Source organism: Mercenaria mercenaria, chromosome 6, assembly GCF_021730395.1.
Source record: "Mercenaria mercenaria strain notata chromosome 6, MADL_Memer_1, whole genome shotgun sequence".
Taxonomy (NCBI): Eukaryota; Metazoa; Mollusca; class Bivalvia; order Venerida; family Veneridae; genus Mercenaria; species Mercenaria mercenaria.
In genome coordinates, this window is record NC_069366.1 from 82,062,202 (window position 1) to 82,134,290 (window position 72,089).

General features: G+C 34.5%; 2 protein-coding genes across 5 annotated transcripts; both read right to left on the bottom strand.

Annotated features, from left to right (window-relative positions):
* Nucleotides 1-4,991: 4,991 nt before the first annotated feature.
* On the bottom strand, nt 4,992-34,349 carry LOC123548400 (sodium- and chloride-dependent glycine transporter 1-like). Of its 2 annotated transcripts, none has more exons than XM_045335612.2 (14): nt 34,281-34,349; nt 33,491-33,622; nt 32,183-32,314; nt 27,508-27,832; nt 17,961-18,093; nt 16,826-16,960; nt 15,588-15,691; nt 14,462-14,586; nt 12,619-12,731; nt 12,085-12,216; nt 11,582-11,681; nt 11,059-11,159; nt 10,132-10,299; nt 4,992-8,556 (listed from the first exon to the last, which is right to left on the bottom strand). In XM_045335612.2, exons 2-14 carry the CDS (start codon nt 33,603-33,605, stop codon nt 8,371-8,373), a joined length of 1,869 nt encoding a protein of 622 aa, XP_045191547.2. In that variant the 5' UTR covers nt 33,606-33,622; nt 34,281-34,349; the 3' UTR covers nt 4,992-8,370. The 2 variants fall into 2 exon arrangements, with proteins under 2 accessions (XP_045191547.2, XP_053402449.1); XM_053546474.1 differs by having other exon boundaries at nt 4,993-6,975; nt 8,363-8,556; nt 33,491-34,308.
* A 4,372-nt stretch (nt 34,350-38,721) lies between these two features.
* LOC123548399 (uncharacterized) lies at nt 38,722-59,283 on the bottom strand. Of its 3 annotated transcripts, none has more exons than XM_045335609.2 (10): nt 59,190-59,283; nt 55,045-55,213; nt 53,923-53,972; nt 50,309-50,370; nt 48,879-48,983; nt 46,606-46,737; nt 45,334-45,513; nt 44,373-44,468; nt 43,171-43,315; nt 38,722-42,653 (listed from the first exon to the last, which is right to left on the bottom strand). In XM_045335609.2, the coding sequence occupies exons 2-10, from the start codon at nt 55,206-55,208 to the stop codon at nt 42,175-42,177; spliced, it is 1,413 nt and encodes a 470-aa protein (XP_045191544.1). In that variant the 5' UTR covers nt 55,209-55,213; nt 59,190-59,283; the 3' UTR covers nt 38,722-42,174. The 3 variants fall into 3 exon arrangements, with proteins under 3 accessions (XP_045191544.1, XP_045191546.1, XP_045191543.1); XM_045335611.2 differs by having other exon boundaries at nt 55,045-55,209; nt 59,190-59,273; XM_045335608.2 differs by lacking the exon at nt 59,190-59,283 and adding an exon at nt 58,882-59,080.
* Nucleotides 59,284-72,089: the final 12,806 nt, after the last annotated feature.

Below are 72,089 nucleotides of genomic sequence, written 5' to 3' on the forward strand. Positions count from 1 at the left end.
AGCTAAGTATTGTGAGTGAGTGAGTGTTTGATGTATTAAGGTGTTAAGGCCAGAGAACATGCTGGTTCATTTCAGGGAAAGAATTAGCCTGTGGCACAGGTTGTTTCTGGCCATACTATATTTTAGCTTCTTCAATGCATAAATGCTATCGTGAGCATGGCTCTGTGCATCCCTGCCCATAAAATCAGTTCTCATTGATTAAGTTTTTTTCATTAAAATTAATTGTGACTTATGAAGTTCAGTAAAAATAGTTGTTACCAATTAAATTCTTCAATCAAATAAATTCTTTAAGAATACACCACCCACCATAATATGTATTAAGGTGTAAGGCCAGAGAACATGCTGGTTCATTTCAGAGGAAGAATCAGCCTGTGGTATAGGTTGCGTCTGATCATTGTGTTTTAGCTACTCCAATGTACAAATGCTATGGTGAGCAAGACCCTGTGCATCCCTGTCAATACATAAGTTGTCATTGATTAAGTTTTTTTTATTTAAATCAACTGTGAACTAGAGCTGCTTTTGAGAAAAACTCATGTCTCTCACAACTGCCTAATCATCTAAATAGTAAGTCAGTCTTTATATACTGTTTACTCACTACAAATATACCTTTGAAGAGTAAAAATGATGATTTTGGGTAATTCAAGGGCCATAATTCTGAAGTGCCTCGGGCGATTTGGCTAGTAAATGAACTTGGCCGAGGAGTTACGGTCAAAAACATTTGGTTCAAGTTTGGTGAAGATCGGATGAGAAATGTTCGACTTAGAGCGCGGACAAGAGTAAAAAGGCCGATTTTCGGTAATTCAAGGGCCATAATTTCGAAGTGCCTGGGCCGATTTGGCTAGTTATCAAACTTGGCCGAGGACTTATGGTCAAACACATTTTTTTTTAAAGTTTGGTGAAGATCAGATGAGAAATGTTCGACTTAGAGTGCGGACAAGATTTGTCTGTGTGATGGGAGACAAAATAATGAAGCTCAGTTAAAATAGTTGTTACTAATTAAATTCTTCAATCAAATGAGTGTTTCACCACGCGCCATAATATGTACATGTATTAAGGTGTTAAGGCCAGAGAACATGCTGGTTAATTTCAGGGGAAGAATCAGCCTATGGCATAGTGTTTTGGCTACTTTAATGTACACATGCGGTGAGCAAGGGTTTGTGCCTACTTGCCCATAAAATCAGTTGTCATTAATTAAGCTTTTTCATTAAAATCAATTGTGACTTATAAAGCTCAGTAAAAATAATTGTGACAAATTAAGTTCTTCAATCAAATAAATTGTTTTAAAATAAACTAAATTGTGTGAGTGAGTGATATGAGTGTTTCACCACTCACAAGAATATGTATTAAAATGTTAAGGCCAGAGAACATGCTGGGTTATTTCAGAGGAAGAATCAGCCTGTGGCACAGGTTTGTTCTGACCATAGTGTTTTAGCTACCTCAATGTACAAATGCTGTAGTGAGCAAGAGTCTGTGCCTTATTGCCAATATATCAATTGTCATTAGTTTTTCTTTAAGATCAGTTGTGACTACACTGCTAATAAACGCTTTAAACCATCATCTCCAACAGTCGAATCCCAGGCAATACAAGAACTTGAACAATGTGCTACAACAATCAACAACTGGATGAATGAAAATAAGCTCAAAATGAACACTTCCAAAACCGAGTTCATCATGTTTGGTAGTAGGCAAAAGCTCTCTAAGTGTGCAACTGACAAAATATGCATTGTAGGTGATGAAGTGAAATCAGTGAGCTTTATTCGATATCTAGGTGCATACCTGGATGAAAACTTGAATCTAAAAGAGCACGTAAAACGAAAGTGTAGAACAGCAATGCTCAACTACTTCAGAATAAAATGTATCCTGAAATATCTTACCAAAGAGGCTGCCGAAACTCTTATGCTGTCATTGGTGATATCCCATTTAGATTATTGCAATGTCATTCTGTTTGGTATTGCTCAAAGCGAGGTAAACAAAATGCAACGAATTCAGAACATGTGTGCAAAACTTGTCCTAAATCGAAGAAAATATGACAGTTCCAAGCAAGCGCTCTATGATCTTCACTGGCTACCCATCAACGCCAGAATCCCATTCAAAATGCTCACCTACATGTATAATTGTTCAGTTGCAAATTCTCCGGAATATCTTTCAGAACTTCTCACAAAACAAACACAGATAAGGAACTTGCGTTCTTCAAATTCCGTTACTGGGTGTTTCGTTGTTCCTTTCAACAAGCGCAAAACGTTCAGCGACAGAAGTTTTGGTACTGTTGGACCTAAACTCTGGAATGAATTGCCTCTCGAAATAAGGAACTCAGACACATTAGATGTGTTCAAAAAGAAGTTGAAAACTCATTATTTTGGAAATTACTTTGCACTCTTTTAGAGACTGTGACTATGATTTTTAAAGATATTGTGGTAACATGAACTGGATGATTTTTATTCTGTAAATTCATCCGAATATGAACAATTCTATCACAAATACAAAAATACATTTGTTTGTAATAATTTATGGACATGTCGAAATAACTCACTTCTACTTACTTACTTACAAAACAGCTATCTTACTGAATCTTAATGTTCTAATATTTTATTAATTTTATCTGATGCCTGATCTTTTGTTTAATACTTACTTAATAGTTTATTCACAATGATATTTATGCTCATTTATTTCATACGTCTTTAAAATGTCTTAATTTTTAGACGTTTTTTTATGTGTTTGTAAAACGCCATTGAATATGTTTTACGTAAAAAAGGCGTTTAATCAAATAAAACAGTTTCAGTTTCAGTGACTTATAAACTTCAGTAAACATTATTGTTACCAATTTAGTGGTCTAGTGGTAATACGCTTGACTGTCAATCCAGAGGTACGGGGTTCGAATCCCGGTCCAGGAACTGGAAATTTCTGAGATGCTCTTGAGTGTCTCCCACCTAAGTTAGAGGCCTGTACTTGTTTTTTCCAGGAAAGACGGCTTCGCGTGTATCGGTGCTATACACCGGGCACGTTAAAGAACCAGACTGTCTATTCGCAAAGAGCTAGGCTAAGTTAGCCGGACAAGTCCCTATCTAAAAATAATTTCTCTCTATCTGTTAGGAATTTTTCAAAAAATCGGACATTTCATATTTTTATTCACATCTTTTGCAATATTATTATGTTTGCAGCTGGTATTTTATCACATATGTATATACATTTTCACATAAATGGTTTTAGATTACATAAATGATTTTAGATATGCTTTACATTTTTACATAATGTGCTTTACATTTTTACATAAATGATTTTAGTTATGCTTTACATTTTTACATAAATGATTTAAGGTAAGTTTCACAATTGGCGTTTTCAATATAACTTCTTCTCGGCGATATATGACCATTTTGTGTCGAATTGCCGTAAAACCCAACTCACTCACTCACTCACTCACTCACTCACTCACTCTCTCTGTTCGGGTGCTTAATTTATCTCACTCTGTCCCTCTGGTCAGATCGCTCTGTGTCTGTACTAGTAGAGGATGAATTTCGCGTTCTGTGTGGCTGCGTTTGCTATATGTAAAGCGCCTTTGAACGTGTTTATCATGAAAAGGGCGCTATATAAATCTGGTATAATAATAATAATAATAATAATAATAATAATAATAATAATAAATAAATAAATAAATTGTTTCAAAATAAGCTAATTTGTGCGAGTGAGTGAGTGATTCACCACCCGCCAGAATAGGTAGAATAAGATGTTAAGGCCAGAGAACTTGCTGGTTCATTTCAGGGAAAGAATCATCCTGTAGCATAGGTTGGGTCTGACCATAGTGATTTAGCACAAATGCTATGGTGAGCGAGGGTCTGTGCCTCCATGTCAATAAAACCAGTTGTCATTGCTCTCTGCTACGGATGACACACAGGAAGGCGATACTATGACAGCGGCGATAATGGTACGATATCAATACATTGAAAAAGCGATGGTGTGATAATTAAAGAAGACGCGATACCACGCGCGCCACCATCATAATACTGCATTAATTATGCTTTTTCATTAAAATCAATTGTGACTAATGAAGCTCAGTAAAAATAACTGTTACCAATTAAGTTCTTAACCCTAAGATAGATGCATTTCAACATACACTGTACAAATGAGGAAGATGGAAACTCTCTTTAATAGGTAAAATCACAGTAATTAAATCATTCGCATTTCCAAAACTGGTATACCCACTTACAGTATTAAACAATCCTACAGAAAATAGAATTAAAAGAATTAAAAATCTCATTTTTGACTTCTTGTGGGATTCCAAACCTGATAAAATATCTCGAAATACAATTATACAAACATATGAAAATGGAGGATTGAAAATGTTAGATACAGACTGCTTCATAAATTCAATTAAAGGGAAATCCTATAGTTTTTTATGCGCATCTTTCTGCGCAGCCTACACTTTCTATGGAAAACTGAACTGAAGTCAACATTTGTTGAAACATGTTACAGACAATCTTAAATATGAGGAATTTTGAATGAAATAACATTTTTGATAAGTTATATCAGTAATCAAATGTTGATACTGGTTTATGTTGTTTTGACAAGTATCATGCCTGACAGGTATCTTGCTATTTTTGTGGTTGTGTTTTCACATCGCATTTTAGTACAAAGACAGTGTTGTTCATATAATGTAAGATAATTGAGTTAGTACTGATAAGATAATATCATCTTTCAGATTATTTAGTATTCAATTATAGAAAGAATTAAGAATTTTTAAAACCTTTTTTTAAATTTTTAGCAGGCATACATGTAATCAATTTGGCCAGGTTCGCGCCATTTCCGTCCGAACAGGTGTTGTATTCTAGTGGTCTTAACATAAAATTTAGCCTGGTGACCCATACATTTTTAGCCATTTTTATGCTCACAATACAATTATCTATACACAAGAAGAAAAAGAAAAAAATCTATGAAAGAGTTTTTTCAAAATTTAAAAAAAATATTCTTCACTATGGGTATTTTTCATTGAAAAAAGTTCACAAAAGTAAATATAAAACAATATTTTTTTTTCATTTGTACCCATTACTGTAAGGATAGAGTATTACAAATATGACTATGATATCAAATAAGTATATAATAAAATCTGTAAAAAGAAAAGACCGTATTGTGCTGCCTGGATGTATATTTTGGTTGGTATTTATAAAAAAGCAGAAAATTATGAAAATGTTGAAAAATCGCTGTCAGTTTCAGCAACAGTGGGTGTGTTCAAAACAATTTTTCACAAAAACAAGCCTGGTGATCTATTGTTTTTATTTGTTCATTGTTTTCAGCACAAATTTTCCTATCATATATGTGAATTAAAAAAAATTCTATGAAAGGAAAAAAAACTATAGGAATTCTCTTTAAGGCTAGCTGGGTAAAAAGAATCATTTATAAAAGTGATGCAAAATGGAATAAAATTTATAACAAAGACCTAGAAAAATATGGAGAACATATATTTAAATATAACACTTGCAAAGCAGATGCAGCTAAATTAAATTTCAAGTTCACCTTTCTAAAGGAGATAGTAATATCCCAGTGCACAATTAATTATAAACCATGTATACAAAACTACTCGAAAGAAATAATATGGAATAACTCAAATATAAAACAGACAAATAGAAACTTGTTTCTTTACAAACCTTGGTTGGAAAGAGGCATTTTATACATGAAACATATTTTTGACTTCCGAACTAAACATCTCTTAACATTTGAACAAATGCAATATATATATGGTATTGAAAATGGTGAATTTCTTAACTATTTGACATTGAGAAGAGCAATTGACAAAAAATGGGAAAAACACTTAGCTGAAGAGTAAATCAACTTAACACTTGGAACTGGATATTTAATAGATAAAATTAATCAAACTATAAAAATGAATAAAATGTTGTATGAATTACAAATTAAACAAATACACAGTAGCAACAAAAATCTAAAGAAATGGGATTCAGAATTATTAGAAGAACAAATTAGATGGAAACATGTTTTTACAATACCAACAAAGTGTACTATCGATTCAAAGTTAAGAGAATATCAATATAAATATCTAATGAGAATAATCCCAAATAACAATTATCTGTACAAATGCAAACTCACAAATTCTAGGTTGTGTGATTTCTGTTCAATGGTCCCAGAAACCCAGAGGCACCTTTTTTAGAAATGTCAAATAATACAACAATTCTGGGTTAATCTACAAAGACTTCTCAGAACTAAAAATATTCAGTTAGATATCCTTAGTTATAGAACAGTGTCATTAGGGTTAGAAGAAGAAACGGATACTTTAAAAAGAAATATTGTTAACTTCATTTTGATATTAGCCAAATATTTTATAAGTAAATGCAAGTATAACAAAAATATACCCGAAATTGAATCTTTCAAACTTTATCTAACACGGCGTATTGGCATTGAACGAATAATAGCAACTTTGAAAGACAAAACAGATATATCTAACACAAAATGGAATGATTTTATAACTTGAACTCTTATATTTATATACAAATGTACTTGTATATGCAGAAGCGCAGAATATAATATCGAAAAACATGTTCTCTCTAAACATTCTTGCTCACAAAAGTTTGGGTAATTTTTCCAAATTTTCTATCCCCACTTTATCAAACAAAAACCTTTAAGTATATCAGATGACGCACTATATTAATATTGTTATATTAAGGTATTGTTATACAGAATGTTTATATTTTCATTTTTCTAACATACATTGTTAATATACAATATCTGTATGTGTTTAAAATGTATAACATGTGCAATCTGTGTATACTTAAATGAATAAAAATGTAAAAACAAAAAAACCAATTAAGTTCTTCTATTAAGATAAATAAATTGTTTTAAAATAAGCTAAGTTGTGTATGGCCAGAGAACATGCTCAAGTTTGGTCACTTTTCTATTTTTTATAACGACTCCCGTTTCCAAAACGTTTTTCTCATGCTCATAAAGCAGTATTTCTCAAAATCTCAAAGAAATCTGAAAATAGAATGAAACATGTAAATAGATTGTTAAAGTTTGTTGATGTTTTTATATTTTGCTAAAGTGTAAAGCCACTAACATTTTACCAATTTACTATATAAGTGTATTTCAAATATCTCTTTACGAAACGATCGGAGTTAAGACGTTTTATAAATCATACAACAGTGCTCTGCCTGAACTTCGCAGAATTTCGCTGTTTTTAATTTTCAGTAGAGTATCCCAAATATGGAGGTTTGCTGTATAAATTAGAGAAAAAATTGAACTCTCGTCTGTTTCATTTGCTTCTACGTTTTCAGTTTGGAAATGCTTAAATTTACGTCAGCATTTTGACAACTGAAAATGCATCTTGCATTCTTATATGTGCACATGTCCCTATATGATATTCATATAACATAGGGCCTTCTACATTTGTCTATGGTAGAGCAAATATGTTGCTTTTGATCATGCTGCAATTTATTTCTTTGACTAAAGTAAACAATATTTTTGAAGGATTCGGTGCACGCGTTAATCGGTTTTCAAATTTTGGCGGCGTTTTCTTAGAAAATATGAGTCGCTGCAACTGCACAGGACTACTGATATTTCAAAAATGTTTTTATTATGTGACAATGCTTCGCATGTTACCAAAATTATTGTACTAAAACTGGTGTATTGTTAGCCACGTCTGGTGTTATCTTTATATGGTTACTTTCTCAATGTATATCATTAATATGTACACCTCATCTCGGTTCATTCAAAACATTTACTTGTCCTTTTTATGAAGCTGTGTGCGGGTCCGAAGACATACAATGGGATACCACTGTTAATTTTCTGTATTTTACTTTTTAAAGAATTTCGAGCAACAATAATACTGTTTATTCTGTTTGAACACCAATAAAAATAATAAATTTATAAAGAAATTTCTAACGTGGATTATTAATTACTGATCTAATGGAACACCACAAAAATTCAAATAAAAGCATTGAAACATAAATGTAACATTTACAATGAATATTTACAAGATATAACATCACTGGTTAACTAAAATATGTAAACTGATTGGTCAGTTAGTGACAGTATATTGGCTGTTTGAGCATACTACTCTTAAGGCCATAGATAAATCAAAGTTGCATATGACATAAGAAAATTTGTAAGTTTAACAATAAAAGATTCCTGGTTAATAAATATAAACAGTGTGAAGAGATTTGAATGGCATTTTGCTGCATAATATTTTTTCATATAATATTTTCTAAATAGTTCAAAAATTATTGTTCTTAAAGCAACAGATCTATAGTAAATTCATGAATACTAAATCGAGTTCGTTTCATTTAGGACTCCGTAGTATCTTTTTAATTTTAGTCAGCTAGCATGCTGCAACACTCCGTGTGATTTCTGTTAATCAACATACTGGCTTGATTAAAGCTTTGTGTTGAATGCCAGATTATCCAGTCCTTCTTTTCTCTCCTCTGCAGAGTCCGGGCTGATGACGCCATTTTGAATGTCTGCAGAACTCCACAACTTGTCTGGACTTATGATTTCAGGTTCCAATAACTCCCTTGGTGGACCCCATTTTTCATTAGGACGAAGGTTGACCCTGAACCTCTGAAAAGAAAACATATTTAACTTTTAAATCTGAACTTTAACGAAATCATCAGTACAATATTGATACTGAGAAAATAAAGTGAATAAAACGATATCTGATATAACATATTTTATATAAAATAAACAGCCACACATATAAGCAGACCCATTTTAAAACAGAATCATTGACCTTGAATAAACTATGATAATAATTAATAAATGAATAATACATCCACGGTAGGTATTAAGGCATTCGGATGCATCCAGTGGATGAAACTGAGATTTGAAGAAACAAGCAACCATACCCAAATCAAACTAAAACAGAAAACATACGTGAGTAAATTACATTGTAAGTGGCCTTATGCTCTAATAACCTGAATAGAACATTAAACAATAATTATCTAAAATTACCTAACACAGATTTAGTTTTGATGAAACACATTCATCTTAAAGCAGCATGCCTCCAGATCGTTCAACAACAAAAATAAATTTTTTAGATATCTTGAAATAAATGCTATATTTCTTAAGAAGGCTTTAAACCTTAATTACTGACACACTTTATGTTACGGAAACACTTGAGAATTTGCTGTTTTTACTGGTTTTTACGATGAAAATCGAAAAGCGTTTGTCATGCTTTTACTCCATGTAAACTGTCTCGATTATAAATATCTATATTTTGATGTCGTTATTCACTACTTCAGCTATAGCGCCATTGGTTACGACGACAGGAAAATCTACGCAAAATATGCCAAAATAGTTTAGGCATGAAACTTTTTGTGATCAGACAAAAAAAAATGTTGTCAAAAGGTAACTTTGGCCTTGGAGCTAGCGGTCTTGGTCTTGCGCATGACACACTAACTCATGATAGAGAACATTTGTGCCAAGTAATTTTAAAATCCCTTGATGAATGGCAGATTTTTTGACTGGACAAGAAAAAAAACCTGTTAACCTTTGACTTATAAGTGTGACCTTGACCTTGGAGCTAGGGGCCTTGGTCTTGCGCATGACACGTCATCTAAATATAGGGAACAATTATGCTAAGTAATTTTAACATCCCTTCATCGATGACAGAGTTATGGGCCGGACAAGAAACAGGTCATGTTAGCCTTAAACCTCTAAGTGTGACCTTGATTTGGAGCTAGGGTCTGGGTCGTGCGCATGACACGTCGTCTCATTATGGTGAACATTTATGCCAAGGTATTTCATAATTCCTTTATGGATGGCAGAGTTATAGCCCGGATAAGAATTTACACGGACGCACACACGCATGGACGGACGGACGAACGCACGGACGGACAGTGCGATTTTAACATGCCCACCTTCGAGGGCATAATAAAACTTTATATATATATATATATATATATATATATATATATATATATATATATATGAGGGAGGTAGTTTTTAAAGTTGGCATTTCATTATACTACAGTAAAGTGTCGATAGACACATTATTCTCAGATAGAAATTAACAGAGAATCAAGTTCTTATCACCTCCAATCATACGTACATTGTACATTTATATAGATGTACTCATGACGATGTAGCGTGTGATTGACGAAATGTAGAAATGTAATAATAACAATTTTGTTTAACCTCAAGAAGTGACCCGGGTGTTTTGATCAGTTTGTATATCATGTATAACGGTATTGGTGCAAGGGATGCTGACGCTATACACCATCCAATAGCAACCGACCAATCAGGGTACTCGTAGTTGTCGACGGTAGGGGGCGCATAGGAGTAAATTGTAAAACCGACTGTTACCTGAAAGTGATAAAAATCTATCTCATTTGACACTGAATGTTTTGTGGAGCAAAACAGATATACTCTATACAGAAAAGAAGAATAAAACATACGTATAGAAGAAAAATTAGTTTTCCCTCACCATAGACATATAGTGATAGCGCATAAGGAACTAATCTAGTTTGCTCTATACTAACTGGTCGCGGCCTTATTTGATTGCGAAACTTATGGTCGAAGAAGCTCTAAAATTCTAGTACTGGAGAACTTAATTAGAATATTTAGTGCACAGTACCAACTCGATTAGATTTTTTTGTTAACTTGCTATTTTCTAGTTTTTGAAATTGACGTAGTTATTGAAATAATGACAAATTAAAAATGATAAGTAGTATATTGTACAATCATAACTCGTAGGTATTCAAAATTTACTTCTGGCCGGTAAAGGCAGAAGCTGTGTACAGGGACTTTGTTGCTACGTATGTATCTTTTTTTTTCTGGTCATGATATGATAATGGTAGTATCATGTATATATGCATAAACGGTACAAATGGAAAATCCTAGACGGTTGCTCTTAACAAATTTAACACATAACATTTCCTGTAAGGTAATATCTTGTTATGGATGAATTTACGATGCTATTGGTTGCCCTGAAGTTTTAACGGATGTTTTGATTTTTCGCGCATGCGTGTTACAACGTGCGGCAAAAAAACCACGACAATGTAAAGTTCTAAACAGAGACGAATTATATGCTCATGTAAACAGAAATAATACACATGTACCTACCGCTAATAAAAGTGGTGTTAGGAAATACCAACATATCTTGAAATACACTGGTACACATTTCCCAGTCATTGCGTGCATGTTTTCATCAAGTCTTTTCATACCTAAATGAAATTCAGAATCATAGTTTACATGTAAATTTACGATTTTATGAAGTATTCTTATATGAAAATCATATGTTTTTTCTAATAAAACACGTTTGTGGTGACGTCACGTGGAATATATTGGACTTGAGAAATAGTACTTTCATATTTTATCTACATTTACTTACTAGTATATAAAATGGGACATTCTCGAATCAAAACAGTATAAGGAAAACATATATTTTTGCATAAGGAACAACACTTTCATTGTCTACCGCCTGTGACCTCAGACATCAGAGCAAAGCAACGAGCTTTTGTAGAACATTACAAAATTTTGCACATGTTTAAATCAACTGCAAGTCTAGGGTATAGCTATACATTTTTTTCATTTCAATCTTGGCCTACACCAAATCAATATAGTAATGTTATTGAAGGCACTTTACCATACACATAGCTCATAACTAGGAGCTCGAACAGTGAAATGATGGTAAGTGAGAATGTTGCCGTATACCAGTCGACCAACGTCAGCAAGTAGAAACCACCCTGAAGTCAGTAAGTAATAATTATATATAAGTTGAAAGTAAGTTTTGAAAAACAATATACAATGTACAAAAACTGTAGAAAACCCCACACGGGAGTGAATTCAGTATTTACATTGGAATTACATCAGTGGAAATATTTGCTATATGTAAAGTGCCTTTGAATGTGTTTATCATGAAAAGGGCGTTATATAAAATCTGGTATAATAATAATCATAATAATAATAATAATAATAATAATAATAATAATAATAATCAATTGATCGTTTTCTGTAAAATATCTGATAACACACCGATTCGCGTTTAAACACAGTATATGCATTCTTTAATTTGCATGGAAAAACATATATATATATCTACTCCGGATGCGCAAACTTGAACAACACGTGGTTACCGGAAGTACTTACCTCCATGACTTGTGGGATTGCGAGCAGAAAAGCTATAAGAATGACAAGAAATGTCAGCAGTGTTGTCTTGCCCTTCAGATGTTTTGGGAACTCGTCTTTTAGTGCTGTGACAACGATCTCGTAGCTAGGAAACTGTCATTAGAAAATATAAACATTTGAATTACTCACAGTTTCTCGATAACCGACATTTACTAGTGACTTATTGTTTGAAAATGAAAAAATAGCCATGTCCAATAGCAGCTATATATGGCGTTAAGTAATATCAACATGCAAACAAATTAATAAACTATATCTCTTATTTTAAATTATATGATAAAATTATGCAATTATAAAACCAAACATCCCTTTGTTGAGTTATGACTGTTAATATCTTTCTTTGATGTTTTTGGCCTTCCCACGACTGTCATATTAAAGCAAATAGGCAATGCACATAATGGATTTTACCTTCTATAAAAGTAATAAAAATTAACTTTTGCTCCATATTTATAAACATTTTTCACGTTTATGTACGCTCCATTAATGTTAACTAGGTACCTGTGAATCAATCCCTAAAAACACAGACATGAAGAAGAACAGGATGCACCACAACTGAGGCGGGGGTAGATAGTTTGCCGCTTCCGGGTAGGCAATAAAGCCAAGTCCATATCCTGGTATATTCCATAAACACAAGAATATTACTTCTCGGAGGATCCCGTCAAGTTTTTTTCTTCAATTTATAGTAACGTTGTTGTTTGTTAGCATATTGCAGCTTGAGATGACCCGAGAAGAGACAGTGTTTTCAGTATTTAATAAAGGGAGATAATTCAAAAGGAAAGCATGTTAGAGTAATCATTCTTGTACACTGTACTTCTCTAGGTCACAATAGCATAAATAGTATTCCCTACATATTCTATATAAAACTGACATTTTTTAATGAGCTACCAAACATAGCTAAACCCATTTTAGAGAACAAATCCTTACTTCTTTTTAAAGAGTTATGATAAAACTGACATAAAATGAAGAGAAAAGTAGGGGTCATGCATCTTCTAAGAGAGATTTCTCTTGTCACATCACATTTGATTACTGTAAAATCACATCAAAATCACACTGCTGTGACCTGGGAATACTACTCATAATAAAATTGAGTTTCACTCCACCAAATGCAATCTCCTCTCCCAACTCTCCCAATTTTTCTACCAAAATGTCAAAAATACACCCACAATGAAATTTAAACAGAAACCAGCTTTAATTTAGACCTCTCTCGCCATGCCAAGTGAAAAATTAGTGTTCAAATACCTGGAAACCATTACGGTTCCTTTACTAGTTAGGCCTCTAAATATTCTGTTATTGTGTAAGGGTTAAACATCATTCCTTTGATAGTGTTGACGTTATTCTCCGGACAAAAGTGATTTTAGTAAATGTGATTCTTCCAAAATTGAGCTAGTAGAGTTATGGTTCTTGTACACTGCATTTCTCTGTTAGCATGCGTTTATTAAATTTTCGATTTGAAATAAATTCCCTTAAACATTTTTGGAGTAATCTCCCAGACAACTAAATCCAATGAAATGGATAATTAATAAGTAAGCATAGAAGAGTACTCTTTTCTCAATGCCTTCTGTCAATGGAAGTTAAACAAAATCCCTTTGATAGTTTTGGAGTTATTCTCAAGACATACGTGCTATAAAATAAAGAAAGCTAATTTAACATAAGCAAAGTAAAGTTATGTTTCTTGTTCACTGCATTTTTATAATGATCTCTACCTTTGTATGCAGTTTGAATAAATTCTGTTTATCCCTTTTAGAGTTATGGCCCGGACAACTTAATTTATTAAAGGCAAATAATTCAAAAAGTATCGTTATGGTTTTTGTAAAAAACACTTTTCTTTAATAGACTCTGTCTTTGTATGATGTACGTTTAAGTAACTTCACAATGCGCTTTTAAAGTTATGACTCAGACATCTGATCATAAGAAAGGGAAGTAACTCAGAACGTAAGCATGTAAAGTTATTATTCTTACACAATTCATATTCTCTGGCTGTATGAAAGATAACAAACACCAATGAATACTTTCAAAATTATCGCACAGACAAGAAGTCAAACATACAAGCAGATAAACTGACACACGAGCGAACGGACACGATGGAAAGTGACACCATGCTTGGAGCAGATCTTTAAAAATAATTCTATGACATATGTTGGACTTGTTTTACGTGCAAATCTGGATATTGATAAACATAATCTTTTTAAAAACAAAAGAAGTAGCAAAAACATAATGCTCACATTCTTAAATTATCGTAAACATAATACGGAATTCAAGCCAGCCATGCAAGATAGACACTTAGCCATAACTTCCATTAAAAACTTAATATGTGGCATTACATAGCACATAAAACTCGTACCTGACTGGTTGAAATTCTTTATATCTATTCCTGTGCGATAGGAAACATGTCCAAGCACCGAGAAAACCACAAAACCACCAATAAAACCAGTCATCAAGTCCAACAAGCATACTAATATAGCATCCCTGGAAACACAAAATAGATGCAATTTATATAAGTTTATTTCTATTTGTCATAGCTTGTATTTGCTAAATTTCTAAAATGGACTAGTCCATCATTCAATTTCGACAGTACCATTAACTGTAAAAGATACCGACTGAATGGCGATCAGTGCAGACCATGATCCATGCTGGCTACTCTTGGTCTGCACTGGTCGCAAAGGCAGAATCACTTGCCGCCATCAAGCTAAGCGTTAAAACTGTATCGCCTGCTTGATATTTTTTCGACAAGCTTAGAAGAAAAAATCTAAATAACATATATACAAATTCCAACAAAGTCCGGTAAGGCTGTGATATCATTTTATGTACTTTAAGACCTCATCTAAATTTATAAAAGTCATAAAAATACACATAAATGTCTGGAATTTACAAACGAGCGACTTCAAACCATGCTAAGCAAATGTTGCGATATTATTTTATTTTTAACCTCTGTCTTATTATCAAGGGTTAATCTTAGCTGGCTGTAAGAGCTTAATATGTAAGTTGTTTAGTCTTGCAGACAGAAAATAAATCTTGTCTTACTGGTAAGATGATCTGATTGCTATATAATATTGGACGATTGTTGAAAAAGTACGTTAATTGTTTTCAATATATTTTAAATTTTCTTTGTAATGCAGCAATAAACTGGCAGATCAATCTTCTTAACACTGGAAATTTCATAGTGGCGGCTCCTTTTATTGTGATGTCCCGCATCAAATACAAAATTTGAGCCGCACCATGAGAAAACCAATATTATAGTGCGTTTGCGACCAGCATGGATCCAGACCAGACTGCGCATCTGGTCAGGATCCATGCTGTTCGCTAACGGTTTCTCTAATTACAATAGGCTTTGAAAGCGAACAGCATGGATCCTGGCCAGACTGCTCGGATGCGCAGGCTGGTCTGGATCCATGCTGGTCGCAAAAGCACTATGTTTATTTTCTCATGGCACGGCTCAAATAGAGTCCACGCATGACAAAGCTACCTACCTCATACAATTGTTGCTGAACTTGTTATAACTGGCAAATGTAATCATTGCTCCTAATCCCGGCCCAATGGAGAAGAAGACTTGCATGCAGGCTTCGGCCCATATCTAGAAAATAACTAAGGTAGATGTATATGCCTCAACCTACGCCTAAAACAGAATTAAAGTAGCTAGGTGTGCATGCCTTGGTCCATATCTGGAAAAGAATAAAGGTAGATGTACATGCCTCGGCCCATATGGGCTATATCTGGGCAAATGTACCGTATGGGTCACATTGTAAGTTTTTGCCCACATCGGACCCTTAAGGGACCCATATACAATGTCTCAGCGATTTGATATATCATTGCATGTCACTAGTATAAACAATCGTTTTTCAATGTTTTCTACGAATGTTGATACATTTCTTTCGTATCAAAAAATACGTTTCCCAGAAGGATCCCATATGGGTCCCATATTTCCTGTCGTGACTGTTCGGGCAGTGTATATGTATATTGTTTTTATTTATTATTTATTTATTTATTTTGTATAAGTGCAAAAATATTATAACAATTTGACAATATATCTTAACTTGTTATTGCATACGCTGAATTTAACACAACAGGAACTTTAAAAAAAAGATATTTAAATCTCGCAAGATTATTTGTTGAAATCAAATTTGCATTAAATAAATTTACAACAGAACTAGATTTCTACAATTTTCCTTTTTGCATTTATATGAGCTATAGATAATAGAGGAGATACAATAGTGGTTTTCCCTAGATAACACTTTCATTGATGTTGTATACAGCATTGTGAACAACTCCAACAATGGAAACATAATTTTATTTAGAACTTTCGGTCCAAAACGATTGTGTAAAGGAGTTTTTATATCGATTTTCCTTTTGTCTATAAAACTAAAATTAATTAAGATACTAGTAAGATTCCCAATTTCTCCCATGGAGTCTTGATAAATAAGGTAGGTACAACTTAATTATGGATCTTGCAAATGAATACGAAAAACACTATTACAGACTTGTTGGAAAACGGTTAACGGTAAAAGTCTAAACGTCCGGCTTAAAACGTTCATGATACAGACCCAGGACCCAGATCTATAAAACTGATTTTGGAAACCAGTCCAAAATTTCTAGCATGTGATTGGTTGACTCTGGGTTCAATCTTGAAATTGACCAATAGAAAGGCTGCATTTCGAGACTGGTCTCCAAACTCAGTTTTACAACTTTGGATCCACGGCTGACAAATTACCCGAGGCTCTTTTAGTTTCTCCACATCCGGTGTAATGTAATACTTGATGCCTATATCAGCTCCCGGCAAAATGGCTCCACGTACCAAGAATACTAACAATAGCACAAACGGACCGAGAACCGTGAAATACACAACCTGTAAAAAGACATTATTTTATAGATTTGTACTCCCATTTTTAATATTTTCGCTCAATTTACTTTTAAAGTATCCTACTTAAGTTATGCATATGTGGCTTTATTGCTCTTATGTTTCATTTTATTGCTTACAAATATATGTTGAAATTAAAACTGAGATAACTAGACACCTAATACAAAATGTACATTTTATTCATTTTTACTTTGGTAATATTCCACACATGCGTGCAGATTTCTGTCAACGCAGTCGTGCAGAAATACCTACTTTAAATAGATAGTTTAAATGTATCTAAAATTTACAGCTTACTTGAAAGATTTTAAAATATTGACTTAATATTTTAAACGTTGCTGTTTTGCATATTTTAGTGATGTAATGTACATCAACTGCACGGTCTAGGCAATCCGCAAAGGGTTGACGTAAATCACTGCTTCATTTTGTACAATAAATGCATTTTGGACTTGAAACTTCTTAAATTCAATCAAAGATGTTTTCAACAGAGCCATGGTCAGAAGTGTATTGTCCCTATGTAATATTCTTGCCCATGGACAATTTTGAAAAAAAAAAAGAAATGTTGCTTTAATGAAATATCTTGAAAGATTCATTAACGAACAGACTCAAAATTGAAATATGTATCCAAAATGGCTGAACTTTAAAATGAAAAATACCCTATCAAGACCAGTCTTATGATAAAAATTAGAAAGGTCCTATTACTATTATTGAAGCTTTTCATGGCAAAGTATAACATGAATGTTTTTTTTTTCTGTCATAATGAAAGAGATATTATGGAAAATTCTGATTACCGAAAAGCTAAATAAAAAATATCCATTTTTCTTTTTTTTCATTTTTGATTACTGCCTCTCGAAGGCATTTTTCTGTGAAATCTTTTCAGACTTTCGAAAGCAACACTATGAGACTTTATCCAGTCATTTGGGATTAACATATTATGTTTTTTAGACAAAAAATACAGTCATCTGAAATGATCTTAAGTAAAGAGTACAACCTTTCCAGTGAGTTTGACACCTTTGAAAATACACAGAAAGCAGGCAATTTCTATTGCAGCAAGACATCCCAACATTGCCCAGTTAACTGTTCCCATATCTTCTAGCCCTTCAGACAGTTCCAGAGCTTTATATCTATAGAAAAACAATAATTGAGCCGTGCCATGGGAAAAACAACATAGAGGGTTTGCGACCAGCATGGATCCAGACCAGTCTGCGCATCCGCGCAGTCTGGTCAGGATCCATGCTGTTCGCTAACGGTTTCTCTAATTGCAGTAGGCATTGAAAGCGAACAGCATGGATCCTGACCAGACTGCGCGGATGCGCAGGCTGGTCTGGATCCATGCTGGTTGCAAACCCACTATGTTGGTTTTCTCATGGCACGGCTCATGTACTCGTATTAGAGCGCGAATAAAGAAGAAAACTTAACAAATAATACATCGCAATTCTAATATCAAAGTGTCTGGAAAAATGGCCCAAGTGATCATACTAGTATAAAAAAAAGTATAACATCGTATTATCTGTATGAATGATTACTAATAAGCTTTGATAATGTGGCAGTCGAGTCCAGTAAGTCTAGGGGTTTTCAAAGATAATCCGTCATAGATTCATTATAAAGCAAATGTGTGCCCATACCACGTGACTTTGACGTCATTTTATGGCTAAGACGGCAAGCCAAATTCCGTCGATTCGATTCTTCGAAGTGGCGTAAGTTCTTTATTTCTTGATCAAATATGACCAAATAAAGTGCAGGCTAAGGAAAAAAGTGAGTACTTCACTCACAAGTAAACGGTTTTATCAACAGATGAATAGTTTTGGCCTGAAAACGGGAAAACTGTTTTGTTTAGAGAAAATGAGCATGGTAAGACGGCAAGCAAGAGCCCTTTTTGACAGAAAAACGGATGATTGTACACATCAAAGAAGTCGCACGTATTACCGATTCACAGGAATTTAATGCTGGCTCTGTGGGAGGCCTTAATTGACAAAAATGTAGCCGAATTATTTAAAAACTTTTTAAAAATCCAAAATATGCTAAGACGGCAAGTCCGCTAAGACGGCAAGTCATTTTTATTAGATATACCTGGTTGCACCAACTTACGTAATTCAACACTTTCGTGGTTACAGGCCGTCCATCCTTCTATCAATCCGTCCGCCAATAACATTTTGACTATGTTTTATCAATGCTTGTGAAATAAAATAGAGAAAAGTGGAAACTTTACAGATCGCCCAACACGACAAAAACGAAAATGTTGCAGGCTCGGTTTGACTGAGCCTGTTCATGGACGGCAGTGGAAATGCATGCTACCGTCCACGCCCTCTAGCCCCGGGTTGAGCAGAACTCAACATTTACACATGCTAAAAGTACAAAAAGCAATTTAGAGACATCCGCAGATGTATTCAAACGGCGGTGAACATGAAACCTTCAATGAACACTTACATAAAAGTTCAGTGACATTCATTGATCATCTTTCATCTTCTCCTTAAATCACTAGTGCTGGGCAAAAGAGATATGAACGGTTTATCCTCACTGTTTTCTCATTAAGGTAAAACAATTATTTTAATTAACTTTGGACCATACACCGTTTTGGTGGAATTACACACTATCATTGAAATTACCATCTGCATCGCCGGATGAATACATCATCGGATGTTGCTAAATTGATTTTTAGGTTGAACCCACGAAGTGGTTGAGACCTATAATATACCGTATTCCAGAACTTGCAAAAATATCAGCCTAACCATTTTCACTGAAAGACAGATTAATCCGCAGTAAGGTTTTTGCCCGTTTTTTTCGGGCTAATCGCAGTAAGGTTTTTGCCCGCTTTTTTCGGGCTAATCGACAGATATTCTTATTGATGTTTTCTGAACATTGTTCTACAGTCGGTTGATATTTTCATACATATGTAAATACAATAAGGTTAAAGGTCCAATACTAAGGAAAGTGAACATTTTAATTTCTTTTAAAAAGCACAGAAACTATTTCATTTTATTGGAAAATGAAAGTTGGTATGTAGAAATTCGAAATAAATCGCAGTATATGTACAATTATTTTTCTATGAAGTATGAAGAAAGTTAAAAAGACCTGGGGGGGGGGGGGGGGGGGGGGGGGGTCATTCTGTCGATTCATTGAAATTTCAACATGATACACATACATTTCTTTGAGTTCCAAAGACCTTCTGTAAATTTTGACCTGCCAATCTTCATTATTTAGTGTCTTGCAGAAGTCTATGCACTGGCTATGAAAAAAATTGCCAACTCACTTTCCCTTAGGCCATCCTTAAAAAATTGTTTGTTTGCAGTAACGCGACCCAGAATTTTTAGTGTGAGTAGGTAGGTAGGGATGTTTTTTTTTCGTTTTTTTTTTTTTGTATGCTAATTGTACAACACCTGCATTTTGGTTTTAACCCTCTGGTTTATACACCTTCTGGGTACTAACACTTCTCTGTAGAACGCTAACTTGATTGTAACATATCTGCATGGGTGGTAGTTTTCACATAGTATGAATACTAATATTACTCCAGTCAGAAACAGAGCTTATTATCTCCATATGAACTTAAAAATTTAAGATTATCAATATATTAAACAAAAATAATTGGCCAGACCTTTTGAATGTCCTTGCACTGGCTAGGGTAATAAAAAAACATTATATTTCTTAGGATTCAGCATTGAAGTACATAGCAAAATCTTATTGATATTTTAATACCCTGTAGACCTGAGTCTGATTACTAGCACCGCACTCCTTCAAAGCCTATGTATCATGTAATTTTAAGACAATACTTAATTGTTTTACATTGTTTACTCAGGGCTTAAGCTATGTAAATATATTTTAGGGAGAAGTCATTTCTTCCACAGCTAAGATTATGGAGAAGTGGAGTGATTTTAGGGAAACGCGGAAAGATTTTTAATAGCGCCATGACATGCAAGTTTAAAATGGAACTAAATATACTTATCAATGTAAATCTAATTTCTTATCCTTGTGAATCTAATGTGATTAAACTGCAAATTAAAGTTTTTTTTTCACTCTTGCAAAGATTGCCTTAACCAAGAAAAGCCTAATCTGAATATGAATACAATTAAAAAAAGCTGGGTTAATTCCATATCAGCAAAAATAAATCAAGCTTCCATTGCTAATGCACTCAAAGTCAAAACACAAAAACCCATAAAAGCATTGCACAGTCACTTCTTGAATTAAATACATTTCAATAGCAGTGACAACACTATGACATCACACATTATACACGCTTCTTCTTTGATCTGCTAGTGTCTTCTTTGATCTGCTACTGTCGGCACACATTAAAAGAAACAGTTGTCAAACAGATTAAACCCAGTTTCTGATGGCAGGTGTCAAAAATTTGCATGAATTTCAGTTACATTATTTAAGTCACAGAAAATTTCAGTAATAATAACTATGTTTGTAAAGTCTGGGTTTTGAAAAATAGGAAAAATTGGACCCATGGAAATTTAATATCACGCAAATAGGAAAATCTAGAAATGTAAACATTATGGATTTCTTTCGCTGGTTTTAGTCACTGCATTGAAACGATGTTTAACTTTATAAATAAATTTTCAGGTAAGAAAATTTTGTTTGTCTAATATTTTTGACGTTTATTGTGCTCTTTCCAAGTGACTTGTGCAGTGTCACTGCAGTTTTATCCTCGGGGCAGATTAAAAAGATTATGCAACGACAAAAGATCGAAACTAAAATTATTATTTGTTTGCAAAATTGTTTGAGAAATTATGACAGAATGATATCCAAGAATTTATCTATCCCAGATGTTTTACGTACGAGAAAATTCATTATTTTACAAATCTAAAACTCGGTTAAATACGTCTGCAGTATTGCACAGATAACACTATGTACCACGATTTGTCCATGTGGAATTTTCTAAACAACTTTTGCATGAATTTTTGTAGTATATCAGGAAATCGGCAGGGCGTTCGGTAGACTTATCGAGAAAAACTCGTATTTGACCCGCACAAAAAAATTTCCCGTGCGTCGGCTTGACCCGAGGAAATTTTCTTTTATGCGTCTCGAGTTCGAAAGAACTGCCCCTTGTCAATCAAAATCCCGGTGAATTCGAATATTGTTCGCCGCCATAAGCGGAAGTATGGCAGTAGGCGGAGCTTGGTATATTAATCAGCTTCTGGCAGATGTCAATCATGCCACGCGCCGACTGACACGTGGGCTTCTCGCGGTTTGTATTTGGTACAATAATGTCCGTCATTGCCAAAGGTATTTATTGATCAATGTGTAAAAGTTAATTGATAAACAATGCATAGAAGAGCAGCCTATTATCGTATTTGTGTCACTTGTTAATTAGCGGTATACAGAAAGCGTAACATTCACACATTTTGTTTCTTATCGGTCATATCGATCATTCATGTAGTTGAACTTCAACGAACACTGTCTAGGAAAACTTATACAAATACAAATAGTTACTAAAAAGAAATAACGAAACAGGAAAGAATAAAAACATGGCACCGATAAAAAAAAAAAATCCGAGTTTTGGGTTAAAAAATTGTTTGAGTCGCGGCGATTTTCGTGAGTCGGTCGCGTTACCGCAAACAAACAATTTTTTAAGGATGGCCTTAGTAATGGACCTTTAAAGAATGCGTCATTTTGTATTAAAATTATGTTTTTAAGTCTGTTGATCCATCGAGCACGACTAAGTTGAAAAGCGAAGGTGCATTCCTTTAAAACAATTCAGAAAAACCTCAGACGTGACCGAAGCGCATAAAAATATGCCATGAAAAAAATAGTTCAAAACGTATAAGAAAGATTTCTCTAGTTTATCCTTAATACATAATGCACTCGTCAGTAATAAAACAGCATAATTTTGATCTGAATCATTTTTTCTAGTTGTATAGGATATAGATCTGTATGCGATTTTTTCTACCTGTCCTGATTCGAATGACAAGGGAGATCACTGTGTATGAGTAAGTTAAATGATAAACTGCTTTATTTAATTTAAAAATAGATTTTCTTTCTGAATTACTTCCCTTTATTCTTATTTTACCCTTATTTTTGTACAGCTTTTATAACGACTGATTCATACTAGTTATTATTTAACATTTTGCTTTATCGTTTTAAAATCTCTGTAAGGCTGAGTCAAAATATTTGTTTAAGATTTCTTTTTTATAAATAATTATATATGTAGTATATTAATTGCTACAGTGCTCCACTGTTACATGGAAAGCTACACGTTACAGGTAAAAGCCCTGCTCCGCGGCTATTCACATTCTTTTGTGTGTATGCAACCCATGATTACAATAGGTAACAGTTAACGGCCACGTGCCAACCTTTAGCACGCAAAACCACAGGTATTTCATATAGAATTTCATATACAATAGACTATTTTGACAGACGTCACTGTTCATAGTCAGGATTTTCATGCTTTTTCAGTGACAATTCAAGTTGAAAGGTAGGACGGGAGCAGGGCTTTAAGGAAAATGGTCGTGATGCAAGTACACGTTTGGTTAACTTACCTATTTGTCTCGATATTTAATGTAATAACCTATATTAATACTTACAAGATAAACAATTGACATTCCTTGCTTATACTGAATACATTTAGATGTTAGGGGTACTTTACTATGACTTTTAACAACATTACATCAGTCCCGGATTATTATAATTGTTACTGAATTGAAAAATTTACATGAATGTTGTCATTTTGATAAACGTTAATAAAACAGAGTAAAAGCTACAGAGTTTTTAAAATAGATTATGAAGCAAAATAGAATCATAACAGTACATAACGAGAATTCCTAGTCGGTTAAAAATCTCATCAGAGCTAATAAATGTTACTTGTAATTTGACTTTCCGACTCAATTAATAAATCTTATCTTAGTATATCAAATGTTGATGTTTGCGTGGTGTGAAGTTTCTAAGTATGTGTGCCCGATAAATGAAACTGTTTGATTTCTTTTAAGCAAAATTGAATCAAAGCATATCAACGGGGCATTTGCGTCTTCTCCCGATGATTTTCATGTGTATGGTTCTTTTTCTTATCTTAAAACTGCACGGAAGTCGAAACAGCAGGATCTTGGGGTAGTTTCCAGTTTGGCGGACCCCACTGACTTCTACTGTTGTTGAAGCAGGGTCGGTCGTTTGTACAAACATTTTAACAAGGTAGTGGAGTTTAAAGACAACAACCCATGAATTAAAGAAGTAGGGTTGCAACATTTTTAATGTTTTGGTGTCAAGATTACTTAAAATAGAAACAAGAGCTGTCCGTAAGACAGCCAAGCTCGACTTTTCGAAATATTGCCCCAGAAGCAGGAAAATATTACCCAAAAAGGTTAAATATCAAAAGATTTTTAAGTTCAAAAGGGGGAATAATTTGACCAAAATGCATATCAGTTATGGGACTTGCTGCTATCAACTAGTTTTATAACCCCGAAGGCACATGTGAAGTTTCAATTCAATATCTGCATGAGTTTTGGAGATAGAACTTGCATGTAAAACTTAACCAGAATTTTCAAAGTCCAAAGGGGGCATAATTTGCCCAAAATACATGCCAGAGTTAAGGGACTTGATCAGTGAGGTTAGTAATTGATTAGAAAAGAAAAATAAGTTCAAATTATATGCTTTTAGTAATAGCTGTATGTACTTGCACGCAAAACTTTAACCAGAATTTTCTAAGTCCAAAAGGGGGCATAATTTGGCCAAAATGAAAGTCAGAGTTATGGGACTTGCTGCTATCAACTAGTTTTATAACCCCGAAGACACATGTGAAGTTTCAAATCAATATCTGCATTAGTTTTGGAGATAGTAACTTGCATGTAAAACTTTAACCAAAATTGTCTAAGTCCAAAAGGGGGCATAATTTGCTCAAAATACATGTCAGAGTTATGGGACTTGACCCAGAGAGGTTGGTAATTGACTAGAAAAAGAAAAAATAAGTTTCAAAGCTATATGCCTTTAATTGATGGCTGTATGTACTTGCATGCAAAAACTTAACCAAGGTGTGACGCCGACGCCGATGCCAGGGTGAGTAGAATAGCTAAACTATTCTTCCAATAGTCGAGCTAAAAAGTGGAAACTTCACAGGTCGTTAAGTCGTGACATCAGTACATTTTATTTTATTAGGCTCGGCTAAACAAGTAGTTGATTTTGCAGAAATGTGTAGAATTATACAACCCTTTCTCCAAGAATTGTGAAAGTTGGTGTATTTGTGGGTGGTTCCAATACTCCCGCTTTCATAGCCTTGGGTATTGTTTAATCACCCCTTGGATATGGTGTCTGCTTTTTAATTTTGCCTTTTGACTGTTCCTGTGAAACGCAGGTTCCATAACCTCAGATCCCCTTCCTAAATTCTAGTTTGTTTAGTTCTGCCCATTGTTTTCTCGTTTGGGGCAAACCCTTTATTTTATCTGGGGACCAAACGCCGCTCTTCATGGAATTACACGCCTCAACACGTGTATCACGTGAAGGTTCCATGTTCATCATCGTTTGAATACATCTGCGGATGTCTCTAAATTGCTTTTTGTACTTTTAGCATGTGTTAATGTTGAGCTCTGGTCAAGCCGGGGCTAGAGGGCGTGGACGGTAGCATGCATTTCCACTACCATCCACGAACAGGCTCAATCAAACCTTGCCTGCAACATTTTCGTTTTTGTTGTGTTGAGCGACCTGTGGAGTTTCCATTTCTATTTTAATATGTGATATCGTGTTAAATTTTGGGGAAAAAATAAGATTTTTCTATTCTACTCGATACTTTGAACACAGCTACATAGAAATACTTTTTAAAGCATGTCTTCTAGCTTATAGACTGAGTTAAGCATAAGATTCTTATTTGTCAAAACATTATTCTATATATCTGAAAATTGTGTTTTTGATTTGTGGAAGTCGACAGAATGGCTGTTCTTAATAAGTAGCCTTATTTTTAATACGTAACGATTTGTCAAGAAAACATTCACTCAAACATTATATGTACAACAGACTTGTGAACATATAAAGTAGTACTGATTAGGTCAAAAATGTGTATTATTTGTTGTTGCCTGCTGCATACTGTATATTTGTTCTTTAGTTTTCGAACCGCTTTAACATACTTTAATCTTAAAGACCGACACGCAGAGGTACATCCAAGATGGTATACATGTGTAGCTTTTGAATTCTTAACCTTTCTAGAACAGTTCTCACTTATATGCCAATCCTGCTAGAGCAAAATCATAATTCTCGTTTAATTTATCTATTAAGCCTCACAATTTAGCAACTGTACAAAAAAAAAAAAAAAAAAAAAAGGCATATTTATATAAGGTAGTTCAAAACATCATATGGCTTCACTTATATAACGGTTCTTTGATGTTTACCTATAGTTTTGACAAGAAGTAGAATGATCTACTATTGGTAAACATCCAGTGACCGCTTATAGAGAAGTGCGACTCCATAGACGATATTACTATAAAAAATGACTTGCCGTCTTAGCGGACTTGCCGTCTTAGCATATTTTGGATTTTTAAAAAGTTTTTAAATAATTCGGCTACATTTTTGTCAATTAAGGCCTCCAACAGAGCCGGCATTAAATTCCTGCGAATCGGTAATACGTGCGACACCTCTGATGTGTACAATCATCCGTTTTTCTGTCAAAAAGGGCCCTTGCTTGCCGTCTTACCATGCTCATTTTCTCTTAACAAAATAGTTTTCCCGTTTTCAGGCCAAAACTGGTCATCTGTTGATAAAACCGTTTACTTGTGAGTGAAGTACTCACTTTTTTCCTTAGCCTGCGCTTGATTTGGTCATATTTGATCAAGAAATAAAGAACTTACGCCACATTGAAGAATCGAATCGACGGAATTTGGCTTGCCGTCTTAGCCATAAAATGACGTCAAAGTCACGTGGTATGGGCACACTGTGTATTGGAAAATAAACAGTGTCGATTGTATTGAGGTCAACTGCCACATTATCAAAGTTTATTAGTACGTCGCTTTTGAAATGGTTAACAAAACAGTCCAGATGTGGATCCATGATTTGGATTTGTCGGAGAGAGGGACTCTGGGGCATGCCCTCTTGGAAAATGTTTCAGACTTTTATTTTGCAAGTAAGCCGCAAAAGATGCAATTTAACATGGTGAATATCTGACATGGTTTGAAATACTATTTTACAGAATGTCATCATTTATTTGTAAATTTTCAAACAACAATTAGACCAGATTGACAGCAATTAATCTGACAGTCGTTCCGCCCCACCACCTCAGGAATGAAAAATACTACTGATACACAATCAATTTTGCGTGCAAAGAGAGCCGAAACTTTTGTTTAAATGACTGATGGTTCAATTTTAAACCATGACAGTGACCATCAAAATGTCTGCTCACAGGATTTTGGGAGTGGGGGCTATTACAAATATTATATACAAAACGAGTGAAAGAAAACAAAAAATGCATGTAGTAGACTTTTGTATTTCTTAATATATATATAAAACAATCATACCTTGTGAAATTTAACTATGCATTTGTTTGTCCTAGACCAATACGGGCTTGGAAAAATCTATGAAATGCATATTTCTTTTCGCCCGCATATACATGATGAGAAATTGTAACTTACTTCCAAAACTGTTCGGCCGATGTAACTTTTGCCACAAAGTCGGCACCACCTGTTGTGCTCATGTTTGATGTCATTTGTGTAACAGTAGACAACGATGTCGCAATAGTTGTCGTAATATTACTAACAACAGATTCTCTTCCGGTTTCTTTGTAAAGAGCTTCCGAATTTTCGACACACGTTTCCTTGATGTTCCATTCGTTATCACACGTGGTCCAGGGGAGCGTTGGAAAGAAGGAATAAAAGAAGTAGAACAACATCCAACAGATGATTACAGCATAGTAGATAGAGAAAATAAATGTAGCTATGAGCGTTCCGTATCCAACTCCTGAATAAAAAAAGGGAGACAATCAGTTATGTATAGATATCTGTTGTACGAATCTGGATACAGTCGTCATATACTGGCTTATAAATTGTGTTAGTTTTGCTTTGAACATACAATTATGATCTTTATTAATTTCATGTGATATCCAAAATGTCGGTAACTGTTATCTCGTGCAACTATCATTGGTTTGAAATTTTAATTAACAATTAAATCCATGGCATTGTCTTTAAGGCAATGACAGTGCAAGTGCATGTGTAATATTTGTAATATTGAAGGTAATGCTTTTCTTACCTTCTAACCTTACACATTCTCTATTTAGATAGCTGTTTTATAGGTTTTCAACTTATAATCATGATAATTCAAAGCAATACGGAACCTTAAGTAACGGAAAAACATTTTGACCAAACTGCATACAAACTGGAATTCAGGGCATAAATTCCCGCCAAATGTAAACAATAGCAGTTGCCTCCCCTGTTTACTACATTTCGAAGAGAATTCTTGAATATGTGCAGGAAAACTAAATTCACATTGAACAATATAAAAGGTACTACTAGTATTATATTTCAACGTTTCTCTTCATCAGCATTAAATGTAACATTAGTAGGAGAAGATATTCTCATAACAAGAATATGGGAACATATTGCGGACGACTGTAGAAGTGAAGGTATTAAAATGATTGTTACGCAATCTTTTGGTCAGTTTATCACAGTGTCCATTAAAGATATGAACATGTTTTTTTCAGCCACCATAAGGTGGCCCATTTATTCTCCCCGAAAATAGGTGAAGTAGAGGTCGGGGAATCATCCCCTATGAACATGTTGATCATTTTTTACAATTAGGGTTTGAGATGCATTCCCTGTTCTATACGTATTCAAGCGTAAAAAATATACTAAGATATCATAGTCCTTTTATAGTACATACACTGGCGCGAGTTATAATAAACGCAACATCTATAGATTCGCAAACAGATTCGCAGTCGCGACTTACTTAATGTTTATATTTCTCTAATATGCATAATAAATAAATGTATAGTGAGGGAGACTTTTCTGTGCTACATGAAGCGTGACTACTTTAGACGCTAAATTTCAGAAAATTCGGACACTTTTGAAAAAAAAGACTGTTGGTGAGTAGACATGAATTTCAACATCTAATAACTGTTTGTTGTTAAAAATGTACGCTGTGGATTTTTATGACAGTAATTACAGGTCCAACGATCAGGCTTCCTGAAGCACAACAGAAGAGTCTTTTATGACAATTCGCCGACCATCATTTTTAAAGATATTTCTTGTTTTATCTAAGTTTTGCCGCGGGGATAAATCAAAATCCGTGTTAGGTAGTATCTTTATAAAAATATTTCATATTTTTCTGCTTTCCTACCAGTATTTTCAATTTGTACATGTATGTATAATATTTTGAGAAACGTTTGGTTACCTCAGTGCAAAAAGTTATGAAATGCACTGACATTAAGCTTTAGCCTATTGGCGGCAAGTGATTCTGCCTTTGCGACAAAACAACAAGATAAAACAAAAAAAGCAAAAGACTAAAAAACACAGGAAAAGACAAAAAAAAATAAACAAACTAAAAAAGCAGAAAAAGAGGTATTTGCCCTATATTATTTGAAGGTTCAAAACGTGACACTATCACTGGGGCATTTGGAACTTTTTTCTCTGCAATCTTAAAATTATTTTATGTTCGTATTTGCACCTATTTAATCTTAAATATACTGACCTGTATCTAGACAGGTATGAAAGTAAGCATGATTTAGGTCATATAAAAAGATTCAATTACAGAATATTGAATGTAAAAACCATCCCGTGTCCTCCAATGTATTGTATGTACAATGTATTGTCAATCTGACTAAAGTACTTGATCTTCTAAACGAAGATCTGAGAACGACCCATTCACATTCGTCTTCTGTATATTTTGGATTTCCATTATTGCTATTTTTATGTTATCCAATCAGACGACGTGTTCGATTGTCAAAGGATAAGAAAAATATGCGGTTATTCCAGGACTCGAACCCGGGACCCCTCGCTTACAAAGCCAGTGGCCTACTGACTGAGCTAACCGGCTATCTGATACAGTACGACATAAGAATTGTAAATATCAAAAGTCAATGCTACATGTAGATTTGCAAGATGTTGTAAGCTAGGCTCTGATTGGCTAGCGAAAGAGCCGTCAGAACGAGGCAATGAATAGGTCGTTTTCAGATCCTATGCGTAGCGTAATAGGAGATGTACTTTAGTCAGATTGAATGTATTGTATGCGTGTGTACTACATAACACCGCCTTATACAGGTTTATAAGTTTTTATTCAACCTGATTTCTTTGCGACCTATTACCGTCTTCAAACAACCATTGCATTAATTAAGTCTCCCGCATGTGATGGGGAGATATACTGGTTCTAGTGTTGTCCGTTCGTCAGTCCGTCCGTTTGTCCGGATGTTTGTCCATAGCTTCTCCAACAACAAACTTAAGTTCGGGTAATTTCAGTGGAGTTGTGGCCCTTGATTTGTCGTTTACCGTGTCCGCGCAACAGCTCCGATACCAACAGGAGGAATTAAACCAAACTTAGTAAAAGTGAGCATTGCTAAGTTTAACTGTGCATAGCTTCTACAATGTCTGCCTGCAAAGTGATTGGCGAAAACCAGTCTCTAGTCAATATGAATTAATTATCACGAAACATTCAAGATGCGCCATGCTCTTCTTTCACAAAAAAATTTACTAACAGATACTGATTTAATAAAGAAGATCCTTATACAATTTATTTCATTGGACTAAATATATAAACAAGCTGTTGTCATAATTAATTTTCATACAGGAACAGCCGCTTGTTTAGCTAGATACTGAATGGATTTTCAATATAAAATTTGGACATAATGCATCTTTAAAAAAAAATAAAACATTAACCGAAATATCACTCTTCTTATATATTGCGAAACATATTTTGTCTTAATGCACCTCTGTCACAACAACTCTTTCTGTAACTGTAACAAGGAATGGTTTTACTGTTACAACATTATTTTAAATGTTACAAATCCAGGGTAAGTTCAATGTAACTCTTAAGAGAAATAGCATACATCTGTGTTACAAATGAAACCAATGATCTAGATAAGAAAATTGTAACATTTTATCTTATATCATTGACTGGAACATCTACGATAATGTTTTAATATGACAAGAACATCTACTGTGATGATAAGCATGTGACTGTTGCTGTTCCCTGATACAGTTGTGACAAAAAGTGTAACATTTAGCGACAGCTGACACATAAAGCCGCGGTGTAACAGTGGTGTTGTCATATCTAATGTTTCCCATATTTATCAGTTAACCGTCTTATACAAAGCCAGTATTTATATATATTATGTCAAACCTTTTCTAGAAAATGTTACTGAATTATGCAAAAACAAAAAGCTGGACAATCCAATAAATGTATTTCTCAATACTGTTTCTTTTTCAAAAACAAATGGCAACAAGACGTTTATGAAATAACAACAAAAGCTTCACTATTGGTGACAAATGTCCCCCGAAGCATGCCAAAGAATGCTACAGTTGTCTGCGCAAAAAATCACACATCATTTCGTGACCTTGACCTTGTCCTAAGAGACCCGGACCATAAGCGTGACACACCTACTCAATATGGTTAACATTTGTGTCAAATTATTTTCAAATCCCTGACATGAAGCGTGACTACTTTAGACGCTAAATTTCAGAAAATTCGGACACTTTTGAAAAAAAAGACTGTTGGTGAGTAGACATGAATTTCAACGTCTAATAACTGTTTGTTGTTAAAAATGTACGCTGTGGATTTTTATGACAGTAATTACAGGTCCAACGATCAGGCTTCCTGAAGCACAACAGAAGTCACCGTATAAGAACTTAAAAAAAATATAATATGAGCCGCGCCATGAGAAAACCAACATAGTGGCTTTGCGACCGGTATGGATCCAGACCAACCTGCGCATCCGCGCAGTCTGGTCAGGATCCATAGCAATTAGAGAAACCGTTAGCGAACAGCATGGATCCTGACCAGACTGCGCGGATGCGCAGGCTGGTCTGGATCAATGCTGGTCGCAAAGCCACTATGTTGGTTTTCTCATGGCACGGCTCATATATTAACATCAATTACAAATTGAAAGATTTAAATATTTGCCATATATGGAAACTGCGTTTTTAATCTACGTAAGTGACGGTTTGGTTTTTCAAAATACACTTAAATTTCATGTGCTTAATTTAAAGTGTTACAAGGTGAAGCGTATATTAAATTTCAAAGCAGAACCTTTCAGTTAATGTAATGTTAAGCTTATAAACCTGGTGCAAAATAATCAAGCAGACATAAAATTTGAGAACAAACCTTTCAATAGAGGACAAACATTCCACGCGGGCACTGCCCCAGACTGTGAGTACTGTCCCATTATCATCTCCATGTAGACAATAGGCATAGCCCCAAACACGTTGAATATGACAATTGGGATTAAAAAAGCCCCTGAAGATGAAATACCTAGTTATTTAACATCGTGGTCATTTATACATTATAAAAGGCTATTTGTTTGTGATAATCGCTCCAATAGGAATAAAACTTTATTCATAATCATAAAAATCTCCTTTACAAGTGACATACACCACTGTACGTTAGCTGATAAAGCGCGCGCACGTGCATTTGGTTTAAATATATTTATTTATCAAGATATACATTACATATAACATACATACATATGACATCAATACAATACAAATATCAAGACAAGTGGATTGAATTGAAAGCTGCTAGAGCATGTACACTTGAGATTGTGTCATTCATTTGTAAACTAGATAGTGATTGTTTTTCAAGAAAAATGTATGCCTACTACTCAACACGCAGACATTGTAAAATGTCATAAAATTAAGCGCCATAACTCCGATAGAAATCATTGACCCATAACATTCCAACGATATACACAAGGCTTTGCACTGATCCCTCCTGTGAAATTTAACGGAAATCCAATCTTTCGTTCAGGAGAAGTAGCACATACACAATAGAATTAGACAAATCAAGGGCCTTAACTCCAATGAAAATCATTAAACCAGAACATGATTATGATATGCACAACTACATTTCACGCTGATCGCCCATGAAGTTTGGTGAAATTCACGCATTGGCAAGTCATGTTATTACTGTAAAATGTGACAATTCAAGGGTCATAACTCCGCTAAACATCACTGAACTGAAACATACTGATGATATCCATAATTAGGCTTTGCATCGATAACTCCTGAAAAGTTTGTTGCTCAATGGTGTAAGAAAAGTTGCCATAAACGAATTCACAAATTCGAATGATGAAGGACCATAACTTTGGTACTGATCACTTCTGTAATGTTTGGGGGAAATGCGCTGCATAATATTTAAGAGAAGTGGCAAAAACATAATAGAATCCGACGAATGAAGAGTCATGACTCTGCTGAAAATCAATGAACCGGATATTGCGGACGACAGGCACAACTGCTCGGCAATGATAATTTCTGTTAAGTTTGGTGTAAATTCGTCCTATGGTGTCAGAGATGTGCTCGGACTAACTTTGTCCCCCAAATAAGGAGACATGATTTAAATTGTCACCAATATTATTTTGTTGAAATAAGAAAAAACAATACTTTCTTCGAATAGATTTATGATGTAAAATCTTACCTCCACCGTTTTTCATTACAAGATATGGAAATCTCCATAGATCGCCGACGCCGACGGAATAACCAACCGTCGTTAGGAAAAATTCTATTCTACGTCCCCATCGTTGACGGGCCATCTTTTATATATATATAACTACAATAAACGTTTACTGAAAAATGATGTCTCGCTTATAACTGAAATTAAAGACTATCGAATTTGAGCGGGCTTTTAAGTTTAACATTATTTGGTGCTCAGTCTCAGGAGGCATGCATGCTATTGGTTAAATTTTAAAATTGCTAGAGGAGACAACCAATCAGTTGCAGTATAGGTTCGAGACTTGTCACCTATGGTCTGGCCATCTAGGCATTGATTTTGAATTGATTTATCTAACATGCACAAACCTGGCACAAGTCATTCAAATTTTGCCAAATTTTCTGAAGGATTATGTTAATATATTTGCATGATATGTTAAAATTAAGTCGTGGAAGTCGAACGGACAACGTGCGGGATTCGTACCCATAACTTTCAAACTACTGTGAGTACAACCAAAATGACACATTTTGTTAAATAAGATAAAACTGAGCAAAATACCGCATATGAATATCATGTACCATGCGACGAGTATAGGCTTTCAATATCAAGTTTATATCTTTGAAATATTTTTTTGGAATATGAAATATTTTAAAGCACAAAAAAAAAATCGTAAAAATGCGAAATTTAGAAAGTTTTCTACCCGAAAACAAATGTTTTTTTCTTCTTAAAAAGTATTTTGCAATATCAAAACTGTTTAAATAGAAGAAATTAAACTTACCTTTTCGAGTTTATCTCAATCAGTAAAATGCACTTTTCTTACACCTTGTTTCGTCAAGCTATAATTAGGTTCATTTGTCCGTGACTGTTGTGATCTCCAATATGAAGTCCATAGGCGTAGCTCCATGTAGGCAACAATCTTCTACGACACGAATGTCATATTAAAACTTAATTTTGAGAGGAAATATGGCTTTGTCTACATACAAAAAGGTCATGGTTGTATTAGTGGAACAAAACTGTAGAGTTAAGGGCTTAATGTCATTTAAATATTATTTTTATGCCCCCGGCATCTACTGATGCGGGAGGCATATAGTGATTATCCTGTCCGTCCGTCCGTACGAGGTTAACCAAATGGGACCGTTTCGTCTAGCATCAATACCCCTAACTAGAATGACTTGATACTAATGCAGATGTAACCTGTGACCATTCCTCATCTTCAGACTTCACCTGACCTCAGTTTGACCTTGACCTTGAACTTGACCTCGTTTTGGACTTAGGTTGCTTTGTATCGACAAGGATGCCACCGGGGGCATCAAGCGTTTATTGAACGCAGCTTCTTGTTTATACATTCAGTTTAAAAATATTTATTTTAAAAGAGCGTATGCTTCTGAAGGAACTTCCCGCCCGCCTATTGTCATCATGCTCTCGTTGAGATTCAGACCCGCGACCTCAGACTCGTGAGTCCGGCGCTCTATCCCTGAACTACAATGTCTCCTAAAGTGGAATAGGTTTAGCAGAGTCTCCGTCGTTCTGGATTAACCCACTTTCAAATAAACCGCTAGATTATACTATTTATTGTTTAGTTAGGTGAGTTTTCTCGCAGGCCAGGAAAATCTAACTCATTTGTCTGCCCTCTTCCCAATTCCACCTTTGCGACCTTATAACTCAGCTATGCTCCCTACCACTCCCCAGTTCCACCTTTGCAGCACCAAAACTTAGTAACGTCCCCTACCACTTCTCAGTTCCACGTCTGCAGCACCAAAACTTAGTAACGCCCCATACCACTTCCCAAATCCACGTCTGCAGCACCAAAACTTAGTAACGCCCCCTACCACTTCCCAAATCAACGTCGGCAGCACCAAACTAAGTAACGCCCCCTACCACTTCTCAGTTCCACGTCTGCAGCACCAAAACTAAGTAACGCCCCCTACCACTTCTCAGTTCCACGTCTGCAGCACCAAAACTTAGTAACGCCCCCTACCACTTCTCAGTTCCACGTCTGCAGCACCAAAGCTTAGTAACGCCCCCTACCACTTCCCAAATCCACGTCTGCAGCACCAAAACTTAGTAACGCCCCATACCACTTCCCAAATCCACGTCTGCAGCACCAAATCTAGTAACGCCCCTACCACTTCCCAAATCCACGTCTGCAGCACCAAAACTTAGTAACGTCCCCTTCCACTTCCCAAATCTACGTCTGCAGCACCAAAGCTTAGTAACGCCCCATACCACTTCTCAGTTCCACGTCTGCAGCACCAAAGCTTAGTAATGCCCCCTACCACTTCCCAAATCCACGTCTGCAGCACCAAAACTTAGTAACGCCCCATACCACTTCTCAGTTTCACGTCTGCAGCACCGAAACTTAGTAACGCCTCCTATCACTTCTCAGTTCCACGTCTGCAGCACCAAAACTTAGTAACGCCCCCTACCACTTCCCAAATCCACGTCTGCAGCATCAAAACTTAGTAACGCCCCCTACCACTTCTCAGTTCCACGTCTGCAGCACCAAAACTTAGTAACGCCCCCTACCACTTCCCAAATCCACGTCTGCAGCACCAAAACGTAGTAACGCCCCCTACCACTTCCCAAATCCACGTTTGCAGCACCAGCCCGCCCGCTTAGCTCAGTAGGTAAGAGCGTTGGTCTACGGATCGCGGGGTCGCGAGTTCGATCCTCGGGCAGGGCTTATGTTCTCCGTGACTATTTGATAAACGACATTGTGTCTGAAATCATTAGTCCTCCACCTCTGATCATTCATGTGGGGAAGTTGGCAGTTACTTGCGGAGAACAGGTTTGTACTGGTACAGAATCCAGGAACACTGGTTAGGTTAACTGCCCGCCGTTACATGACTGAAATACTGTTGAAAAATGGCGTTAAACCCAAAACAAACAAACAAACAAACAAACAAACGTTTGCAGCACCAAAACTTAGTAACGCCCCATACCACTTTCCAAATCCACGTCTGCAGCACCAATACTTAGTAACGCCCCATACCACTTCTCAGTTCCACGTCTGCAGCACCGAAACTTAGTAACGCCCCCTACCACTTCTCAGTTCCACGTCTGCAGCACCAAAACTTAGTAACGCCCCCTACCACTTCCCAAATCCACGTCTGCAGCACCAAAACTTAGTAACGCCCCCTACCACTTCTCAGTTCCACGTCTGCATCACCAAAACTTAGTAACGCCCCCTACCACTTCCCAAATCCACGTCTGCAGCACCAAAACTTAGTAACGCCCCCTACCACTTCTCAGTTCCACGTCTGTACCGAAACTCAGCTGCGCTCCCTACCACTTCACCAATCCGAATGCAGCATCAAAACTCAGTTACGTTCCCTATCAATTCCCAACTCAACGTCTTCAGCACCAAATCCACGTCTTCAGCACCAAATCCACGTCTGCAGCACCAAATCCACGTCTTCAGCACCAAATCCACGTATGCAGCACCAAATCCACGTCTTCAGCACTAAATCCACGTGTTCAGCACCAAATCCACGTCTTCAGCACCAAATCCACGTCTTCAGCACTAAATCCACGTCTGCAGCACCAAATCCACGTCTTCAGCACCAGAATTCAACCATGCCACTCTTCCAGTTCCAAAATCCACTTCTCAGGCACCAACACTCAGCTACGCCCGGTAAACTGTGTTGCTGATCCGTGACGTTACCGGTTTCTACGTCTTATTTAAGATTTTAGTACAGACAAAAAAGTTGTAATTCAATATCTATTTGCATGATCTTTTTTATGTTTATATTGTAAACTATGGAGGAATATCATCGCTGAAAATTTTTATCACTGTTAAGGAAAACTAAAATGGATAGAAAACAAACTTAACATTTAAACGTCTGTCTCGTATAATTCTTCTTACTTGATGCAAAATTTTAAAGAGTTATCAATATGTTCACGAGTGATATCTTAAAATACGCGCATGCAAACATAAAAAAGTCTAAGTTGTTAACTTTAAAATGTCCTATATCTATTTATGTTAAAAGTAATAACCAATAAGCCATTTTCTGAAGCAAATGCCGCCTTATATGGGTTACTTTTAATAATTCCCATAAGTGGTTACTGAGAAACCAGCTGATGTACAAGACCTAATCAATCGGGATGATGGCACACACACTGATGTAGATGCTGACAAAAGCTGTATCTATTCTTTGAACAGTAAAACTAAAAACAACTTCAACAACATTTATATATTAGATTTTATTTTCTAGGACTATGGTATATTAATACTTAATAGTTTATTATGCACAGTTAAAATGTATCAACAACAACATACTATGGAGTAACGATACTAAAGCCCTAACTAATAAAACATCAAGCAATAAATAATTTCTTTTTTCTGTCTTGACCAAATAATTGAGCCGTGCCATGGGAAAACCAACATAGTGGGTTTGCGACCAGCATGGATCCAGACCAGCCTGCGCATCCGCGCAGTCTGGTCAGGATCCATGCTGTTCGCTTTTAAAGCCTATTGGAATTGGAGAAACTGTTAGCGAACAGCATGGATCCTGGCCAGACTGCGCGGATGCGCAGGCTGGTCTAAATCCATGCTGGTCGCAAACCCACTATGTTGGTTTTCCCATGGCACGGCTCATACATTGATTTACTAGAGAAGAACCCAGGATATCAGTGGTGATCATCAGAACTGACCTCAGTGTATATCTAAACATTCAGACTGAAGCCAATAAAATCCCTTTTGGCTCTTTAAAACATGTTCTTTAGATACAAGTTCAGTTGTATTATCTATTTTCATAGATCTTTACTTTGTCTGATTGTTCACAAGTATAGAAATGCTCTGTGAAAACAATGACATTTTCTTAAGTGAAATTTATCAGCAGATGATCTTTTAAATTTAAAGTTTAAACCAGCAGAATTTCACAAGTTGAAATATGTTGACAAAGCTACTCATGGAAAGAGAAAAATCTCTGCTGCCTATATCATATGTGTAAAATCAGAGACAATTAAATACCTAGAAATATGAGAAAGTCAAATAAAATGATTTGTGGTCTGTTTGCAGGTAACACTGTGTACATAAACTTTCCATTGCACTGAAATAACATGACAAGGTTAATATTGAGAAATAGTGTTCACCCAACAATTTTCATTTGGTACACAGGCTGTTTCCCTTGAGTAACGAGAGTATAGGGTAAGTCTCTATGTAGATGTAGAACCTTTCTTAAAACACCACATTTACAAACTGATAAGTTCACAACAGACACCTTGATATTTCTATATTTTGTATGTATATACATGTACACATAGGAGTAGAAAGTCCTTAAAACATAATAGTTAGTATGTCTTCTAAAAATTGTCTGATAAATCAAATGTGCGGCATCTTTAGAGGTATAACATTATGGTTTTGAATGGCAAAATAAGGTTAAACAAGTGTTTTACAAGTCAAAATACAATGAAAATTGCAATGTTCTAAAGTCTGACACCATATTTATCATTAAGTTCTTTCAGAAATAAATCGTTAAAAAGTCCTACACACAAACATAAGAATACGTAAGAAACATAAAGATAAAGATATAACTCCCTATTATCTTTCATATGTTATAACATCACATCAGATGGCTAAGATCATACTTTACTTTCTAAAGAACACCTTCTTTGAAGATGACTTCATATAAGTAAAAAAAAAACATATGTAATAATTCCAAGTAGACTTAACATTCCTCACTTAATACTTAAAGTAGTTTGGCACTTAATCTGCATTATTCTATTTGGCAAAATAATTCAATACCATACATACTCTTAACTTCTACCCCCTAATAAACAGTTCCTATCTCCAATTTCCCAAGAAAATATGAGCTGTGCCATGAGAAAATCAACATAGTGGCTTTGCGACCAGCATGGATCCAGACCAGCCTGCGCATCCGCGCAGTCTGGTCAGGATCCATGCTGTTCACTAACAGGTTCTCTACTTGCAATAGGCTTTAAAAGCGAACAGCATGGATCCTGACCAGACTGCGTGGATGTGCAGGCTAGTCTGGATCCATGCTGGTCGCAAACCCACTATGTTGATTTTCTCATGGCACGGCTCAATTATGTGTTTCTTAACCCTTACAATGCTGGATATGACTGATTTTGCCTTTGTGACTAGTGCAGATCATGATCAACCTGCACATCCATGCCATTCAGTCAGTATCATTTTGGTATGCACCCCTTTTAACAGTTAATGGTACTGTCCAAATTGAAAAATGGACAAGTTCATTATAGAAATTTAGCATGATAAGGGTTAAGTTAATTTAGGTCATAAATGAATGCCAGAAGTATGGTAATACTGTAACTTTTTAACTTCCTTGATTAGAAGTTGCAGTATAGTTTATATTTACAAAAACAATGTAAAAACACCACAATTTCTAGGGACTCACTAAACATCCCCCTTTTTTTCAGAATGCAATGAATATGAGACAAGGACATTGATAAGGAAAGATATGGTATTTTCACATTTACTGGTAACTCTACGTCATTATCCTCATGACATTAGTCCCTTTAGTACTTCTCTTGAATGATTTAGTTGAAAAGCCTACTTATACCATCATTATATTATACCCTTACATTAAAAGGGGGAAGCATGCTTCCAGATCTACATCACATAATCAATTCTTTATAAACAATGTTCATGAAGTAAAAAAAATCATAGGACAGTATCAGTTAATTGACATTCAAGTTGATATCTAAGGGTACAGTATCAAGTGCAGTTACATGTAACTACCTATATTTTAAAATTAAAATTTGACTGTGTAACTTACATGCTAGATAACTTTTTAACCCTTAGCCTGCTGCCGGCAAGTGATTCTTCCTTATAGTGACCAGTGCAGACCAAGATCAACCTGCACGTCCATGCCGGCTGATCATGGTCTGCACTGTTCACTATCCAGTCAGTAAATTTTCAGTGAACACCCCTTGGAATAATAAATGGTACTATCCAAATTGAATGATGGACTAGTCCATTTTAGAAATATATCAGGCTAAAGTTTAAAGAATCTCTATCTGACAACACTAGCGTTTTATAAATAAAAATTCTTTTTTCTTCAAATTTTTAACCCTTATCATGCTGGACACGATGGATTCTGCCTTTACGACCAGTGTATAGATCATGATCAGCCTGTACATCTGTGCAGTCTGATCAAGATCTGTACTGTTCATCAAACAGCCAGTATCTTTTTAAGAAGCACCCCATTTAACAGTTAATGGTACTGTCCAAGTTGATAGATGGACAAGTTCATTATAGGATTTTGGCTAGCAGAATTAAGAGTTAAAAAATGACATGAATCTGGAGACATGTCCCTTTGTGTCATTGAAAAACAATAAACATTAATACATGTACATAAAAGACAAAAAATGTTAAATATCAAATGTACAATAAAATAAGATAACATGTAATTCAGCAAAAACTTCTCTACAGCAAAACACAGTATATATCTCTGAAGTACTATCTATGACTAGAAGCAAGACTTTGACACTAAAGAAACTAGCATATATATGAACTACTGTGTTTTGAAATTTTAACAGAAACAAAAAGACAATGCCTATTTATTTTATAACAATTATTCAAACTTTAAGGAGCAAAAGAATGTTCATCATAATGGACCAATTAAGTAAATTTACATGTGTTAAAGTTCTGAAAAATACATTTCAGTTAAGGTAGTTATGAATGTTTGTAAGCTAAAGTTAAACTCACTATTACAAATTTTAAGATTAGATTAATTAAAAACTAGAGGTGCTTTTGAGAAAAGCGCATGTCTCCAACAACTGCCTAATCATCTAAATAGTAAGTCTGCCTTTGTATACTGTTTGCGGCCTATTGGTATTGTTGGAGTAACTGGTCTACAACTCTGTACCGGTAATTATGTTCAAGGGCCATAATTCTGAAGTGCCTGGGCCAATTTAGCTCATTATCAAACTTGGCCGAGGACTTGTTGTCAAACACATTTTGTTCAAGTCTGGTGAAGTTTGGATGAGAATTAAATGTTCGACTTAAGAGTGCGGACAAGCTTTGTGACAGACTGACACACAGACAGACACACACAGAGGAGTAAATCAATATGTCTCCCACACCACTGTGTGGTGGGAGACATAATTCCCGACAGAACTAATCACAATCCATTGACAGTTTAGATGGTGGTAAGTGACAATCCAGCAGAATCATGGGAAAATGTAACAGAAGAAATGGGTCATATAAACACAGTCCCATTCAAAATTATGATAATGTAAGACAGACATGCTGAATGCTAACAACAAAGAAATTCTGGATAACTTTGATGTTCAAACATTTCACTTGGCTACTAAACCATAGTTAGATAAACTGATAACAATTACATTGTTTCCAATATTTCTTAAGTACAATTTTTTTTTGTGAAGCATGTCATGTTCTGTCATAAAATCACCTTAAAATTACTTCTACACATTTTTGGTAAATTTCTTATGATTTTCGGAACACTTCCCTGTACATTTCATTTTTACAAATGTGGTAAATATTTTAACATCTAAATTCTATGAACTGTTACTAAGTTCCAAAAAAATCTCGTTATTTAAAATCAATCTTGTGCCTAAGCTTATAATTGAACTTTCTCATTACATATTCAATTAAATCAAATTCGAACTTGTAAATAAAATTTAACTACAAACATGAACAATAACCTTAAAATATTAACAAAAGTCATTTAATAAATAAAACCACTGCCGTCAAGGCCAAGTTTCTTTTGCAGTTGTAATGTTGAATTCTTAAAATCTAACTCCATTTCACTAACATGTCTCAGATCTTCAACAAACTTATCCATAGGATGACCTTTCTTGACCTTGACCTTCAAAGGAGGTTTTTCTTTAACAACATTATCACCATCTCCATTGTGTTCGTCACTACAGTTGCTGTTATTCAAACTGTTATTTGCAGACTGGCTTTCAAAATTCTGTAATTCTGGTTCATTTTCATCATTTTCTGGTTCATTATTGTGATCCAGTCCAGCTCTATTGTGAAGTTCCTTCCTGTTTATTAATGTTGGTGCTGGTCTTCTTGCTGGAGCTGAGTGACGTCGCCCTCTAATTGAGGCAGTGCCACTGCCAGGCCGAGGTTTTTTACCAGACGTTGGACGCGTAGTTTCATATTTTAATGGCCTTTCTGGTTTTGCTTCAGTCATGAACACTGCAAAATTAACAGTGGAAAACTATACAACATATATATATTCAAGATTTGATTATAATTCATACAATATATAAACTTGATTTGTAAGTATAGATCTTGCCAAAATTACATACTATATGCTTATGCTTAACCCTTATGATGCTGGACATGATTGATTCTTCTTTTGCGACCAGTGTAGATCAGGATCAGCCTGCACATCCGTGCAGTCTTATCAAGATCTGCACTGTTTGTAATTCAGTCAGTATGCCCTTCTAACAGTTAATGGTTCTATCCAAATTGAAAGATGGACGAGTTCAATACAGAAATTTAGCAGGGTAAGGGTTAATAAAAATAATCTAGCCATATAGAAATACAACACCTTCTAAAAATCTGCTTGGCTTTATAGTATTAGAGGCACACTGACTTTTTTTCAGAAGAATTTTCTTTTCTATGATCAAAGGCGTAGTCTAAACTCACAAAATGTTGCTTTACACATAGAAGTATGAATTCTCATCTTCTGTATGTTTTATAGAATTACCTGTTGAAGCAGATTTTGGCCTATTTCTTAGATTTATCCCAGAACCCATTAGTGAACTGGTAGCACTGTGTGGTCTGCCTTTAGTCTCTCGTTGTGGAGCTAATAACTCTGGACTAAATATAACATCTGGGTCAAACAAGTTATTCTGAAAATATATTCAATACATAAACATTTACATAACTATTAAACAGATCTGACACCTTGATATATTTTTCAATTGAAATATAGATATCAAACTTTAAACAAGAGCACCACCTACAGGTGCCATCGCTGGTCTGCAAGTGCTGGACAATATGTAAGAAAAGTCTTCAGTTATACTTCAGATTTTCTAAGTACAAAAAGGGCCATAATTCTGACAAAATGCAAGTTAGAGTTATGGTTCTTGACCTACATTGTCCACTAATGATGAGAAACAGGTGTGCAAAGTTTTAAAGCTGTAGCTCTTATAGTTTTTGAGAAAAGTTGACCTAAACAAAAACTTTAACCAATAAACTAAAATTTTCTAAGTACAAAAAGGGTTATAATTCTGACAAAATGCATATCAGAGTTATGAGTATTAGCATACATAGTCCCTTAATGATGATAAACAAGTGTGCAAAGTTTCAAACCAGTTGCTCTTACAGTGTCTGATGCCAAAGATCAAGTGATGACAATACCTCGTAGATTTTTTTTCAAAAATCAGACGAGCTAAAAACTAAATCCATCACTTTATGTTAGCAAATAATGTATTGAAACTTTGCAGGAATATTCGCATACATTAGCTCAACAAAAATTAACAATATAAATATACTTAAAATAAAGCTGTTGCAAACTGATTTCAGTGTTTCTTCAAATATGATGTAAATTTCAGACTTCAAACAAAGATGGACAGCATGGAATGAGAAACTAAGTGTTTACAGAACATTTTCTTGCCTTTCACATTAAAGATAGATCATGACTAGAAATTGATTTGGGTACTTCCCAACATAATAATAACTAATTAGCATGGAAAATTGAAGAACTAAGCTATGTGAAATTATCAAATGTGAGAATTTGTCCTTGTTTCCTCCTATAGTTCGAAAGCCTTAGATCTTAGACAGGCAGAATAATTATTTCAGTTTGATTTTGATGCTTTTTTTTATTAAAATTCTGTTGTTAAGAACACATTTTATTAAACCACTATTAAAGCACCTATATCAAAGCACTTAGTGTTTTTGTCTTACTTGTCTATATCTGTTAGCATCATCAAAATGCTCTCTGGGTCGGTAAAATTGTCTCTGATTTTCACTGGTGTCAAACTTGTACAGTGCTCCAAAAGCCTATAAATAAACACAAGTGTGAATATTTATTTTAATATCATTGGTAATACTGTTGCTTTTTTTATTAAACACAAAGTGGTATTTAGCAATAATCAACATTTCCACCTGAAGACATCATAGTTTTATGATGTCATTGCTACATGGCATCACTGTAATGGGAATGTAGTACTGTGAAATCATTAATATTCATGGGGGACTAATTTTCGTGGATTTTGTGGTTGAGTCAATCCACGAAATTTAATCCCAACAAACAAGTAAAATTCCCATTCATTTTATGTTCAAAAGTTGAAATCAACGAATTCAGATCCCCACGAAATTGCCATTTGACCAAAACCACTAAATTTCATGCCCATGAAATTAAATGATTTCACAGTACGTTCTCAATAATGGATAATTAGTTATATAAAGATGTAGAAATGGTGTGAAAATAAATCTACCCTACCAGCTGTTAAACTTATACCATCCTCTGAGACATGTCTAAAAAACTGACAGAAACACGCTTTAGCACAAAATCTCAACTACAAGATTTCCTTAACTCAAGCATAAGGAAGATCCACTTTATCCGATTAACCATTATTTACAGCATTTACTACAACAAGTGTTTTTAGCCATCTTTAGGCTTAACAAGTGCTAGAAATTCTTAGAGGACAAAATAATATTTACTCTTTAATGTCATATCTTATAAAAGTTTACAAATATAGCAACCGGTAATACCAACAATCCTTTTTATATCTTATCGCATGTAAAAGCTTAATGCAAGCCTCCAAGAAGGCTACATGAAGTACTATTTCGTATTTCTCAGGGACAGCTTTCTTTATATCAACTTTAGTTGACTAAATAAATGCAATATTTGATAAGCACTCACAGCATTGCTGTTCATATCTCCGCCTCCACCATTCATGCCTTGTGGACCCTGTTGACTCAGTAAGTCTTCAACCCTGACCTCTGCCCTTTCGGCCATTGCTGCTGCGTGAGATAGCTGGCCCCTGTATCCTGATCTCGGTCTGAAAGGCTTAGCTGACCTAACTCTTCTGGGATCCTTGGTCTGAAATTAGAACAGCATACATTGTGTTTGTCCAGTTATATCCCTTTGAACATGGTTTTGTTATATATATAGCAGTCAAAGAACTCTAGCCAGCATCCCTTGATACTTTACTAAAATTAGCTGGTTATCAACAAGCAGCGGACAACGTCCTTGCTAAATCGAGGTATAAAGATCTTACATGTCTGTCTGACACAAAGTTTTCCCTACCCAACTGTATAATGAGAAACAGAACATTAGCAAGGATTTTTATCCATTTTGTCCAGAGGTTGGGAAAACAGCTGTCATTCACAGGAATACATGTATTACATCATAGATCACCATGATGCCATAATATGGTTAGAACTTAATAACAAAGATGTCATGTTATAATCTTCAGATAAGGTTTTTCCCAAACGAAAAAAAACAACAGAAATATCTATTTCTTGAACATGTGCTTGGTAAAACCTGGGGCATAATTTTGTACAAAAGGAAAATAGTAATGGAAACTATGCATTGCAAGGTTGATTATGTGGGTGAACAACTGTGTGAAGTTTCAACCCATTCCCACCAGCAGTTATTTAGATACCAGTTTACATACAAACTTTAACCATTTCAGGATACATGCACAGACAAGGACAGGGACAGATCAAACTAGTGTATGCAATAGCTCTACCTATTCTTCAAATAGTCAAGCTTAAAATCAGCTCCTTTTTTTGATCATGTTACCTGATTTAAAAGCTTACCTTTTCACTAATTTAACAGCATTTTAAAACTTAATGTATAAATAACTCTGTTTAAAGTAATTTACATTTTGTCAATGACATTATCAACTTATGAAATCATTTAATTGCATTGGCATGACGTTTTGTGGTTTCAGTCAAATTATGACTGAATTGTTTAATTTAAAACTCTGAATTTTAAATTCTAAAGAATAGAATTAATAAGAATTTTATTTGTCTTCTACAATTTAATTATGTATGTTTTTGCAACAGCAAAATTACAAAAATTAACACACACTAAGTGATATTTTAAACCTTTAATAAAAACAAAATGAAACCCATTTTTTTTGAAAATTATAAAATGTGTTTACATTCACAAAAGAATACATTCTACCTGTGTATTGTAAATTTTAAGGAACTGTTTGTCAACATCTTCCACATTGGTTGCACTTTTCTTGTGCAGATGAAATTTCGACATCTCCTGCTTATGATCCTCAATGACATCATTTATATATAGCTGACGATTCTGAAAAAAAAAATCAAACAAAATTGAATTTTTCATATTTCTAAAAGATAAGACTCTATTACTTCTTATTGATTCACTCTAATCTGAAGCAAGAATACAGCTTAGTGTTCAGTCCCAACTATTGGTTTTGTTAGCTGTCCTCTGCAGAAATATGTGGGGTCGGTATGATAAACTGGGGGCCAGGCATGTGCTGAGTCAAAGTATTTAACATACTGACCCAATATTATTTCCATAGAAGGTCACTAACAAACCCAGTAATTGATTTGCCTTATCCGTCACTTATTTTCAGCCTAACCCGAAAAGAAAATCTACTGACCCTTTGCAGAAATATAGGGGTCATCATGTGACCACCTTTTCACCAACTAAATACTAGAAAGGTGTGTGAGGTTAAGCAAAATTAAAAGCTTTCTCTTTTTGTTCATTGTGGAAAGTTAAGAAGTCAGATACTTGCAGAAGACTTTAAAATTCAGAAAATTCATAAAAGCATAATATTATTGTAAAATCATGACCTGCAAGAGACTTGTAAAAAGACAAAGAAATACGGCTCTGCAGTAATGAAATCACGTGAGAATAGAACTTTACCACTGGTCAATTTCAAAACACGTTAACAGTGTAACCTTATACTATATTTGTTTTATATAAAAGTTCAGTCAATAAAATATTTACTTAAATCAGTTACAAATATATTACATTTTGCAGCCTTAGGGCTTCAGGTTTTTCATTTACATTGTATCATATATGTGACAAAGTTTAAGTTTTGTCTTATAAATTTGCGGTTGAATGTTTATATAATTGATTTATTGCAAGACACCTTGTATTCTGGATTAATTTTCAAATAAATATCATGGCAAATATGTCACTGACGATATATTTTGACAAAAATAGATTTTCTAATCAGTATATTTAGATTATCATAAAAAGTTGCCAAAAAAAAAAAAAAAAAAAAATAGTAACTCTATAAGCTTAAATTTCCCAATTAAAGAAATTAAAAGGTATAATTGCTTTAACGTGACATAAGCAATCTTGTTTTGGTAAAATTGATGTCCTCTCAAACTTTGACAGTTCTGAAATCTAAATATATAACATATAGTTGAATCATAGTAATTACATTAGAAATGCAATGATCAAAACCTAAAACACGAGGGCCATAGTAGCCCCAAGAACTGACATTGACTATTCAACCTTAAATATTGGTGTAACACACTGAGTCATGAATGCTAACAATTGTGTTTGGTATTAAAAACATAAAACATGGCAAGTGCCCCCATTCGAATGAACTAAATCTTGGAGGATATTCCAAGGACGCCACAAATCAACTTTAACGAAGATCAGCTGGAAAAAGTCATAAAAAGATATTTCTATTTTTATAAGAATGCTATAGACAAAGATAAATGAAAATCTATTAACCACTTCATGAGAAGAAGTTATTCTAAAATATTTCTATTACTTAGCTCTAGTGACCCAAAAAGGGGCTTATTGACCCCAATGAACAAAATGAAAAGAAGACCTGATAAATAATGATGTTACCAACCAAGTGTGATGAATATCTATCTAGCAGTTCATGAGAACTTGTTTAAAGGTATTTCTATTTCTAGCTTTAAAAGACCTGACAAGGGGCAAAGTGCACCCATTTTGAGGGAGGCCATTACAATAATGTTTCTAACCAAGCTTGATGAAGCTCCATTAACCTTTATCATGCTGGACACAATTGATTCTGCCTTTGCAACCAGTGTAGATTATGATCAGCCTGCACATCCATGCAGTCTGATTAATATCTGCACTGTTCACCATTGTTGGAGTGTTCGTTGGTCAGTATCTTTTTGGTAAGCCCCCCTTTTAAGGGTTAAGCAGAGAACAATAGCCTTCCTTAAAAAGTAGAGCTAATTAAACCATAGTTTAAACTTCAAATGCATATCATTATACATAGCATCTGAACTTCAAACAATGATCTTATTTCTCTTTACAATCACTTTTAAGTTTTAGATATTATATTACTTCAATATTACTAGCACACTGACAAAAAATGCATATATTATTCATTTTTTGCATGCAACAATTACATTTGACGCTGTTACAAAATTATTTTCTATGATGTGCAATGATTTTTGGCACAGTAACATCACACTTCCAGCCTTTTTTACCTGTATATGTAATCTCTGCCTCTCCCGAATTTCTTCTTGTATTGCGGCATATTCACGCTCAAGTAGCTTGACAGCAAACCTCTCCCAGTTCTTCACAGCTCGTGTCTACATGACATACATAATATATTTCTATATATAAACATATACAAACTAGAGCTGCTTTTGAGAAAAGCTCATGTCTCCCACAACTGCCTTATCATCTAAATAGTAAGTCAATCTTTATATACTGTTTACTCACTACAAATACACCTTTGAAGAGTAAAAAGGCTGATTTTGGGTAATTCAAGGGCCATAATTCTGAAGTGCCTTGGGCGATTTGGCTAGTTATCAAACTTGGCTGAGGACTTATGGTCAAACACATTTTGTTCAAGTTTGATGAAGATCGGATAAGAAATGTTCGACTTAGAGCGCGGACAAGAGTAAAAAGGCCGATTTTCGGTAATTCATGGGCCATAATTCCGAAGTACCTGGGCCGATTTGGCTAGTTATCGAACTTGGCCCAGGATTTATTGTCAAACATATTATGTTCAAGTTTGGTGAAGATCTGATGAGAAATTTTTGTATTAGAGTGCGGACAAGATTTGTGACTGACAGACTACACACAGATAGGAGTAAATCAATATGTCTCCCACACCACTATGTGGTGGGAGACATAATAAACTTGTCTTACTGGCTACCTGTATTCAGCAGTCACCTGCATTAAACAGTCAGCTGACTTTCCAAACTGATTTTTGTTATATTTTTAGTTTGTCTTAAGCTGCAACCTGCCTATAAAGCAGCCACACTGTGTCTCTCCCTTGGCTGGCTGCCTAATACAGGTAGAACTGTTTTTCAATAAAATATCAAAATTTTGCTTCTGTACCTCATTAACATGATTGAATGATATGTATAAAATGTACACTAGATCTACTGGTAAAATAAACAATATTCAATTTAGTATTTTCTGCCATTGATAAAAAACAAACTTAGATGTAGATAACTTAGTACAAAAGCATAAAAAAGACAGGCCCTGTCTAATAACAATGTAAAAAGAAAAAAAAGCTCAGTCTAATAATAATGCTAAAAGGTATCATAGATTAATGTCATAGAAAAAACAGAGAATGTGTGGTTGCCAACACCTGAAAGAAAGAGTTATGGCCCATGGCTTAATTACTCATCAAAGCAATAGTTCATATATGTTTAAAGAAAAGTATAAAAAAACTGTACCTAAACAAAGAAAGTAACCAAATCAGACAGAGTTGAAATGACAAAAAAGCCTTTTTTCTTTAACAAAAGAAATAAGACAGATTATTTTAGCTAAAAAATTGGAAACTACAGAAGATCTCAAGGAAAACAGAAAATCTCCCTCTAAAAAAAATATACATGAATGGTAGGATTTGACTGACGGTCTTTAAATACTATTCCTTAACATTACATCCAAGGTTGCATACCTTATCAGCAACTGGAGTGTTTCTGTTGACATCATGAGATTCAAACTTTGGAGCCTCCATACCTAAAGAAGAGTAAATTTATAATGAACTTATAACCATTCAACTTTGTTAATTAAAAACTGCAATCTTATACATTGTAGTTTCAACAAGAGCTGTTTGTAAAGCTAATACCTCTGTCCCCACTTCATGACTGCCTGCATAGATCTGGGTGTGTCAGGTATGCTTTGACCTTGCCCTTTCAACTATTGACCCAATGACAATATGGGTTTCATCTACTGACCAAAGGATAACATCCTGTAAAATCTGGGGCTGTAGGCTCAAGGAATCTCTACTCAACCATTTTCAGCCTAAATGTCATTGCGACCTTTATTTCTGGCCAAAAAAATATGATGTCACTTACCAACCACAGGCAATTAATCATCCTTTGTTTTAAGGCTAAAGGCCCCAGTGCTTTTAAGTTAATACAAGAGCACCGCCTTGCGGGTGCTGACGCTCATCTGATTTTTTTTGTGTAATAGAAATATTGTCCTACCCATGATTTTCTAAGTCTAAAAAGGGCTATCATTCTTGCAAAAAGCAGGATAGAGTTATGTTTCTTGATGTACAGTGTCCACTTATGATGGTGAAAAACTGTTGCAAGTTTTAAAGCAATAGCTTTGATAGTTTATGAGAAAAGTTGACTTAAACATAATACTCAACCAAGAAAATGATTTTCTAAGTCCAAAAGGGGCAATAATTATTGCAAAAATCAGGATGGAGTTACGCTGCTTGCTGTACAGGGTCAGCTTATGATGGTGAACAAGTGTTGCAAGTTTCAAAGCAATAGCTTTAATAGTTTAAGAGAAAAAGTTGACCTAAACATAAAACTTAACCAAGAAATCTGATATTTTCTAAGTCCAAAAGGGGCCATAAATCTTGCAAAAAGCAGGATGGAGTTATGTTTCTTGCTGTACAGGGTCAACTTATGATGGTGAACAAGTGTTGCAAGTTTTAAAGCAATAGCTTTGATAGTTTAGGATAAAAGCTGACCTAAACATAAAACTTAACCAAGAAAACTGATTTTCTAAGTCCAAAAGGGGCAATAAATCTTGCAAAAAGCAAGATGGAGTTATGTTTCTTGCTGTACAGGGTCAGCTTATGATGGTGAACAAGTATTCCAAGTTTCAAAGCAATAGCTTTGACAGTTTGGGAGAAAAGTTGACCTAAACATAAAACTTAACCAAGAAATCTGACATTTTCTAAGTACAAAAGGGGCCATAAATCTTGCAAAAAGCAAGATGGAGTTATGTTTCTTGCTATACAGGGTCAGCTTATGATGGTGAACAAGTATTCCAAGTTTCAAAGCAATAGCTTTGATAGTTTAGGAGAAAAGCTGACCTAAACATAAAACTTAACCAGGCAACGCCGACGCAGACGCCGACGCCGACGCCGACAACCGCTCAAGTGATGACAATAACTCATCATTTTTTTTCAAAAAATCAGATGAGCTAATAATGTTCATTGGAAACCATTTCCAGTCTCAAATTTACTTTGATCTTGACATTTTACATACTTTCCTCTCCAGTAAATAATTTCAAACAATTTTCATATTCAAGGACACTGTGACCTTTATCTAATGAACTCCAATACAATAGGTCATCTTTTGACCAGACATGCAACCATCCCATTAAGCAAGAAGACCATAGGCAAAAGCATTCTCTACCTCTTGACTCCCCAAAAAGTAGCATTTATCTTCTGACCACATTCAATCAGTCATGAAGTTTGATGGCTGCAAATTCAAAGATTCACTAGTTTTTATACAGAAACCAAATAGTCAATGAGCAGACACACGAAATTTGGCAAAACATTGTGCCCTTGCTTCTTTGATGAGGGGGAAGGGGTGACAAAAATTCTCAGTCCTCTCTCCTCATTATAACAGGTTTTAAACTCTATCTTTCAATAGTATTTCATAGGGATATAATCATTACAAAGTCATAGAACTTCAGATAAAAATCCAATTATAAAAGAGATAATTTAACACAGCCATTTACAGTACACTGATAACTGGATATAAAGTATTATGATTAAGGAGGTAGGTTACCTTGTTACAAGGGTAAATTCAAATTAGTTGAACTGCAGCATGTTTTTGTATTTCGTGTAATATGAAGTTTTAACTGCTACAATCTCAATTTCGTTTGTCTCTGACCCTTCAAGTTCAATTTTTATCCAGGTTTGAAGAACATGACCCTCCGAAGGTATTTCATATTGAAAGAAGAAGGAAAATACGAATATTTAACGTTTTTCAGTGCATTTTAGTTTCATTGATATCCGTAGAAGTCTGCATAATTAATAATTTTATTGGTATGCACGTTATCTTTCTAATATAAGCTTAAAATGTATATGTCGCGGGGCTTGTGTTTTCATGGTAACGCATTTTCTCTCATTTTTAAACAACTATGTATAACAATAGGGGTTTTCGACGGCTTCAGTGCCATTCTGTTAATGACCAACATGAAATATTTGGGTAATATTATTAGCAAAATACCAAGCACTTTACATGGTACCCTACTTTTCTTAAATTTTAAAGTAACCATGGCAACAGAGATGTTTATAATAGCTTATATCTTGCTGTTTGTCGTAATTTCTTAAAACAAATATTGAATAAGATTATCTTTCTAGGTGATGTAGCTTTAAAACATATTATTTCTAACGTAGGTTACATTTTCGTGTTATTTGCATTTATTCAAACAAATTTCACAGCTTAGAATACGTACAGCAGTACCCGTCGTCTGCCATTTTTCATGGAAAAAACCGTTCAGCGTGCTGCTATTATTCTCATGGATATTGTTGAAATGAAAATAAAAAGCCGAAGCTGTGTTTCTTAAATAGACCAGTGTCAACGCTTTTGAATTTTACATTTAGATACATAGGTCACGGGCTTCGTTTCCATGGTAACATCAATTCAATTCAAGAAACCACAATTTTCTACTGAAATTTGAACAATTTTAGATCTTAGTTTTAGTATGTAAGTAACAAATTATCAATGGAATCTGAAAAATAGGTATTACAAATCAAACTGCTAGACTTTTTATTTGAAAATGGCCGTAATAAGTAACCTTTCACCCAACTATATTCCAAATAACATTGGTTGCCATCATCCATTTTCTTACATTCAACATAACATTTCAATATAACTACATAAAAGAAGCAAAATATTGATTATTATTCAGAGCAAAAGACTCATAAAAAATATTTCAGCAAATAATGGTTATTTGAAAATAGTTAAAATAAAGAAAATGTACAGAATTACGAACTTTCAAGATAAAAGCTATTAATTTTGCGCGGTAACTGACACGTTACGTCATGACGTCATTTTAAGGCAACATTGTTTTGAAGCGTTTCTGCGGCAATTTATTCATTATTTCTGCATTATTAAACCATAAAGCATCAGATCGAAGACAAGTTCAAAATTTGTTTTCAGAAGAATGAATATACAGACACATCTAGTTTGTCGTAAACGTCGTCGTAAATCGTCACGTTAGCTTCCGGTTGGACATGCGCACATACAAATATGAAGGTAAACTACCTCCTTAATGCATTTAATATGAAATAAACATAAAGCAAAGAAAACATACCAACAATATTAGCAAGATGAAGAATAGCTCCCTGCTCTCCACTCCATGCTCTGAAACGAAATCAAGTAAAAACATCTAGGAAACCACAAGACTTAATTCTAATACATTGTATTTCTCACTGATGTTTGCAATATTATCAATAACGTGCAAAACTGAAAAAAAAAAAACAATGATGGAAAATGCTAATAGGTTTACAGCTTCATAACTCAGTATTTACATTCCCCTATTCTTTCCATTGAAAATTATGATGTTCATTTTGTATGAACAGCATTTGTATGAACAGCAGAAAGAAAGGCGTGAAAGTTATGTCAGTGCTGCTTAGTTGTAACTGGCGGCTGCTTTGACAAAGTCGGTGTATAGTCAGGGAGAAGGTTCCTTAGGTAATGTCGCAGCTGTTCCGTCTGATGAACAGAATGGCCAGAAAGCTGAATTTAATGTGAAATGCAACAAGATGGGAACCTGGGTAGAATCTACAACCATCTGTAAGCCAGCTGGATGGCTTCCATAAGGTAAAACTCAACATAAGTAACAATTCAAAATACAAATCAATGTGCAGTCAAAATAGATCATTGAATGTCATGCTTAAAAATCTGCCTTTCTTCCTTGAAAGAATGCTGGCAAAGCAATCACATAGTTACTATTTTTATGAATTTTTTTTTAATTTGTAATCATTACTGTAATTAATTATTAAGAGCTATTCATTCTTTCTAGTTAATGTAGTTTGCAATATCATAGACTATTACATACATACTTTTAATCTCTGTGTAATTAAAACAGGAAAGGAGACATGACTATTCTTCCATACTGATGTGCAAATTTCATATCAGGAGTGTCACAGATATCATTTTATTGTGTGGTGTCACCTTAAAAAGTTCACTGATGTCCATATTTTCAAATAAACTTGTGCTAAATAACAAATTTATATCACTTATATATGTACTAATAAAAAGATTATTAGCTCTGCACTGAAACACATGTACATGTATGCACTCTTCCTTTCCCAGAATCATACTGCACTCCTAATTGTGCAGTATCTCCAATGCAGAACTCCTGCATATTTTCTGATACAAAACTAATAACATATAATTGCATGTTATAGAATTTAAACAAACTTAGAATTACCTTTTTACAAGAGATATGAGACAGTTTAACTGATCTACCAATTTGTGATTGTCTGCTTTACTCTGATGAAGTTCTTGCTTCAACTTACTGATGATGTCCATCAGAACAGCACTGTTTTGGGGCCCTGGCAGCCCATACAGCTTCTCTTGTTGGCTTACAGGCATTCTGTCTGAAGACAAAGTGTTAGATGTAATAACATACAGGCTAAAAAAATATAGGGGTACTTAAACCTCTTTCAGTATAAAGTTTCTATCAAACCTATGTTTAAAGAGTTTACGATCAAAACAGATTTGTACGTATAAAACTTTCACCTAAAACTTATTTATGTAAAATAATATTATTCCAATCACCATTTAGTTTACCAGTATTATGAAATCATTTAATTCTGTGGGTAGGGTTTTCCCTCTGATTCAAATTTTGATAGGGGGTCATCATGACCCCTTAATGTTTGACTTTGGGGGTCATTTTCAATTTCAAGGGGTCATTTTTTTTCAGTTTCAAAATATGAATAAAATGGTAGGCCTAGATCTAATGAAATCTATACTGTATCATGTATGAAAAAAAAAATCCGATAGAAAACACTGTGTTTTTGTTAACTTGCAATGTACTGTTTAGAACAAAAAGAAATACATGTACATCTACAAATTAATTTTTTTTACACTTTTTTTTTTTTTTAAATCAGACAGTAATTGCAACCTTTTGAATGCATCTGTGTAACTGAGGGAACTTTCGTGACGAGTAAGTGAAGAATTTTCGCAGCTCGATAGTAAAAGGACTGTTTTGATAAACGGCCAGCATTTCATTTTGCCATTTTCAAAAAATAGCCAGTTAATTTTTACAGAACCCTCTCGGTGTGCAGACTTTTATATGAATGTCGGTCGAGACAGTTCAAGAAAAACGTCATCTTTTGTTGATGCACCATTTTTGTTGAATGGTTTACCGTATAAAGAGACGTCGTATCGAGCCAATAATTAACGATGTAACTCATTGCAGACTTGAAGCAGTCTTCTGCGCATGCCCAAAAGTGATCATCAATTGTAGCGCACGGCAAAAATATGCATATTTTTGCATGTCCGCATGCATTTAGTGTACAATATGCATAAAATACTGACTAAAGGTTAGGGTTAGTATCACCATGGTTACAAAATATATACATTTATGATATTTTCGTTCAAATTTAGTTAATCTGGTATGTACCGGAGTCTGTAATTTATACCGGCGCTCCAAGTCTGCATTGAGTCACAGTCGATAATTAAACCTAGAACACAGTCTTCCTTTACTACTTCGTACCTACGCGTGAATTAGTACTTACTTACAATATTGGGTACGAAAATTCGCGTCGCCATAATTTCGGCCGCTAGTTGAGTTGCGCCACCAATGAAATTTTTCAGAATTATTTTGAGGGTCATTTTCAAAATCAGTGTGCTAAAACGCACAAAAATGTGCGTCAAGGAAAACCCTGTGTGGGCAAGAAATTTCCTGGTTTGGGCCAAAACATAGAGAATATTTGTTTGTTTTAGTGTAAGCTCAAAATATATTTCACCAAGTGAACACTATAATGCAATATTTTCATGAGTGGCTGTGCCACTCGTGAAAATGTAAATTATGGTGTTCAGGAGTGCAGTGTTTTTTCCCATCAATTTGGGAATGGGTCAGGGGCCTTTACAATTGGGGAAAATGCGTTGGAAAATGCCTAATTTGGAAATTGTTAAAACTAATATCTTGTTAAAATGTCACATTTAAGAGAGAAATTAAATGGCCATAATTTACCATTATGCATTAATTTAGCAAACTGTCTGTGTTTCAAATGTTTACAGTTTAAGTCTTGTTTGAAAGAGTTAGAAAAAAAGAAAATATAATTAACTTTGGGAATTTTAGCCATGAAATTGGGAAAAAAACATACTATTTTCCATTGGGATGGGCCCTATTTCGGCCCCAAATTGGCTAGAAAAAAAACCACTGGAGTGAAATATATTTCGATCTTACACTGAAACAAAGAGCTATAAAAATAAATATGTATTTTATACTTCTTTGACTGAAACAAACAAATTTTCTATTTATTTTATGCCTTTTTAAGGTATAGGTCCAGGTTTCGAACGTCATCAAATCATAGAAAGAAAGCATTGTTTTACATGAAAATTTAACAGCGTATAAAACATTTATAGTATTCTACAAAGCCATTGTCATCATTTACTCATAACTGATATATGTATTGAATTCCGGAAAGGGACTGCATGAAGGGGCCACACTTCTGGACAGTTCAGCGGCTTTAAAAACTCACCATTTTGAAAAAAGCTGTTACAGGTCTTTGTTTTGATGCATTTGCAACATTGTGCGAGTGTTTAAACTTTATATAACTAGGTAAAACATCGTTTTTGACAATTGTTTACATTTATTTCTTTACAAATGGCATTCTTATTTAAAGGGGGACAACTCATTAAGAATATTTTAAGTATCCAACTCTGTGGGGCAGAACAGTAAACCATGTCAGGGATAGATAAGTTGTGTGTCAAGATGCTGTTCATTCGTTAAAAAAATCTGTTGTTTTGTGATATACTGCTAAAGTTTTTAACCAAATTATATTCAGTTTGTTCGCTCAACCTCATGTGCATCGCATCATAATATCGTGACGTCAGGATGTCTTTGTAGAAAAAACTATAAATAGTTCTATTACCTTTCCTGATTTCTTTTACATTTCATTATGATACTGGTACTGATGATAAACCCGAACAGAAAATGAGGTTTTTTACCTGTAACTTTTTATTTCTGCAAATTGAAATCAATGGTCAGTATCAAAATAAAGCTTAACCTTTCCTGAAAACTTTACATAATTTAAATTTATAGGGGATGAAAATCCCCGAGACGGTAACATCCGTATATAGTTATTCGTCTTAGTTGTCTGCATATTCTGTGGCAATTTTTTCGATGTTTTCCGGTTCCGGTTTATGTACAAAATGCAGACTGGTTGTCTGCAAGAACATCCGAGCACCCCGAATCAGTCACAGAAATTCGTAAACCGCACAACATGATTCTTTTTCGTAATGAAAACTGTACATGCAACTGAAAAACACTTTTAAAACAGTAAGGAAGTGTAAAGGCTGTCAAGTTTCTACGTGGATTGCAAACAAAAAATCCTAAAGCCAGTGCGAGAACGCGGTGAATGACGTCACCGTCACGGCTTCCCATAAATTTTGCAAAGTATGATATTCGCTGTAAAAGGTATGATGGCACTAAATGTAAACTTCACTGTTTAGAGCGAAGTTTCACTTTCTTTTGAGTGTTATTATTTCTTCGTAAGTATATATATAAAAGATAAATCCCCATGCTAGGCAGTGCCTTAATTCATATTATTAAGTAAGCAAACTCACACGAAGTGAGGGCCTGAAAGGGGTATGTAAAAAGGGGACTGTATGAACGTTGACTGATGATAAATTCGAACACTTTGTCATTTACAAAATTTTCTTGGTATTATTATATTGAAACTTTCCCCAAAAAGCTGCAACAGTCATTCCTGATCAAGTAATGAAAAGTTAACAAATGTCAGGTCTTCATGTTTCGACATTGAGCATGCGCATAAAAACACCCTCTTCCCCAGTAATTTGGATAAATATTTTTTATACTAATTTATGTATCTCATTTGTTTATACAGAATATTTACCAATTTTGCTTTTGTTTACACCAGTTGGTGTTGGAAGTGGAAACTATTAGATGGTGTGTTCAATTTTATAAATAACTGATTGCAAGGTGGTCGACTTTATCATCTGTCCGGGTTTATCATCATGATACCAGTAAACTGTAAATATTTATGATCCTTTTATTATTTTTATACATCTTTACCTTTATCTGAAGAACATTTTGCAAGGAAATTCTTATCATTCATAATTCATATCATTTCGATTTTGACAAGTAACAAATTTGCAGTTTTTGTGGTCATTTTTTTGGAAACCCTGAATTAAGGGTTTGCAAGAGTTATCTTTCCTGTGGTTATTGCTATCTGAAGCTGATTTTTTTCGAACTGCTTAAACTGGGGCCAGCTTCTAAATTTTGCTGTAGGTCTACAGTTAAACGTTTAAAAAAGTTCGTATCTAAATGTTGTTTAAAGTAAACGAAATACTTTATCCAAATGAAAATTAAATGACTTTTACCCTTAAATTTATGTAAATATTTCACAAAACAAGTTTCAACGTTTCAATGCGACCATATTGTTTACATCGGATACGGAATGTTCGGTAATTTTCGGAGCCTACGGAAAATGACGAATGTAAACGGTGACTGCGAAATCTCGGCACCGTTACAAAGATTTAGTTGTAGGTTACATTATACTAATTCTGTAGGCACCGTTAAAGGTCATAACACACTAAATAGTTGTTGTTCTTTATTCTATATAAAATTGACCTATTTCCAATGACCGCAGCACACATCAGGACCTACTTTAAATGCCTGTAACTTACATTTTCTTGAAGAATATTGTCAGTGCTAACTAAAAATCAAAAGAAAAGTGGGGGTCATGTTTGATGCAAGAAAAATAATTTCAGTCAAACACACAAACTGCAAAATCAGCTAAAAAATGAGACACCAAATTATACTGGTGGTGTATGATCTAAGTTTCCATGAAAATTTTTGTCATATTGTTATTTCATTATGAAAATGCTACCTACATGTCAAGCATAGATCTGTCATGTGATTTTAGCAAAAAAATGCAAAGAAAATAAGGAAAATAGCTCTACAGAGCAAAAAAAACTGAGGACCATTTGTATCCGCCATTATGCTACCATTTTTTTCGCGCCATTTTTCTATTTAGTGTCTGTATGCCTTAGAACATTTCAGTAAATATGAAAACCATAAATAGCCAGTAAATATAACATGTCCTCTCAACAAAGATAGAACTGTTGAGATGTTATTTCAAATAAAAAGAAAACATTATGTTTGGAAAGAAACCACATTCAGAAGATGCTCCCATATAAACTGCTTTTGAACTGCTACGCGTATATCGAAATATACGTTTACACAATGAATTTAACGAAAATGCGGAAACTCGCAATTATTTTCAAGATTCTAACTTTCATAGTATATGCTCTCGCCAAGATTAGGTACCTTGTGAAGCCATCATGTTGCAGTAGCGAAAAGAAACTGGTACAGGTCGCCCTTAAAAAATGTCACTACTTAGCCTTGTTTAAGGCTGGAAGATTTTTGACCCAGTTTGAATCAAAATGGCATGGAAACATTGGCCTACCCTACATTAACATATAGAACTTTATAAGTCCGACAAAGACTGGGTACCTAGGTAAAATTTGGAGTCAGTTCGAGTTAATATGTCGAAATTTCCGCGAGATGCTTCTTGAAATTTCGACTTAGTTAATTACTCGAAATTTCGAGTTAATATATAAAATGCACACGAACACCTTACACTTATGCTCTTCGATCCATACACAATGCAAATGGTCTAGTTTTTTTCTCAATACAATCAGCAAACTGTCACCTCTTTATATGACTTTAAATATATCACATTTCATTAACAACATGGAATTATTTCTGATAAATTCGCATGTCACACCAAGTAGTCAATTCCTATTTCGTGTTAAAGGCCGCGTAGGCGTAAATACAATGAATAGCTTACAAAATGTTCTTAAAGAACTTGGTTAGTGCTGGATATGAATCAAAAGAAAAGTGTGCGTAATAAAAATCTTTTCAGTTAAACAAACACATTATAATATCAACCCCAAAAAGTTGAGACCCCAAATTGAAGTGGTGGTGTATGACTATTAAATGTTTCCATAACCAGTTGCAATAACTTCGTGATGAAGTGCTGACATAGACATATGCGATATTTTTCCAGCAAAGATGTTATGGAAAAAAAGTCTACGTACAGAGAAAAAAAGTGAAAAAACTTGGAACTATTTGAATTCTCCATTTTTGTTCACGCCATTTTTATGTCCCCACATGTTTGTCAGGTTATGAAAAATTGACATTCATTTATATAACAGTTTCGTTCTAGATTTAAGTATCAAATAAAAGGGTTGGAGAGATAAAACTTTAATTTATTCTCATCTGATAAATTATTTTAATAGTTTTCAATGGTCTATGGCTTACTAGTAGATACTAAATCACACCTGAAACTCTAGTATGTAGAACAGTATAAAACACATGCATTCCGATCACAAATATGACAAAATTTTAACGTGCGTATCTTAAATAATTGCGATGCTTATATAAAAGCATTGATTAAATGACAATTATTGGCACGACTAAATCTCTCTCAGCAAAAGAGCGTAGCGTAGCTCGAGTTCTATTGCAAAAAAAAAAAAAAAAATCAAACAACACCACAAAAACAAACAATCAAACCCAAAAATAAACAACAACAACAACAGATTTGTTAAACGTATCTTTCGATTGTATGCACGGCACACAACTTTCCACCAACCTCTTATTGCACACGCTTCCGGGTATTGGCACGGGTAACAGGATATTCTGTTTTTGTTTATGGTAAGGTATATGATAAAGCTATCTTTTATTTCTAATTAGGTATTGGGAGACGCATTTAAACATAAAATGTCATTACTTTTATGAAATATGTACTTATATATTATTATATTTAAACGTGATTATGTTTATTAGATTTTAACAATGATAAACTTAAAACGCCGCGAGGGCATTCAAATTTTATGACGTCCATATTTGAATGCTCGCAGTTAACAGACAAAAAAAAAACATCGCGGACTTGTATTGTGATATATGACTTCAGTGCTTAATGTAACAACAAAACAACAAAAGAAGAACCATCAAAAACACAACATTTAGATATTAAACATTTGGATTTTTCAACAATATTGATACATATAAAAGTTTGTGATAAATGAATATAGAATATAATCAATTATGACTATTCCGCGGAAATATGACAGTATACGGAGACACAAAAATCACAGCGACCAGGTCGATGAATAAACATGTGACAAGGTAGGGATCAAAGCTCTGTTTGATATTTTTATTTTGAAAAAAAAAAAAAACATAAGTGAGGGACATAATTTCCATGTCTTAGATATTAATCATCTTGAAATTCGCAGTGTTTATTTATGAAAACGATTTTGATTAAACGGGAATTGGAATCATGCAATTTCACATGTATTGGTCGAACTATTCTTGTTGAAAAAAAAGAAGAAGAAGAAAAAAAAGGTCTATTTTACTTTTATACTGGTCAAGGTACACAAACCCTATGAGATATCCCGAGGTATATAACGCAGAAAATTTAAAGTAACTGCGTGTTATGCTAAAACGGAAAACCGTCAACAAGTGTTAATCTGGGTTTATTTGATACTTATCATTATATTTAATATCATCTTTACAGTACTATAATTATTTACATTCTAGAATTAATTATTATAGTATTAAAGATGCACGTGCAGTGCAAAATTATTAACTAGGAGAGAAAGCCATGGCCTTGAAATACCACTCCGTCAAATGCAAGGTGCGCGTTAAGATATTACAAAAATACTAGCGATTGTGTCGGTACTGTCTTCGTTGCCGGTCAATAGTCGAAACTATTGCCCGAGGTCGAAGGACTAAAGGCCAATAATATTGATTATTGACCGGCAAGTAATTTAACAAGTATTTTATTGTATGACATAAACACTGATTTTCACGGTTTTATTTTATTAGCCTAGTAATCATGTGTTGTAGGCCGAAACGATAAACTGGCGATTTGTATATCGTGTTCTGTAACAATAATTAAGGCTGGATGTTATACTTTTAACTGTATAACTTCTTTGTCGTTCTGTCATGATATTATATTTCAATACATGAAAGTTATATTAGTGATTTGGCAGATAGGTACCATACGAATACATTAAACAGAATCAGTAACAGATACAGGAAGTGGCTGACAGTATGCCTGGGTGTAATATATAACGGAACGTTTAATTATTTAATTAAAATAAGCACCAGAGTGATAGAAAATCTGGTCACAAAGTGTTACACCCAACAAAACACGCATCTGTGCGATTCACGGATTGGCAGCGTAATATCCAGGTTTAACGTAAACTGGAATATTTAACAAAATCAAGTATCAGCATGATTTGTAGCATAATATCAAAGTATTACGTAATACGGAACTTTTAACAAATACATACATCAGAGTGGCGCCGGGGTAAGTTTGCATCAAATGGAACATTTAACAATAACTGACGGTCATAGATACATGAGTGTTATATAGCGAACATTTGAATCTGATTCATTGACGGGTAGTACCTTAGTATTACATAAAACGTAACATTTAAGAAATCATATATCCCCGTGATTGACCCATAGAGAATATGTTAGTGTTACATAAAAGAATGATCAAAACTTGCGTCAGAGTCAGGGGGTAGGACGTGTAAAGTATCCATCGGTGGTTTAAGCGAGAGTTTTAACGTTTTAACAAATTTTAAGACAGGCTTCAGTGTGACCGTGACAGCGTGGTACCTGAGTGTTATATAAAGCATCAATGTGATTGGCATCGAAAACTTGAATGTTACATCAACCGGATTAGTCACTGAAAATTTGAAACCTGAAACTGAAAATTTAGCCAAACATGCCTCTAACTGACACACAATCGCGGATACTGAAGTATTAATTAGAACATTTAACAAAAACCAGCATCTGACTGAATGGAGTTTTAGCTACAACGGAACATTTAGCAAAACATGCATCAGAGAGACTGCCACCATATGGAGTATGTGAGTGTTACATAAAAATTCAATGAACAAAACATGCGTTGGAGTATCATAAAGTGTAAAGAAATTTTAGTACAGGCTTCAGAGACTGACAGCGTGGTACCTGAGTAATTTATAAAATGGAACATTTGATAAAACATGCATCTATGTGATTGGAAGCGACATACCTGAGTGTTACATAAACCGGATTTTATCAGCAAAAGTAATATCAGATATTTACATAATACTAGTTCGGTTATATTGTTTTATAGTTTTTGTAAAAGCATTGGTGTAGATATGACTGTGCAATAATCTCTTATAGTTCCAACACGGAACGGCGTAGTACATTTGTAATTGTAAATATATATAGCCATTTATTTGTTGTATGTATTACGATGAGAATAAAGATTACATAATACGGAACTTCATCGGAGTGAATGACAGTTTGATACCTAGGTCAATCTGACTAAAGTACTTGATCTTCTAAACGAAGATCTGAAAACGACCCATTCACATTCGTCTTCTACTTATTTTGGATTTCCAATATTGCTATTTTTATTTTCGCAAATCTATTTTTGTTTGAACCAATCAGACAACTTGTTCGAATGTCAAAGAGAAAGAAAAATTTGTAGTTAACCCAGGGCTCGAACCTGGGACCTCTCGTTTACAGAGCAAGTACCCTACCGACTGAGCTAACCGGCTATCTGAAATCTTTCGACTTAAAAATTGTTGATATCAAAACCCAAGACTTTATAAAGCTTACAGAATGCTGTAAGGTAGCTTTTGATTGGCTAGCGGAAGGGTTGTCAGAACGAGGCCATCAATAGCTCGTTGTCAGATCCTATGCGTAGCGTTATAGGAGATGTACTTTAGTCAGATTGATACCTAGGTTTTACATCAACGGATACTAAGTGTTACATAGAACGACACAAGTAACGAAAACCAGCACCTGATTGACTGACGGGATAGAACTCGAGTGTTAAATACAACGAAACATTTAACAAGACATGCAACATAGTGATTCACAAGATATAATGTATGCGAGTGTTACATCAATATACATAACAATGAACAAAACGTACAAAACTTGTCACAGAATGAGTGGCATGACACAACGCTAAACGATGTGTCTGGCGGAGTTGTTCCCAACTAAGCGTTTAGGTTATAACACACTAAATAGTTGTTGTTCTTTATTCTATATAAAATTGACATATTTCCAATGGCCGCAGCACTAATCAGGACCCATTTTAAATGTCTGTAAACTACATTTTCTTGAAGAATATTGTCAGTGCTAAATAAAAATCAAAAGAAAAGTGGGGGCCATGTTTGATGCAAGAAAAATAATTTCAGTCAAACACACAAACTGCAAAATCAGCTAAAAAATGAGCCCCCAAATTATCCTGGTGGTGTATGATCTAAGTTTCCATGAAAAATTTCGTCATGGTGTTATTTCATGATCAAAATGCTATCTTCATGTCAAGCATAGATCTGTCATGTGATTTTACCAAAAACATTGCAAAGAAAATAAGGAAAATAGCTCTACACAGCGAAAAAACTGAAGACTATTTGTATCCGCCATTATGCTACCATTTTTTTTTCGCGCCATTTTTCTATTTAGTGTCTGTATGCCTTTAACGATGTAAGCATGCAGTATACGTGGTACTTCAGTTTTATAAAATTGGAAAGTATGTATAGGAAACCGACCTTTGTCGTATACCCAAAGTTTCATAAGACAGAATATTTAATGGAAGCATTTCGAAAAGCGACTGTCAGCGTTGTAGACAAGTATTACATTAAAAGAACATTTACTTGGAGCAGGTCAAGGAGACTTTGTCAGCATGCTATCTAAATGATATATAAAATGTTTAAATTTAAGAATATCACAGACCGACAGCAAAGTTCATGCACCTGAATATTAGGCCTAAAATATGTTTGTTTCCGGTAACATGCTGAAAAATAGGGTAGGCAGTTCGGTAAATTTTGTTTTTGGATTTTTTTAATTAGTGGGACTTTTCGGAAATTATTTTTGTGTCAAAAAACGAATACAAATAAGGGGGTTATGTCTTTGGAGCATCAGTAAGATGACTTTTAACATCACTGACCATGTTTAAATCATAAAAAGTGCAGTTTTGCAACTTTCTGTTAAAAAGTTGAAAACAATTTCTCCAAGGCCGTAAAAACATTTAGGGTCGGGCCAAAAATTTGGGGTAGGTCGGGATACCGGAAACAAACATTTTTAGGCCTTATGTAGGACATATTCCACAGGAAAGTCCGTGATACGTAAAACGGACCGTGAAAACGTATTCAGACTGGGTGCCACAGTTATTCATAATAAACATACCAAGGAATAAAAAATAAATGAATAATTTATACAGCAAATACATATTTAAAATGAGCTCCGTAATATTTTCCTAGCTGAAATAAAGTATAAAAACATAAATGAATAATTTATACTGCGAGTTCACGACACAAAGTATTTTTTTTATACCCTCCAGTCAATAAAATATCAATACTCCAATTATCACACTGTACGTAGGTATTCATGCTGGCTGTGTTATGGAAAATTATTTCATTTTATTAAACATAGAAAAAAATACTGTATACATATTATATATGTGTAATTTTAAAAGTACATGAACAAGCGATAATTGAAAATTTAGCCTTTATCATTTTTAATCCAGACGACACAAGTTTATAATGACGCCAGTTACAACGTAATATTATGTGTTGTTCTAAATATAATTCATATCGACAAATCAAATGCGCTTTGTAAAAGTAAGAATTTATCAACTATCTGAAAATATGACTGAGTGATTATTCGGTCTTTGGCATAACACAACTGGTGCTTTTTTCATATTCTAATGGACGCATTCATAACCCAAATCACTTACCTTCAGGATCTTTGGATCACATAACATGCAGTTGTTAAAAATCTTATCTGAATGTATATACCTAAAAGACACACTGGAGTGCATTCGTATACATCGGAAAATCAAATTAGAAACTGGTAAAAAGCATACTTGTTTATAGACAATAGTGGCTAGAGTCACTTGATGGACATAGCTGTGTCCCTCGTGGTTCCTTTACACGTACAATAAACAAGAAAAAAGAGCATCACATGCCTTCTTTCATACACGTATACGCTCATATCGAATACGCGCTTTTTTTCTTTACGAAACATGCACATTATCTGACCTAGACATAAATGACCGAACATGTCGATATATTTTAGATTACCATACATAGCAGATGAGTTTCACTATCTTCTAAAATGTTTCCTTTTCAACCAGACCTCTTTATTTAAAGTCTTACTTCTGTAGAAGGCCTAATATTCTTAAGTTCAAACAGCTAATAAAACTATGTTACATAAAGCAACTGCATTCATTAAAATTATGCTTATCACTGTGTCCTTTACATGTGCATATAGTTTTCATTTGCCAATCTATTAACCAAGTCAAGTCAAACCAGCATACTGTACTATAAGTTAAGTGTTATGAATCAATTGTAGAACTATTTCTGATTCTGTATAAGTTTTTTGCATATGCGAACTGAAGTTAATTTTGTAGGAACATGTTTGAATCTTTGGTTTTTCCTTTTTTTTTTGAATGTCTTAATCGCGTGACAATCTGTAATAGAAGTAAACATATTTTTATCTGAGTCACCAGTGCGTCAGAATACTCAGGTAATGGTTTGGTTATAATCCATTAGAATACACACAATCCATTTGAATAATACTGAATATTTCTTTTCTAGTTATACATGTATTTCCTTACACTTGACGAAAATATCACTATTATTACAGTTATAAATATTACATAACGGATAAGATTACAAAATTGATAAATCGGTAGGACATTAGCAATATGCAGTAATAGTTATATTACTTCAATCGGAAAAATTTGGGTTTTCTGAAATTCTTCATGCTAACGAACATAATTAATGATTCATAATTTTGTCTCGTCTCGTGTTGAATTGTGCTTTTTATATGTTGATCCTTGTCATGGATCTTCAAAATTTGTTCTTCGATCGAAATAGTCTTGAGCTATAATATGAAGAACTATCCTACTCAACGCTAGAATGGGCAACTCTTAATTATATATAAAGTTAAATATAATTCTATTTAAGGTCCAGCTAACAATGTTAAAAGACTTTATATTCATTGATATGATTAACTTTGCTTTCAGTAATCAGTTTACGCATCAATACAATTTGTTTTACAACTAAATATTGTTCTAAAATCCAAAGATATATAAATATTATTACCTCCCTTTATATACATATTTAACAGGAAGGAAATATCTTGTAAACATCATAGAGGGCGTCCTTGTTGTTCTTCTGTGTCTGACCCGAGATAGAATCGCCCTAATGACACGAACAAGGCCCAAGAACATTGTTCTCTGGTCAAAATTTCACACCACCTCCTAATCGGGAGGACCGCGAACAATGCGAGAACAATATTGCGGAATGAGAAGATACAATTTCAATGCCAAAGGTACATCGTAGAGAAATAAACATATGATAAATTTATGACCAAATAAAATGAAATTACACTACTTTTATAGAAATGTTGGTTTACCCCTGTCGATAATGTAAACAAGCTGTAAAACTCCACTTCCGGTTCCCTGTGTTAGAGCGACTCAATTCCATCGGGGAATAAACGCCCAAGGACACCCCTCAGAAAGTCGCCCTTTCCAGATACCTCATATATATTTAAGCCATTTTCATTATATTTATCTCGGGTGAGTTCTTGCGTTTTAAATAAGGTTGGGAAACAAAAGAAATGAAAAGAATATAAAAATCGTGTTCTATACTGTATAAATATTTTTTTGTCCGAAAGAATGTTTTACATTCATTCATTTTCTTTTATAAGATAAGATAAGATAAGATAAGATAATTTATTTCAGTCTCATCATCATGTACATCATTACATAAAACAAAAACATACATGTATATATTACATACACATTATATAACATACCCGGTAGTACACAGATGCCACTCATTAATGAGTTGTAAGAGACTAATCATGTCTATCACAGATGCTATACGAATACAACACTTAGATAAAAAAAAATATATATATATATAAAACAAGAGCTGTCGGAGGACAGCAACGCTCGACTATTCAAACGCCTTGTCAACTGAATGAATACAAAAGTCGGAAAAGGGGCATAATTTTGTACAAATGCAAAACAGTGTTATAGAACCTGCACAGTGCTTATCAGCTCATGACAGTAGACAAGTGTATGAAGTTTCAATCCATTCCCATTAAGGGTACTGAGATACCAGCTTACATATAAGAACTTAACCAAAAACTGCTAAGTTGAAAAAGGGGCATAATTTTGTAAAAATGCAAAGTAGAGTTATTGTACCTTTGCATTGCATGTCATATCATGACAGTGAACAAGTGTGTGAAGTTTCAATCCATTCCTATTAGTGGATATTGAGATACCAGCTTACATACAAAAGCTTAACCAAAAACTGCTAAGTCGAAAAAGGGGCATAATTTTGAAAATATGCAAAGAAGAGTTATGGGGCCTGCACATTGCATGTCAGATTATGAGAGTGAACAAGTGTGTGAAGTATCAATCCTTTCCCACAAGTGGTTACTGAGATACCAGCTTACATACAAAACATTAACCAAACATGTCTAAGTTGAGAAAGGGGCATAATTTTGTTTATATGTCTTTGTCTTATGAATGTGTCCAACGGTTTTTAAAAATACGAGTAGGTGTAGAATAACGTGTCATATCATATGACAATATTTTAATTTTAATTTCAAATGAAAAGTTAAAATGCGGAGTTCCCTGTTTCAAAATGATGTAAGATGTTAATGTTTTCTTCAAAAAATGAATGTTTTGTATACTCGTAATAGGCAACAGATCTAGAAAGTTTAATAATATGGATTTTGTGTTTATAAAACATAGATGAAATAAAAAAAAAAATGAAAAAGTATTAATTAGAATAAATAGAGTAAAAACAAACTACTTTACTGTTTAATTTTATTGTCTTCTTTCTTTAATAACAAATTGCATATACATTACAAGTAAGGAAAAAAAACTAATGTAATGGCATGCGGTGCGTTTACTGGTTTTTGTCGAGTATTAGGTTTTTTTTAACACAGTGGAATAGTTTTGCAGCTATTTCTTCCACACTTTCGGAGGGCACTATAACAAATTAACCTATTTAGTTTTGAAATGCAGTGAAAATTTAAAATGAAAACTGCCTTAAACTATACACTTACTGCATGTATATAATCTATATTTCTCCTATATGCACTGGATATGACTTCTTACAAGTAAGCAGGTCATTTCAAGATGTTAACTGATACGATACCTGTCAAAACAGATGATAAATATAATAGATTTTAAACCAAACAGAGATCAAAGCTCTGAAAGGACTGATAGCCAGTGCTTACTGAGTGATATTTCAACCGATACATCTAAAAGAATCAACATTTCATTGTGCATAGACCGGTCATGATTTGAACAATGTTGATAGAGGTCCGCTAGACGATGCTACATGCCAAATATATAAGCTCTGTGCATTGTGATTCAAGACAAGAAGATTTTTAAAGGTTTTCCCTATACAATTCTATGAAAAACTAAGTTTGTCCCAGGTTGGGGCCAATATCAGCCCTAACCATAACCCTAAATCCTAATCCCAAACCCTAACCCTAGAGCGGAGTGATTCCGAATATTTCGAATGTATATATAAAGTTCATAATTATTCTAGAATCTGTTGCTGCTTGTTTTTGTTGTTTAAAACAGTAGTCCTCAGATGCTCACACACTCACACAATACCAAGATTTAAAAAAAAAATATGGGACTATCTTTTACACGTTCAGAATATTTGTGTGATGCGGTCATATAAAAATAGAACGAAAACTCAAACGACGCGAGGTTAAAACTTGTTAGTTGATCAAGTTAGAGCTATAGCCAGTTGCTAAAGCACCGGCTAAAATTAACTGTGAAGTTTGAGGCATCAATCTTCACTGCTATTTTTGCCACTAGCCGTTCCAAGGCGATACCCCACTGTGTTCTTTCGTTTTGTTTTATCTGTATGTTTTACCTTGTGTAGGTGTTTCTGTGTACATTTCTGCAATGAAGTGCACAACCAGATATATACTGCTGCCTGTTAATGTTGAAGGTTTGGAAGGGGCCTCCTTGACCGATTGTTTAAGATCACTTACTTTCAATCATTTATAATGCCCCTCACTGATGTGGGTTCGAAACTTTGATTGGCGTGTAGAATTCTGTATGTGAGGAAGCGGCATCCAGCTGGCTTACGGGAGGTCGATGGCTCCACCCAGGTAGCTGCTCATGCCTGAAACACAGCATTGAAAGGGCACCTGGGGTCTTTATCAAATGCTGAAAAAGTCGCCATATGTCCCAAATTGTGTCGATGTTGCTCTAAATCAGATAGAATTTATTGAACATTTCTTGCTCGACTTTGACAGATGGTGTGGGCAAAGACTAAGGTTCAGTGAACCGTTAACCCGTTTAACCAAGTGCTGCTTGTGGTACTGACTATTCTAAAGCGGTGCCATATGGTGTCCGTTTATTTGCTGGTTTCATCCTCATTGTCAATATGTTTTTCTTTATGCCTTTGTGTGTATAACAAACGGAAACAGTGTTTGTTTTTGTGACGTATATTTACCAAAATGTTTATTATGTACACATCCATACTTATACAGCTACTGGGTTGTGGTTTGAAAATGATGCATTCTTGGAACGATGTTTCACTTATTGTATATTTATCCTTGTTTTTACCTGTATTAAGTTATCTTGTTCTCTGCGGTAGAACTAGTCGGTTTCTATGTCAAATGTATAATACGGTTTTATATATCTTAAAAAGAAAGCTACAAAAGATAAATGACCAGCTGTTATGTCCTGTGTAATAAATACTCAACACAATTTGTAAATAATTGCATGTTGAAACAAATTGCAAAGGACACAAATGAGCCGCACCATGAGAAAACCAACATAGTGCATATGCGACCAGCATGGATCCAGATCAGCCTGCGCATCCGCGCAGTCTGGTCAGGATCCATGCTGTTCGCTTTCAAAGCCTATTGCAATTAGAGAAACCGTTAGCGAACAGTATGAATCTTGACCAGTCTCCGCGGATGCGCAGGCTGGTCTGGATCCATGCTGGTCGCATATGCACTATTAAGGTTGGTATTTTCATGAAGGGCAATGTAATACGCAACATATTTAGCATTTTTTGCTCATGCTTTAGCAAAATTCTTACACTGAAACATAAAATGCTATTTATTTATTTATTTATTTGATTTAAAGTGTTTTTTTTTCTTCTTTTCTTTTCCAGACAGCCATCAATCGTTGCCATCAAGTACTG

Excerpts from the sequence above, each read along its gene's own strand:
- LOC123548399 (XM_045335608.2), bottom strand. The coding sequence starts at position 58,924 with ATGAATGATAAGAATTTCCTTGCAAAATGTTCTTCAGATAAAG. Across the intron at positions 50,371-53,922 it reads TCATCTTGCTAATATTGTTG|GTATGGAGGCTCCAAAGTTT; the intron begins GTATGTTTTCTT and ends ACTCTTCTTTAG. Across the intron at positions 44,469-45,333 it reads GAGATATGAACAGCAATGCT|GCTTTTGGAGCACTGTACAA; the intron begins GTGAGTGCTTAT and ends GTTTATTTATAG.
- LOC123548400 (XM_045335612.2), bottom strand. The coding sequence starts at position 33,605 with ATGGCCCGTCAACGATGGGGACGTAGAATAGAATTTTTCCTAACGACG. Across the intron at positions 12,732-14,461 it reads AAAGAATTTCAACCAGTCAG|GATATGGACTTGGCTTTATT; the intron begins GTACGAGTTTTA and ends GGAATATACCAG. Across the intron at positions 11,160-11,581 it reads AGTTATGAGCTATGTGTATG|GTATGAAAAGACTTGATGAA; the intron begins GTAAAGTGCCTT and ends AATTTCATTTAG.